This window comes from Spinacia oleracea, chromosome 5 (assembly GCF_020520425.1).
Source record: "Spinacia oleracea cultivar Varoflay chromosome 5, BTI_SOV_V1, whole genome shotgun sequence".
Lineage (NCBI taxonomy): Eukaryota > Viridiplantae > Streptophyta > Magnoliopsida > Caryophyllales > Amaranthaceae > Spinacia > Spinacia oleracea.
In genome coordinates, this window is record NC_079491.1 from 10,970,341 (window position 1) to 11,042,429 (window position 72,089).

Below are 72,089 nucleotides of genomic sequence, written 5' to 3' on the forward strand. Positions count from 1 at the left end.
TCCAAAATACGTTACTTTTTTCATTGTTACTTTTCGTTTATGTTTACGTATATTATTCCATTTTAACATATCCATGTATCATCTTATCCCCCTCTTGCATCACAATATTACACATTTTTATACATGTTGTTTATGTTTTTTTCCCTACTCACTTTCTGTTTATGTTCTACTCATTTTACTTTATTTTATTTTAACATACTCTTTTACTATCTTACCTCTCTTACCTCACAATATTATACTTCGTATTACACATTTTCATATATACTCTCCTACTTTTTTCTTATATTGAACTTCCTATTTCTTACACATATCTGTCTTTTTACATCGTCTCTCCTATTTTATATTACAACGACCTTATTTTTCTTGTACATGTCCACATTTTAACACCCGACTCTCCTACTTTACATATCATTATCATTATCATTATCATTATCATTATTATTATTATATGCTAACAAAGTCAATTAAAGTACAAAAAGTTAGTGGGAAACCGAGAAACAATGTGGCCCCCCACTCCTCTAGCTATAGCAAAGCCTATCCGGTGAAGATATGAGCAACAACACGAGCCCTAATGTCTTGCGTCTTAGAAAATTTCTGAACTCGCCTCATCAACGCAACAACATCCTTATCCAGCTCCCCCAAAGAAGAAAAGGAGAAAGGAAGAAGACCATAACCAATTTCCCGACAACTAGCTTCATACTTGGCCCACTTTCGTTTAGCCGTATCAGTTACAACCCGTCTCGGAACAAAGCCATATATACATCCCAGAGTGTGTCAAATTAAAGGAGAAGATCCTGTCAAGTCAACACACACATCACGACCCCGATCTCAAAAGTAGAGTAACACGTCTGTAGGTCTGAAAGCTCTGTCGTTCCCTACAGACAGTCCGAAATTCATAATATTTGTAAAAACCACAAGGTCTCCGAGTGAATTACCTCGAATTGAATGTACGAGGTACGTAATGTATTTATCTAAATTTATTATTAAGTAGAAATAAATGAACAGAAACATTTATTGCCTAAGTTTTGATGGTTGCCCTAAACTTGGGTATATCTTTCTTTTTATAGTAAAGAGAAAGGTCACATTCAAATAAGTGGCCAGTCGGTGGAAATTGTTTCAAAATCGAAAATGCAAAAAATCTATGACTAAGCTTAATAAAATATCTCATCTATTTATCAAAAAAAAAAAAAAAAAATCTCATCTCGATCTGATTGATATGATCTTCTTTTCAATATAAACAAAATTAACATCATAATCATTAAATAAGAATGTTACTTGTTTAGGCAAAGAAAACATATAGCTCAGTGGTGTACAAGTGTACATAGATGTACGTATATACTTTAACCTATATAGTTGGTGAATTATTTTATTTCAAATCAAAAATGAAAAAAATATCAACGATCGCTAAGCTACATTTACGTGTAATCAAATCAATGGATTATTGATTTGAATGATTTAACTTCGTTACAATAGCATATAGACAAAATTAATATCAAAATCAATAAAAAGAAAAAGGGTTACATGGATCATTAAAGTACACTCAAATTTAATTAACCAGATTTTGCTTCTAATAATACAATATTGATTGAAAATGATGCTTATTGATGCTATTAATACTTTCTCCACACATGTAAAAAAAAAAAAAAACTCCGCCCGTAAAAGATTATACAACTGTATGCAGAAACATGGAAGTCTTGTTAAATTGTTTCAATAAATAATTTTAGAATATCATCTTTTAAAGAATAGTGGTTTTTATGTTTGTAGAATTATAAATGTTACAGAGTACATATTAAGTCGTGTGTTAAAGTCGTGAAAAGTCATATGGGGAATTTATAAGGACGAAAGTGTGGTAAATTTGGTTTATGGTAAGTAGATTAGAGCCAAACCCACTTACTAAAAAAATTCAATAAATGAGTAAAAACTTGCTATCATAGTCAACAAAAAGATTACGGAGTATCATGCATTAGGGGTATGCAACCAATGATGTATTGGTCTAGTGGTTAAAATTGATGGCATGTATATAGTAGATCTCAGATTCGAATCCCCCATCTCCATTTATAATTTATATTGTCCTTGTAACTCATTCACGCGCACAAACAAAAATAAATATATATTAGGGCCGGGTATGCAGAAATATGTAGCTTCATACCTGGAAAATGACGGGGCAAACAGACTAGACCTGATCAAAAGTCGGGCCGGGCCGAGAGAATACAAAACTTCCCATTGTGTCGGGTCGGGCCGGGCCAATTTTGTGTGCCCAAAACCCGCTATTTCGGGCCAAAATTAGCGGGCTTTTTGGGCCGGGTCAAATTTATAACTAAAAACGTTGTTTAGCGTTGCCCAAAGGCCGTTTTTTTAAAAGTTCGGGTCGGGACGGACCGGGAAATCAAGCCGGAATAGGCTGCCCAAAACCCGCTAATTTTCGGACCGAGTCGGGTCGGGCCAGCGGGCCGGGCCATGATGATCAACTCTAAAACACACCAAGTGTCACACGTACACCCATATAAGAAAGGAAAAATTACTTTTAATAATCCAACCTTTAAGCCATTAGCCAAAATTAATCCAACCTTTCGATTATTTTTTATTAATCCAAGCTTTATACCCCGTTGACATTTGTTGTACCTTACAGGTTACCAACATGCTTTAGCCGGTCATAAGCTACGACGTGGCATTGTACCGTTATAAACTAATGTGGGTCCCATTATTTACCGTTTTTTTCTTTTAAAAAAACCCACTTTTGGTCATCCCCTTTCCTTTATTTCCCCTGCTCATCTCCTTCCTTCATTTTCTCCTCTTCGTTCACCATCTCCATTGAAGACATCTTCTTCAGCAATTTTTTTTTAGTAAATAAATCCATCGTTAATGGATTCTGGTGGGCGTTCTGTTTCTGGATATTCACAAAATTCACGAAGTGTTTTGAAATGCGAATGCGGCAACGATGCGGTTGTGCGAACTGTGAAACACGGGCCTAATGTTGGAATGAAGTTCCATGGATGCCCTTTATGGCCAGTAAGTGTTTAATTTCTCCCCCTCCCAGTGTTTAATTTGTTGATTATTATTATTATTGTGAAATTAACGTGAAAATGTTCCATTTTTGGCAATTAAATTAGGTTTTTTTTGTTGGAGAAATTAAATTGGGATATTAACTTGTTTATATTCGAATTAGATTGGAGTAGAATACGAAATGTGTTTTTTTCAGATGGATAAGTGATCATAATCAACGGGGAGAGCTTGAATTGAAGATGTTGGAGATGGAGCAACAACAACACTTGATGGCAGAGAAAAACAAAAAGTTAAAGGCAAAAAAAAAATAATTTGGAGGAAGAGAATCAGGAACTGAAAATCGAGCTTTGCCATACGCGCGTTGAACTTGTGAAGAGCTCTAGAAATGAGAAAAATTTCTCCATGGCTTTGTTATGTTCTTGGGTGTTTTTTTGCATCCTACTTATGTATTTGAAGTAGTTTGTAGTTGGTGAATAGGTTTGCGTTTGGAATCTAGAAGTTATGAAAAACTCGGGGTTTTACTTCCTTTTGATGTACAAGTCTAGTATGAAAATTTAGAGTTTTACTAGCTTTTGAACATGTAATGTATTGAAATGGTCATCAATGAAAGTACAACTTGTTTACACAACAATATCAGTTTCAAATAAATTTACCACTAATGAGTAATGTTGAGCATCATTAGCATCATTACAAAGCATAACACAGCATAATATATGTGTTGCCAAAATCCAAAATACGACTTAGTGAGTACGTAAACTGAAAATACACCATTGTCTTGCTACTGCCTAATGGAATACAGAAACACTTCTGCTGGCATACACAGAACAGTTCATCTTGAAGTTGCTACTGAGTTGCTTGGTGGAGTGTAGAGACTTGGCTTGATTGTGTTGCTTGGTCATGGACCTGCCTTGAACTGCCACCTTGCTGCAAATACAAACACACCAGGTGAGATTTCTGTATACCTGAACTGCAACAAACATAAACAAGGAATTGTTGAGCTACCCATTTTGCCTTCAATTTCCTATTCTTCTTCATATTCCTATGACAACTATGCTCACCTATAACTCTTCTAACCACAAGAATTGCTCTCCTAGAATCCCAAGATGCATACACATAAAACGGACACCCTTTCACACACTTTACACCTAGCATCTGCTGCCTGTTTTTGTCACTCACAACAAAGTAGATGTTTCTACCCTGTAACATACCATACATAGCCACTGCATCCTTGAAGGCTTTTCTGTTTGGAAATCTTTGCCCAACAGATCACTTAAATGTGTTGAAGTCTGTATCTGCACCAACTAAAACACCTCTCCTTTTCTTCCTATCCCTAAAACTTAACTCCTCATCACCTGAATCGGGAGGAGTGTGTATATCATCATCACTCTCTTCATACTCACTGATACAACCATCACCATCTTCAACTACTTCTTGTACATCCTTATGGGGAATTACAGTGCCTTTTTGTAATACCCTGAATTTTTAAAACACGATTTTACTATGTTTAATAATTTAATTTAATTTAATTTTTATTATTTGTTGAAAATCGTTTTAAATCTTAATTTCAGACTTTAATTTTAATTAGCAATAATCGTATTTAACTCGAAAATTTTAATCTCAGTCGTAAAAATAAAATAAAATAATACCTCGAGTTTTTTTTTTTAATTTATTCAATTAGTTCTCTTATTTTTCTTCGATTTAAATTATAATTATTTTCGAATTATCTTTTGAAGCTTAATTAGGGAGTAAAATTCTGAAAATTCCTCTAACAATTCACAATCTCCAAGATATCCTTATTCTCCTAAATAAGCCAAAGTTAGTTTGTCTCCTTCCTTCCCTCTTCTTCTGCTTCATGCAGCTTTTGCCCATGGAAGTCAAACTTCCCTTTACACTTGTCTCACACATTCTACAATTTGATCCACGTATCTTTGCCTAACTCCCTTAGTCACCAGAATTGCAGGTTTCTCTTCACATTTGTCATTCCAACCAATCTCAACTGAGTCAATGAACACCAATTCACACTAGAAATAGCTCTCAAAATAGGCAGGAAATGAGAAAATCAAACTCAAAATCGTGAGTAACAATCAGTTTCAACCTCATTGAATTCCATTAAAACTAAACACAATTCAATTTTATTTCCTGCTTTTCTGTAATTTAAACCACCACCACCAACGACCACCGTCGGCCTACCACCACCAACCACCCGGATTCAACCACCCAGCACCACTGCAACCACCACCTATCCCCTGCTGCCTCGCCCATCAACCACCACCACACGCACCATCCACGCCTCCCCTGCCCTCCTCTCCTTCTTCACCCACTGTGCCATCAACACCACTCAGCACCACCGACGCAACGCCCCACCACCTTCCAGCATAACCCCCATTGGCGCAACCCTTACGCGCCGCCCAGCCAGCCACCAACGACCCTTATTCCTCCCCATAACTCATCGAAAATCCACTCCCAAACTCCTCTGTTTTCCTGCCTCCTTCGCCCTCCCTCCTCCTTCTCTCGCCTGTACCACCGCCGCGAACCACCGCCCACCATCACCGTCGCATCAGACTCGCCACCTAGACAGCCACCTCCCTTCCTCTCCTTCCCTGTACCGTGCTCCCTCCTCCCCTGCTTCCTTCGTTTCCCCTTCCCCTGTCGTGCGGCTCTTGCCTCAACCAAAACCCAAAACCATAAATCAGATTATAAGGCTTTGTTTTTATTCTCCTCAAACCCCCATACAATTGGGCCAAATTCCATTTGGGCCTTTGGTAAGGCTAAATCTGAAATTTCAGATTTTTAATTTGTCAATACTTATGGTTTAATAATTTTTACAAAATACATAATTACTAATAAAAATTGTTTATTATTTTCAGAATTTCTATAATATTTACGTTTTAATAAATAGCTTTTATAATCTAATTAATTACTAATAAATTATTTATTATTTTCAGATTTTATAACCAATTTTATGAGAGTAAAGATTCAAGTTTTATTTATTCAAATGGAATTTAAATAATTACATGGAAATTTATTTATAAAATATATATGTATTTCGATTGAAAATTCGATTAATAATAACATTTTCGTTAAATTTTGAAAGTATAATTTTATTAAAAAAATTCGTTATTTATATTAAAACTCGTTATTTATAAAATTCATTACTTATAAAATTTATGATTTTATAATTATTGATTTTAAATTATATTATCGATTTAACTAAAATAAGTTACTAAATGAATTTATCAAGGACAAAATTTAAATAAGATTTTTGTGTAAATTAATTAAGGAAAATATTTATATTTCGATTGAAATTTCAATTAATTATATTCTTCACTAAAATTGGCGTTTAATTATATTTTCATTAAAACTATGAAAATATATATATATATATATATATATATATATATATATATATATATATATATATATTAACATTATTATTAGAAAATTGGTTAATTATAAAGTTTCGAAATTATTAAGTTAAATTATTTATCATTTTAGTACTAATTCGATTATTTAATTTTTTTTTTTTAAAGAAATTGGACTCGGAGCTCAGGACGAACGAACCAACGAAAATCCTTAGCAAAGTCGTGGAAGTGAGGTAACGGCTATTGCTAGTACCCGCAATCCCCTTATAAATGTATTATGAAATTATGACGTTATGATTGAATTTAAGAATTAAATGTTTCGATGTGTTTTATGGATTGTGGGATGAAATATGATTTGTTGGATTGTTTATTATAATATGATTTGATTGAGTTTTCTCATAAAATTATGTTTATGAAATGCTTTGAAAGAAATGATATGTTTATTGATCCCAGGATCAAAATGATGTTTTATGAGCTAAATGAGTTATGTTATTTCGAATTGAATTACAAGCCAAGGCTTGGTAAAATTACATACAACATGATAAATGAAAGTGAAAGACCTGGTTTGTCTGGCGGTATATAAACTACCATCTTCCTATCTATCGGTCATGCATGCACCACAGACACCTGTCCACCCATGGATCACGAGCCCAGGCTCCCATGGTTTATGAGCCCAGGCTCAGGGCCCAGGCCCCATGTTACGATGAGCCCAGGCTCTTATGGGCCCAGCCCAGTGGAGAATTCCTTCACGGTTCGTACTTGCCGACAACTAGCATGTTAAATTGCAAAGTTTATGAATGAATTAAATATTATGTTTTACTAAATGTTTTAACCATTCTATTCTCCCTGTGTTATTAAGTAAAATGAATTGAAATGAATTTACGCTGCTAGAATAGTTCGTTACTGAGTCTTCGGCTCACCGTTTTGTTTTCCATTTTAGGTACTGCGGGGATCGATGGAAACGAGTAGAGGCGAGGAGTTTCACTTTAATATTATCCACCTAGTTTATGTTTACGGTTCTAATATTTAATAAGTTTTAATTAAAGACTTTAGTAAGTTATGTACTTTCATTTTGGTAGTATAAAGGATTATATATATATTTTGGAGTATTTAAAGGCTTATGATTGATGTTTGCCTTGTAATTTCCGAAAAGGAAGTTACGGCTGGTAATGTCCCGACCAATTAGGTTAATTCCGCTGCTAATTATGCTTAAATTATTGAATTAGAGGTCGGGGCGTTACACTTTTTCTTCAATATCCCTCTGTACTTGCAGAGCTAAATCAATTAACCTCTGATTGCACTCCTTCACTTTTTCTCGAGCACTCCTGTACTCATCATCACTGCAGTCTGATTGATAACCAGCTTCTTCAAGTTGTTCTTCAGGCTCTTCTTCATCTAGATCTGGGTTAGAATCCCCTACATCCTCACTGCACTCATCACTGAACTCATCACCATCACTATCACAGTCACCCCCCTGATCATGTGCTACTGCCTTACCCTTGTCAGTATAAGGCTTATAGACAGGATCTGTATCATCATCACCATCAATGTTGTAGTAGTAATCATTCAGGTTCCCAGGGCTATTAGGTCTAGGGTCTTCCCATTCATAGTCATTCAGGAAGTTCTCTTCAGATTCAATAAGAGATGGGATTGGTTGTTTTTCAGAAAGCTTAATCCTAGTATGTTTCTGGGTTATTTTTGGACCAGGAATGGAAGGGGAATGAAGTGGCTGGATGGGTTGTTCTTGCCCTTTATTGTTCTTTTTTTCACCGGCAGATTTATGGTTGAACCTAGGGTTTTGAGTTTCTGTGGGACCAGTAAAAGAGAGGGAAACATCTTTGTGGGTGGATAATGTTGTTTTGGCTTTTTCTGTGGTTTTATTTTGGGATGATACAACACTTGAAACACACTTCCTGGGACTACATCTAACAGAATCTAGTTGAGGTGGATGTGGGGCCCTTTTTGGCTGTAACTTTTGTATTTTTGTATGCATATCTGGAAGTTCAAACCCATGATTCACATAAACCTCAATGCACCTACTCTTTAGTGCTAACTCAGTCAATTCCAACACTTGAGCATCATCATAAACCTTCCTTAACCCATTAGCCATAGGTTGCCCAGGGATCAAATAACACAACCCCTCAATTGTGGAATAATTCCCACAGTTCTTTGCTAAATCGAGTAAATCCCACCAACACAAAACATCATAATCAATTTGACAAGTCTTCCCCTTTCCACCCTCATATACTAACTGCCCATTATTCACGGTCTTAAAGATCTCACCATGCCAAATTTTCAATGTCACATCACCCATCCTAGTCAAGTTAAACATGAGTTACCTAATTAATCCACTATGTAAACACAATACAAGAGCCCATCGAATCAATCACCAAAAACACAGCAGCATTCAAACACGATAAATTTAAACACGCTAAATTCAAACACGATAAATTCAAACATGAACAATTCAAACAAACATAAATCAAACATAAATCAATTCACCCAATATGAGGCAGAGGCAATCCACAAATTCGCAAATTGATGAATTAACCAAAGTTCGTAAATTTATGTCGTAATTTAGCCAACAATTTAGCCAACAATTAAAAGATTAACTTAAGTACTACATAATGATGTAATTTAGCAACAATTGGTTGTTCGAATTATTAAGTGGAAATTAGGGCAAATTTTATAATCAGTGTTAAGAGACAATTTTTGACTACTACAAACTAAATTGGGGTTCAATTAGATGCAAAACAACTAAATTAATCCAAAACAATCACAAATAATCAAATTTAGGGTTTTTACTTACCTCAATTGCGGTAATTTAATGCAATTTTCAGAGCCACTGTTCGATTTTTTCTTCAAATAGAGGAGGATGTCATCGGGTACAGTCGTGCGTCACTTTTCTTGTACAATTGTAGGTTGAAGATGATGAAAGCAATTATGGCGAGGGGGGGGGGGAGAAAAGGACAGTAATGAAGAGTAGCAGAGCTGTATTGAATATGGTGGGTGAGAGAGTAATGAAGAAGACGTTTTAGGGAGGGAAACGAAATAACCAAAGGTCAACGAAATTTTGTAACCTTTTTAGGCGGTTCCCGGTTTTTTGGAGCAACAAATGTCAAAGGGCTATAAAGCTTGGATTAATAAAAAATAATCGAAAGGTTGGATTAATTTTGGCTAATGGCTTAAAGGTTGGATTATTAAAAGTAAATTTTCCTATAAGAAAATATATGTTTAGGGGTTATTATTTTTATAAGAAAAATACAAAATACAAAATGAAATGCATATAAATATATAATATGGAGTAACACACATAATTTATAGTGACTCACTAAATCAAAGTTCGATTAATATGAAGCGAAAACAGCATCAGGTACTGAACTTAGTTTTAGGTGTACCCGTAAATAAGATAGATGTTATGTTTTCTCTCCTTTCTTCTTCTTTTGGTGTAGAGAAAGCACCAAAGGTAAGAAAACGGACATAATTTCAACTCAGGTCTTGGATACCATACATTCAAAACTTTACTAACTAAGTTAGTTAACACCTAATAGACCAATCTTACATGCACGCGATGCGTGCGAAAAATTGAAATGTGGGATTGTGTTATTACATTTAACAAACTCAAATACTCCACAGGTAATCCTTTTTTTTTCCACAAAGTTCCTTTGAACAAAAAATTTACATCTAATCAATGCAACAACGTACTACCAAAGTTAAGAAAATAAATATAAATATAAATATAAATACAAATAGTGTTTTTCATAGTTTCACTTGTTTATATTTCTCGCAATATGTTTGTCTAATCACATGCACTCCACTACGTATTTCATAATCCTCCTCCACATTACATGTATTAGTTGATGTAAATTTTCAGTTGTTCTTATATGTATACTCAGAAGAAAAAAAATCAACATCAATGATGAATTTCCATTGTCAGTTTTTATTAAAAAAACACCAAGAGTCGGAATTCGTATCAAGGGAAACAATAATAATATATATCGGGCGCGACGTCGTATACAGTTGGATAAACAGTGGGATGGAGCTTTTATTTTTGGTTATGCTTGTTCGATTTGATTGTGTTTGTAAATTATTGTTTTTTTTTAAGTTCAAATAAACAATCCATAATGGAAAAATTAACTTTGTATTACACCTCCTAATATTTAAGTAGTGATTTATATTTCCCTTTATTAAAATCCAAAAACAAACAACCCCTAACATCGTAATTTGGATTATACACCCGGGTGCACAGTGCTATTGTGCACCCTGTTGAACATTTATTGAAAATCTAATGAACATTAAGAACGATTTCAATGTCCATATACTAGTGAAATATTTAAACTATATGTTCTATGGATTTGAACTATATGTTCATTGGCTATATGTTCTTTGAGTATGAACAATATGTTCTCTGTATTTAAACTATATATTCTTTGTAAAATAGGGTGCACAGTGAGCATTGTGCACCCGGATGTATAAACCATATTTTGCCCTAACATTAACGCAGTTTGCTTTGGTCAAACCTCTAAATAAGGCTCAAACCGTCAAAATTGAGTAAACTAATCCGAACCCAATTTTGCTTTTGTTATTGTTTTTGTGTGGAATACTCACAAAACCCAAATTGACGCATAGTATCACAGTCAACAAAACAGAGATTGAAGTGAGCTCAACTTCATCTCCTACTTGCTAGTAAAACCGAAGCTTCAACAATGGCGGACTCTAACCCTACTCCTCCATCTCCCAACAATCCGTCGAAAACTTCGTCTTCAACACCGAATATGGCGCCGAAAAAACCCTCCGAATCTGAAATTGCGTCGTTAATTAAAGCATATTGGATCCCCGCGACACTTTTCTCTCTCTTCTTCGTCTTTCAACTCGTCTTTCTCCCTAGCGCTTTCCCCGCTTCTCATTATGACGGTACTTAATTTCTCTCTCTAGTTATCTTTTGTATTGCGTCGAATTATTTGGATTTAAGTTTTTTTGTTGATTGATTGGGTTTGCTATTGAAATTTGTAGTTATTGGCGTCAGTAGATTGAGTTCGATTGAAGAAGTGAAAGCGGCTTATGATAACTTAGCTTCCAAGTGGTAATTTCCTTGCTTTTAACGCACTAAAATCATAGGTTATGTATTATTTGATTCATGATTGAAAAAACCTTTATTTTCAAATTATATGATTTCATAGGTTATGTATTATTTGATTCATGATTAAAAAACCTTTATTTTCGAATTATATGATTTCTGTTGTATTGATTAGGTTTTGTAAAAAATTCACTTATTTGGGGTGATCAATGTTCGTACTTTGCGGTGAGTTTAAAAGAAAATAGCTTTATTTACTATGCAGAAGTTCTTGTTATCAATGTGTGCCCCAATTTAATCTGTGATTTTGATTGATAGGTTAGTGGTAGATTTGATGGGTTTGATACTTTGATGTTATGAATTCTGTAGTTTATACTCATGTCTTTTGATAAGAATGACAAAGGATTATTTCCGGTATACGAGATAATAGGAGCACGCAGTGGTACTGGTAGCTATAAAGAATGCACCCTAACTAAGCAAATTAACAAATTCTTTTGAAGGCCTAAAACAACTTGCTTTACCTTTGAGCAAATAATTTGTTTTTTTTTTTAACTTCCTGTTTCTCTGTAAGGTGTTAATTTTTATAAGATTGTTTGGGTACATTTCAGGAATTCAGGTGCTGAACTCCCTACCACTAATGATTTTATCAAGGTTATTATCTCATCACTTTCCTTACTTTATACTAACTCCGTTCCTACATGTTCTTTACGGTTACTTTTTTCACGCGAATTAAGGTAAAGGAGCGGGTGAGCAAGTGAGATAGTTATTTGCAAGTGGGTGACACCGACATCTTGTTTAAGTGTGAAAGTAGATGAATAATAAAATCAGAATAGAGGGTATAATTATGCAAGTGGGCCAATAAATGTTTCAAGTGGATGAATACAAAAATCAGAATAGAGAGTATAATTGTAAAAATTGTATTCCAAAAATAGAATAAAGCATAAGTGTAAAGAACTTCCAGGAACGGAATTAAACGGAAAGCGTAAATAACTTTTTATGCACTCCCTATGTACTCAATTAACTTCTTTATGGTCAAATTAGATTTCTTTATACCTGGTTTCTTCATTTAAGTTGTAAATAAGTCCCCCTAATAAGTTTACCCATGTTAAATTTTCAACAGGTTTCTTCATTTTAGGTTTAAATAATCTTTCCCCTAATAAGTTTACCCATGTTAAATTGCCTATTGCAAAGGCACCTCGGTAGGGGCTGGTGATGCTTCATAGATTGAACAATATGAGGTACAGATAAACTGGTCAAGGTGAAAGGATATTAGCAAGTAAGCCTAGTCATCTAATTAGTTACCTTTTGCAATTGAGGGAGTAATTTCCAATTTGCTGGAATGAAAGGATAGGGTGAGAGTTTTACATCAAAGACCAGCTTCCTCAAGTTGTATGACAAGCACAGTTTAATTACCTCCCCATCCTTTAGATTTAATAGTCGTAAATCTTGAAATTTATAGAAACAATTGTCACCTTTCCAGAGACAGTAATGGTTCATGATTAAATTTTCTTAAATGCTCCTACTTAAATTGAGTGTTGGAAATCTTGTCTATCTGCAGTTCTGCACAATACCAAGATCTTCACAGTTGATCTAGGTTTGATTTTGTAATTATTTATCTACAAATTGATAATTATCCCAATGCTTCTTGAGAGGCTCACTCCTTTGGAGCTTTTGAAATGATTATCATCCAAGGAAGGTTTATTACTTTATTTGTTGGTCAAATGAGTTATGTTATGCTTGAATCAGTCTCTTGGTTCTTTGAAAGGAAACCCAAGCACTAACTTGATGCTTGTCTCTCTCTCTCTCTTTCTCTCTCTGAATGTGTACCTTTCTTGCAGATTCGTTATGCTTATGAATTGTTGACTGATCCATTATGGAAGAGAGACTATGACCTATTTGGCATTGACGAGCATCAAGTGGGTATCTCTGTATTATATGCTTTGTATTCTGGATTTATTGTTTTCCTTCTTACACATAAGCTATCTCTGGCCGTAGGATGTTCTGGAAAACATTTTGCAGTACAATTCTGATAAAGAGTACTCCTTAGTGAACCTTCCTTTACTTGTTGGTCCTGCAGGTTAGTTATGTCTCTCCTTTACCTTCCTGTTGTACATGCCTTATTGCGAGTCTGGAATACTGACTCCAACGATGTTTATGTCGTGCAGACTCTCTTGACATTGATTTTGATTCTAATTCTGCTGGAGATTTCCAGTCGATCGTAGGGGGTCAGAGGCCGAGGTTAATCCAGGTCAGTGATGGGAGCCAATTTTCACCTGCCTCTCTTTCTTTTAGCTTCCAGCTGCGTTGTCCTGAGTCTAGACTGAGGGAATAGTTGGAGTACTATCATTTTTTTTTGCACTCTAGTTAAATTACCTACGACTTTATGAAGACAATTGTAATCGTAAGTAATGCACTAAATTAAAATACCTATAATCCTACTTACTCGGCGTGTGGAAATTAGATCTATGCCGAACTTGCACCTGCATTTACTGTTGGTAACTTCACAACAATTAGTAAGCACAGGAAGATCGTTGGCCCATTTTGATGTAATCCGTTATGTTTTTTAACATGAAGCTGAAATATTGTTAATGATGAGTCTATCAGCTTTCTGTTCCACTTCCCATTACTGTTAGGCTGTGTCGTACTATATTACAAATTAGACTGGTGAAATTCCATGATTAACGTAAACAAAAAAACAAGATTGTTCTAAATCTAGGGGTCATCCCCTCGTTAAAAATTTCTCCTGAATGTCTTTGTTTTTTGGAAATTTAATATTAATGCCAAAATAAGGTAAATAATCTTATTAAAAAAAGAATAAAAAAAAGGAAATTCAATTACCAGATGTCTAAAATAACTACATAAATATTCCTATAAAAAAAAGATATACTTGCCCGTAACCAATGATAAAATAAAATTAAGTTTTTCCTAATAATAAGTAAAAATTAAGTTTTTCATATAAGAAAAACACTCTGTTTTGAAATTTTTGATTTAAGATTAATTTTTATTGTGAAAATTTATATTACATCGGTGTATAGCATGGATAAACTAGTTTCTGTTTATGTTCAGGTATATTCAAATGGAAGCAATTTATGCAAACAATTTTCAAGAAATTGGAAGAAAATTGGTACTCTTTTGACTTTTCATTTGATACATTAGAAAATTGTTACTTTTCTCTTTGATGCTGGCTTGTAAGAGTAGATCACTTTTCCATTAAAAGATTATTTTGCTTCAATTTTCTTATTTACACTAACCATCCATGCCTAGAAAAAGGAAGGGGTTTTCTTAAAGAAATTTAGTAACAAGTAAATGGAAATAAGATACGCTCTGGGTGGTCTCAACGATTTGATTTTAACAATAATAAGTAATAATTTCCTGAAATAAGGTGAAGAGAATGTAGCCTAAAATTATTGAATAAGGTTTATTGTTTTCCAAGAAAAGCACGATTTAGCTTAACTTATGGCTTACTCCTACAAACTTCTAATGAGTCACTTGAGTATTCAAGTTGGATAAACGGCGTGGAGGTACCAAACGTAATGGAAGACCTAGAAACTAAAATATGAAGTTAATCCTAGATAATATTGGTATATATTTCTACAGTTCCATGTAATATTACTAATTGCAGAAATGTGTTATTAAGATTTTCTCTTAAAGGCTCAAAGCAAAGTTATCTCACGTTAGTTGAAGGCTATTTGGAATATATGGAGCTGATTTAAAGGTTTACCAGTGATTCAGAGGGTAAATAATTTATGCTTCCAACGTTGGGCCTTTGGCTGTCCATTTCCGATGGAGCCAAAGGTTCATTTGTTCTTTTGGCTATGGGATGTAATGGACTAAATCAGAATGGCTCTTAAAACCTCTCCGCTTCCTTTCAATGAAGTAGAAGATGATCGTCCCGTTATCGTTTTTGGGTCAATTGGAAACAACCTCTCTGTAATTGCAGGGGTAAGGTTGCGTACATCCGACCCCCCTCACACCGCTTCTTGCGGGAGCCTCTTTGAGGCAATAGGGTAATGATAATGAATATGAACGCTGGGCCTTTGCTTTATAACATTATGGAGATTGTAAGGAGGCTTTGAGCCATAGCTTTTATATTCACTGTGTTGCTTTTTATTTGTATGTTATAGTTAATATAGCTTTTTTTGGAGCTCTAGGGGTTTAAAACTTTAGGTAAGGGATACCTTCCTTTATTAAGGTGGTTGATGTTAGTGGTGTTGGTGTTTTTTGTTAAAACAAAGAAGAGTTAGCAAGATGGTAGTAGTTTTATATGTTGTTATGAACTTATGATGTGGACTTCTAAAAATTGGCTGCTTAGCATTCTGAAGGTTCTGTGAATTCTTTTGGCTGTCGAATACATGACAAAAGCTGTGTACCCTATTTTATTGTCGTACCCTTACATCACACATAGGGTTTCTTCATGCCGTTTTCTACGATTCAAGGTTCCGTTCCTTAGGTGTTCCTTGGGTCTCCAAAGTTCAAACTTCTTGAAAAAGTGCACTTTGTTATGCTCAGCACAAGGCTATAAAGATTTTATCTTCCCAATAAACCACAGGGATCCAAATCTACTGGGTTTTATTCTTGTTGATGGTCTGAGTGTTGGTGCTGATGGTGTTGTTAGTGGTTTCTTCAGTGGTGATCCAAGTGCAAGTTGTTGTAGGCTCTACCACAATCCCTTTGACGTTGAAGAGAATATGTATCTTTAAGACTGGACTTGCTAGTTATCTATTAAGCATGTATTTGTTAAAAGGAAATTCTCCTCGGTGCAGATTCATATATTGGCCTAGTGATTAAAACCCATCTTTGATTCCTTGATTTCCGCATACACCTCCTTGGTGAGTATAGTCAAATTACATTATGTACTATTGAATTCCCTCAGGATAAGATCATCAAAATTCTGCCCAACCTTCATAAGAACAGTTTGGATGGGAAAAATGTCTCTTAAATTAGTTTGTCGATTTTCGTTGAACATCTTATTGTCGTCTTCGGTTTTTTCGTATCTGAAGTGGACGTCAGTAATAACCTGTGTGAGTTGTGTTTGTTAGGTATACTCCTTCCATCTCTTAAAGATTGCCCTTCCAATTTTTTACTTTATCAAGAGTTGTATTAAGTGGTTAGATAGATTTGTTTGTTAGATGGGTTCCATGTAAAGTAGAGAAGGATGGTAGGGATCATGTTACAAAAGAGGAAATGGGCAATCGTTAAGGGGCAGAGGGAGTAGTATTGGACCTCCTTTTTGTTTGTTTTTTTCTTAATGAGCAAATATTAAGTTGTACTTCTGTCATGTCTTGTATTGGGGAGGTTCTGGGGGAAGTTATGGGTTGGGCCATCTCTGGCGAGGCTATATAAATTCAGTCTTGTCGGGGGTGGGGCCCTATTGAAGGTACCTACTCTCTACTGAAGTCAAATGCTCTGCATATGATGTTATGATTTGGTTGCATAACAATAGACGCTTCGTTTCTGTCAATTTTCAAAAAATTTCTTTGATGAAATTTTTTACTCCCTATGTCCCAAATTATAGTCTTGTTTGACTAGAAACACGGATTTTAAGAAAAGTGGAATATAATGTGGGAAAGTGTATGGAAAAGTGGAATATAGTGTATGGGAAAGTGGGAAAAGTAATGTTCAAATAAGGAAACAAGACTATAAATTTGGGATGTCCGAAATAGAAAACAAGACTATAATTTTGGAAGGAGGGAGCACTGTTACCTGATTCGCTAGCATGAGACTGGGTACGGGTACGCAATTCGCTACTTAATTTGCTAAATTAGACCAAAATTGTAACATTTTCATGTTATAATTCGCCTTTTTGATACGCGGTTCGTGGGGTGATTAGAGAATCAGGGAGTATCTTGGAAGACAACCGCTCATCCCAAACTGTGTGTTTCACCTTTTCCGGATGGGATGTAGTTAAGGAAACGATGTTGAATGAAGATAAATTTAAAAGGAGATTTGATTCATGCAAGCGTTGCAGCTTATATGAAGATGAGTAAGACTCATTGATAACCTTGCACTCTTTTTCCTTGGGTTTCGTTCCATTGTCACATACTCACATGCCCTGCCTTTGTTTTGTCGAGTTGGGTTTAATCTTTGTGTGGGTGGGATTGTTGAAGGGTGGAATTTGTACTTCTATTGGCATTTTGGTGGGGTGCACTTGAAAAGAAAGAACCAGCAGATTCTTGAGGGTAGAGCTTGCTGACGTCAAAAGTTGAATTTTCATATTTTGAGGCTGTTTATACTTTATACTGGGGGACTTGGGGTGGAGTGAACTCTGAACATTGAGCGGCACTTTGACATTTCTTGATTTTCTAGAAAATTTTCTTCATGATAGCTTGAAGAAATGCTTCGTTTTGGCCCTAGCCATTTTTTTGAACTTGGGTGACACCCCTGTGGTGCCTTTTAACAACGCTCTTCATTGTCATCAATGCAAAACCAAAGTTGAGTTTTGATCTTGGAAAACTAACTTTATTCACTTTGGTTTAGAATTTAGACCATCATTTCAAGCATGAATTTATTTGTTGTTAACTTGTTACAGTCAATAGGATTTTCCACTACAACCAATCAGGATTTTGGTTTATGAAATCTGGTCATATTTTCCCCCATTGACAATTTTGCTTTGTGCGTGTTGTCCCATTCACAATGCGGGATGGAAGGTCTATATTTGAGGACTATACTTTAGGATAAGCACCCATCTTGTGGAGTTGTTTGGAAATCCTATGTTTTCAAAAAATTGGATTGAAGGGTTTGCTTCAAATTTGGTATGAGGATTTATTTCACAAATATTCCAAGTTTATCACATTTCCAAATATTTGGCCATGCTATTCAAAGTTTTAGGCCTTACTGGTATTTTAGAGCTCTGATTCGTATGCAAGATTAAACAGATTATGGTATGGAATCATGATAAATGCCAGATTGGGGTCAGATTCTCCAGGCTCAGATCATTACAGTAATAGAATAGGAAGGAGGTTATTTTAAAGTGTATGAAAGAAAAAAGCGATGCAAGATGAAAGAGAACTTGTTCTAAAAGACAGTCTATTTAGTTCCTTTAATCACCAGCTAGAAGGGGGCCATTAATCTTTTAAAGATGGGAGTTTCTTCAATTATTTGGTCTGCACCGTGCATTTGACAAATCATACACGGACATGCTTAAAAAGCTCTTTCTTGGCTTCATTTCATGTATGCTAAAATCTGTTGTTGAGGAACTCATCATTTGCAGACTTTTTTTGTTTTTCATTTCCATATCATTTTAGTTTGGTGAATCAGCCATCTTGATGTTGGTTCAAATGCTGGTGGGTTGGTGGTTGTTTTTCCATGTCTGCTAAATTTATTGCTAAGGAACTCTGTCCTGAGTAAGTTGCAATACAAACTGCAGACTTATACGGTGTTCGTATTTGGCTTCAAATGTCATTTTTGGCCAATTGCACAGCATTTTGTCCAAATGCTCTATGTCTAATGTTTTAGAAACTATTGTATGATTATTTGATATTGATGCAATATGTCTTCGTACCATTTGTCTTTGTATTCATACTTCAAGGCAGCTACATTGTTATTTTTTTTTGACTCCATACAGGTACATTGTTGGGTGAGATTGCTGACACCGGTGTAGTGGAGCTCGGGGAAGTAAAGCTTGCTTCTCAACTTGCTGAGAAGAAAACAACAGGGCAACTTTTCTTCCGAAATGGTAAACAATGATCTGTCATGGTTTGGCATCCAGTGTAACTGAAATTTTATTATTTTATTATGAAAAAGATACCATGTGCTTCAGCCTCAAGCTGACGCAGGGGGTGGAAAAGGTAACAGTTGTAGGCAGCTTCTACTCCACTATGGTGAGGCATTTTGTAATTGTACCAGCAATAAAGTCTCAGTCTATCTGTTTTAGCATTATTTGTTTTGCTAGGTTGTATTGGAGTTATATAGAGCTCGAGTTCCACTCTCTTCCCATGTTGTTTGTCAGTCATGCTTTGAACTCTCATATAGGATCTATGTTTTTCGTTTAGTTAGATGCTTACCTGTTTTGTTTTTGCAGGTCTTCCTTCTCTGATTGCAGTTCCTCAAGGGTGTAAAACATCCAACTGTCTTGTTAGGTAAGCTGTAGTTATGTATGAAGCTTCAATATTCAAGTTAATTGGAGTTGCTGTCAGAGATATATGCCTAGCATTTGTAATGTTTTTCCATTTGATTATGAGCTTGTTGTACATGTAGGTATGAAGGAGATCTCTCGGTTGATGCAGTTACAGATTGGTTTGCAATAACGATACTGAGGTTACCTCGCATTCCTTATTACACAAAGGACACATTGGTATGTTGATCTTCTTTCGTTGTAAATAGATGTTTGACACTCCTCAGGCTTCTCTGATTAGATTCTTTATTATTATTAGACCACCTAAAAGATTTCCAGATTGACACTAAATGCCTCACTATCCATCAACTAGTCCACTGATAAAAAAAAAGTTGTATATGCTTTGACATTGACAGTGCCTTTTAATAGTTATGCATTGAAGCAATATAGCATTTTTCATGGAGTTAAACTAGAAAAAAAAACAACCTTTTTCTTTTCCTGTGCTTTCTGTAGCGCCGTGATGCCTATGAAGGTCTCAATAAGTATGTCTCACATTATGTTTTTGTTAAAATTAACTTCACTTAATATTCTGTTAAACATGAAAAGAGTGAGATATTCTATGATCCAAGTACTTCAGATTCTTGAAAGGAAATCCCCCCTCCCTCCAAGCCGCCCTTCTTCAATAGTTCCAATTCGAAACACCCGCTAATCTGTTATTTTTTGTAAGTTTTGTCGTTGATGTTAGAGTTCTGAGTCTCCGATCTTGAAGTTGCAGAACATAAATTTTTGAATGACGAATTTATAAAATGGAAGCTTTCTGCATACTTCATTTGAAAGATATATAGAATTTAAAATCAAAATCCAAACACATAAATATTATATTTGAGTGATATCAGTTTTGTGTTTTTCAAATCAATATCGACATTACCCTGATGTCTTCAAAGACAATCTCACCAATGATTGGGTAAAGGATCGTACTTATGCAACCTTATCTTCGTGATAAGTGTAGAAAGTTAAATGAGACGGTTTTTGGTTCTGAAAATGACTCGCGCCCATTCTCCCTATTCTTTGTCAACTATTTGGGGATTGAGGAATGTAAACGAGTTTGTACACACTATTTTTTTTTTTTGTTGGTTAAATCGACGTTAGTTTTTTCTTTCACGGATACATATTTGTACCTGTTGAAGTTAGTATATTTTCAAGTACTGCTAGTATATGCTTTTATTGTAGATGAACAGTTGTATCATTACCAATTATTTTCCCTGTTTCCAGGTTCCAAGATTTCTGGCTAAGAGTAGTTATCATAAGGTATGATCTTCATCCAAAAATATTTTAGTTACACATTATTATCTTTTTTCCTTTTTCTTTTATTGTTTTTGATTGGATACACATTCTCATCTTATAATTTTATATGAATCCAACGAGAGCAAGCTTTCGTGATTTCGTATGTGCATAACCCTAGCCCTTCATTATGGAGGCTGTTTCCATGACTTACAAAGTTACATGTTGCGTGCTCAAATATTGTTCTACATGTGCCTCAAGTTTCTTGTTGATCCTTGTAGATAACTGGATACCATCCTTGTATTTTTGCTCTATTGTTGAGTTTCTTTATTCGTTAGCTATGCCCATGATTGATAGCTTAATTTGGAAACTTAAACTTATTTTGTTCATTATTTTTGGTTCAAAGGTAAAAGTCTTGTTCTTCTCAGACACAGGGATGCGTGCAACACCATTTATGCGTCAACTTGCCAGGAATTATCAGGACTATGCTTCCTTTGCGTGTGTTCTTTGGAGGGAAGAAGAATATACCTATTGGTCGTCTATGTATGCGTTCTTCTCTCTTTATACCAATAGTAGGCCAGTTGTTCATTCTTCAATATGACAAAAGCATCTGCTTTGTGGAGTTTGCATCGTTTTTACTTCTGTGGTCAGTTCTGAAAGCTCTAGATTTATCCACATAGAAGAAAGTAGAAGAAGTGATTGCCCGTTTGTTGAAAAAGTGCTTGGGGGATTGAGGGTAGATTTCAAGTAGATTTTTTCTTTATGCTTGTTAGTTTGTTGTTAAAGGTTTTGATCAATGGCTTGAAATCGGATATTCCTATAGTTGAGGCTGCTAGTGTGCCTAGATGTTGTGTAGTTTTAACGTGTCATTCTGTATCAAGAATACTGATACACAGTGGTCAACTTATTCCCCGTAGTTTCGACATGCAGAGTCAGGTTCTAAGGGTTCAAAGTAGAGGCAGGAATTCAGTGTCTGTCTTGATTTATTGACCAAGCTAAATGGCTTATGACAGTACCACTTCAGAAATGTTGTACTCTCTCTTACCCTAAAAGATTTCCCCACTTCCTTATTTTTTAACAAGGTCTGTACAATTTCTCTTTACTTTGTTTTCTTATCGACATGCAAAAGGAAAAAACTAAAAACATACTCAATGGTCAGTACAACTCTGAAAAAAGTGAAAGAAGGAGAATGTTGCAAACTAAAAAAAGACAGAGGGAGTACTAACTAGGTAAGGCAATGGTGAAGTTAACTTACTACTTAACTATCAATGTCAAGATAATAAGGCCTCAGAAACCTTTAGATTTTGAGGCATAGGAAAATGTAGGCATGTAGCATATGAAGTTAGCGAACAAGCACATGTGCACCACAAACACACAAAAAAAGAGGCTCTTAAAGCTTTTCTTAAGTTAAAAGAAAAAAACCTAAAAGTGCACATATTGTGCACCTATCATCTAAAGTTCTTGAGAATGTGTGGAGTGTGGTCGATAATATGAAGACTTATGTCATTGTTCCGATTAGTGATGTCAATTACTTAACGGGAGTTAGCAAAATACCTTTTCCTAATAGATTTACCTTCCTCCTCTCTATTATCTCTCCAAGTGGGTTTCACATTTTAATATACCTTTTCCTAATAGTATTTTCCAACATTTAAAATAGTGGGCGGCATGTTTACATGGAAGTGGCATTTTTAATGTCTTTTTTATATACGAAGTATATATTTTTTATGGCCAGCGTCTTATGTATTGTTATGATTTATGGATTTCCATTTTCGCCAATAATCTCTTTCTTCTTCTTTCATTACCTGCATATCTGCGAACATGCTGATTTGTTTAAAAAGACATTGATATACAGTTTTACTGTTTATATGAAATATTGCATTTGGTACTAATCTGATGCTGCAGCTGTACTATGTTTCAGTTATTTGTGTCATAATTTTATTTACTTAGTAAAAGTATTTTTCTATTGGCATGAATTTCCTTGACTCCATTGGTGGTTACAGATATGATGTGGAATCTGCTCCGGCCACTGTCTTCTTGAGAGATCCAGGCACTAAACCTTTGGTGGTTTATGGTATATCCCCGATTTTTACTGTTATCTCATATTTGCATTTGCCTATTAGTTATGAAACAGTTTTTTTACATCATATCTCTTCATGGTTGACATCATCATGCAGGTGCTGTAAACAGTTCATGGTTTGTGGATGTCATGGAAGATAATAAATTGCATGGTAATGCTCCCGTTTGAATTATATATGTGATTACCAGATATGTGTTATTCAAGAAGATCTACAAAATTTCCAGAAAGATTATACTACTTTTTTTGTGATATATGCTGTTAATTTGGTGTATTGGTAAGAATATTTTCCAGGGTGCTGTATAGTGAGAAATCCTGATGCTGATTATTTCATGTTTCTAGAACTTCCGCAATTGAGGACCATGACATCAATGGAGTTGGGTTGCGATTCACGTGGTTATTCCCGTGCAGGGACCAATACTAAGATTTGGTATTGTGCCATTGTTGTTGGAAGGGCAAGCCCAGAATTGAACGAAATGCGTGAGGTGAGCTTTCAGCTTTGTAATCAATATGTAGTCCTGTAAACTGAAGAGGATGCCAATATTAGATGTCTCTAAAAACTAAATTTTAGCCCTCTATTATTGTCTGCAAATGTACAAAATTCAATATCTTGGGTGCTTGATGTGGTGGAAGACTACGGTTAACATCTAAAAAGTACATCAATCATATAGAATACCTTTGGAGAATGTGCATTGTACTTGATTTGGGGTGGGGTGGTGATATGGATGAATTTATCTGTGAAAATATTTTCTGAATGAAGGTCTTAGTTATGTCTTATTAACTGAATTTGGGGCAGTTAAAGCTACCGTGAGTCATTTTACACTTTCACACGTTATTCTCACTTTTCATCTGCGTTTGTCTAGTTTTAATCATGGCCAAATAAAACGTAGTTTTGCAACACAAAAAACTGAGATTTGTGCTATTTGCAACATTTTAACCAAAAGAAAGAAATTTGAAGAAACCATGTGCTTAATTATTTAAAAAAAATATCCACCGTCATAATCAGAGTATCAGACTGAGTAATTTTTTTTCAAAACCTGTTGTGACAATTCTATTATTTTTCGGGAGAGTGTGGGACTTGTTATCCAAATATGCTTGGGCTGCCAATATCCTTCCTTAAAATCTTGTATCACTTCTGTGTGGACTATTTTATTTCTTGGTGAGGAATGGCTTCTCTGTCACTCAGAGTTACTATTTGAAGAGATTAATCAAGAATGGGATTGAGAGATTCTTATGGAGTGCTATATAGAGGATTTTGAATTTTGTAGGGGGGCTTTTTTTAACTGTAAAAGAAGTACTCCGTATAACATAGAAACACAACCAAAATTATAGGATTCTGTAAAGGAGCAAGGTTTAAGCATATATTTTTTTCCGAAATACTGCTAGGAAGACGTTTGTTGTTGTTGTAAAAGAAGCTATTGTTTCCTAATGCTAAATCCACCGTGTTAAAAAAAGTGCTTTCCTGTCACAACGGAATCATATAACTTGTTGGATTTGAATTCTATATCCATAAAATTGTGAACTTGTTGGATTTGTATTCTATATCCATATAATTGGGAACTTGTTGTAATGATGCTTTGTATTTTAACTTCTTCGTCCTAAATTAATTAGAAGTTTTAACAATAAGGTTATAGAATGGAACTTTTCCATGACCCATCTCTATGAGTTATTAACCTCTCCCGTACTTGTATTTGTGCACTAATTGATAGCTGATTGCTCTTTTTTGGTCCTTGGTTATTAAATTATCTCGGGGCTTTAGGTTCTGCGCAGGGCCCAACAAACATTATCAGAGAAGAGTTATCCGGATGCACCTTATTCCGATGAGTTGGAAGCACATTCAGCCACTGCACTCAAAGACAAACGATTAACCTTAACTTGGATGGATGGAGAGGTGCAAAAGGTTAGAGTGCCTTCACCCTCCCCCCCCCCCCCCCCATCGTATCTTCAGATTTGTATACGAGACAAATTTATTATCTTGTGTGATCTTGTTAAATTCGTGTTAATGTGTACAACTTCTTATAATTCCTAATAATGCGCAATGGAGCTTGTGAAAAAGCGAGTAGAATGGATGGAGTAGCTTTTTACAAACAATTAAAAAAATTATAGTTTACACGCCATTAGAAAGATCTCAGGACATACTTGGAGACATTTGTAATATATTTGGTTGTTTAAAACTGGATTTCCCTTTTGATCTAACTTATGCGTGTATGAAGATAATGGTTCAATTCAGTTTATATCTGTAGTATAGGGAGTGCCACTTAAAATAAATATGTTTTTTTTTACTTTAAATTTGTGTGTGATATATTGAGTTAAAAATAGATGATGTTAAGTGGTCAAATTTTATTTATATTGAATAAGAAGACTTATATTTACAATCTGATATTCGGGAATTCAAAACCCTCCCTATAAACTCAAATTGAGGTTAAATAATGTTCAAATAACCAGTAAAAGTATCTTGATATAGCAAAAAAGCTATTCCTTTTGTTCCCGTCCTTCTCTCCCTTTGATTCACTTTGTCAAGGGGGTTGGCCCTTTTCTGTCTGATAGTTGGCTATGCTTGCTGTAATGCAATCACTTTTCTCTACCATTTGTTACTATTGTAATGGTCTAATGTATACAGCCCAGGCGCGGGTGATATATTGATCTCCACATGAATATGCACTTTATTTAGTGAGAACGACATGAATTGCTAGTAAATTTCCTTATTTCAAAATATATTGAGAATAAATCTTCTAACCAATAAAAATTTGCAGGGTGCAAATTCTACAATTGTGGCTTTTATAGGCTTTATTTTTATATGGATATGCTATTTTGGGGTTAATCTATTGTGGACAGTTCCTCTACGCCTCAGACACCATATCAAGCCATGAACTAAGAAAGGCATGAGAGAAAGTACGGGGAGACCAAGAAATAACCTCAGGTGCGGAATTATAGAAAATCCTCTTTAAGATCAACTCAACCCCCGGGATGATGTTAATTGAGGTACTGACCTTTTCGATCTAGGATAATAAGCCCATGAGCCTGGTCTTACTTCACTACTCTTTCTCGAAAGAAGACTTCACCTCCAAGTTTGAATCAATCGTTGCTCGTCTCTTTTTGGGTGTGAAGAAGTGTCAGTATCGAGAGAGAATTGGATTTGGCTAGAGCTAGACAATGTGTGGTTGGTAAATAAGGATTGGGTTTTTTTTAGCAAATTTGGGTCGTAGGGAACTAGGGATACAACTATACAAGCAACTATTGTCGATTGAAGCTTGCAAAAAAAAAAAAAAGGAGCGTAAACGAAAGCTTAAAACGCAACTTTTTACAGTCATAAAGGGAATTTTTTTTTTAAAAAAAAAAATGTAAGAAAATGATTTTGAACTTGTTGGTTCGGCACTTGCCTGAAATTCTGTCAGGCTGTGGTTCACCAAGTACTTTTTCGACCTGGCACCTGAGCCTCAAACCTGTCCCTGACAGGTCTATGAACAGTGTCGAATAGTTGTCATCTTTCCGTCACACTGAAGTCTGATTTGACAATGTTTCAGTTTCATTTATTAGTCTTTAGCCTTCTTGTGTATGCAGGTACCAAATATGCTTTTAGAATATTTATTGTCACTGCATGAAAATAGTTATGCTTACCGTGATTTCTTGATCTCAGAACTTATGCATGTTCTACATCGGTGGTGAGCTTAGCCTGGATTGTTGTGGTCCAAGAAGAGGTATTGAAGATGCACCACAAGTGGTTATGGTGCGTTACATGAGAAATGATTCAATAGATGATCCTAAAGATCAGAGATCCTCCACTAGTTTACTGGACAGTCTTAAAGAGGATGTAGATCCTGTATCTCAATTGGTAGCACGATACAATGGCTCCGCTGAACCGTTACAGGTCGACTTTAACTGGCTCAAAATTTGTTTGGTTTCAGCTTTTTTATTTGTCATGGAACTACTCTGCATTAGAGTTATTCATTCCATCCATCTTCACCTGAACAATGATCTATTCCACATTTTCATCTTATAATTATGTCTTAACTGCAGATTATTGAATGGATTTCGAAGAATATCAAAGATGGTGACTCGGCGAAACTTCCTTTCTATGTAAGTAAAGTTGCAGTCCTGTGTAATTGTGTCATTTGGTGCATTTGTATAGTGCACAGCCATGCATATGATGTATGTGAAGCTACGACACGTTGACATGTGTAAACAAAATTGTTGTCTCCCTAGCGGCTAGCACTGTGTTGCTTATTATCTTTATATGACCAGCTCAATGCTCTAACAAATTCTTGCCTTGTAATCTTTTTGTTTTCATTTTTGTTTATTTGATTGAAAATCAACATTTTATTGTGCAGAGAACAAGCACACCTGAGCTTGTTTCCGAGAACCCCGATCCACTTTGGTTCGTTAGTGGTGAAAAAATTGTTTCAACTAGAGATGGAATAAAACATAGACTTCAGAGAGTCATAACTTGGTGTCGTGATCTTTCTGGTGATCCAAGGATTGGTCCACTGTTACTTCTTGGAGCATTATTGTCTTTTGGTGGAATTTGGTTCCGTCGCAGTCAACCAACTCCTTCAAATGAATCTAGTCAGTCGCAACAAACCCATACCAAGGTGAGAGGTCCTTTGAGATAATGTCCTAGTTAGTGTTTATAATGGTTAGGATTGTACCAGATATGATGTCTGTTTTTTTCAATCTTTGACAAGAGACTAAATAGATAATCACAAGAAGAAGCAATGACTAAATAAACAGTGCCTCTTTTAACAGTATTTGTTTTTGAATTTTGCAAGATAGATGTTGTGATGTTTTAATTTCCATTCTGAAGTTGTAAAAATAATCCTTTGTCGGTCATTAAGGGAATCACTCTCTTCCATCCTTGACCCTTCCCGCTCTCTTCCATCTTTAAACATGTGAATTTCAAATGGCCAGAAAGTTTCAGAAAGCTAGTTTTTCTGTGTGTTGAAGAACAAGAGTTACTAGATCTATAATCTTTCATTTGATGGACAATCTATTTCAGTCTAATGTTTGTTATCCAACTGCCCGGTTTGGTTTGCTACTGTGGAGTATGTTTTGTAACAATTTTATGGTTGTGACTTGTGAAGATCTCATGTGATGAACATTTGGTCAAAATATGTTTCTTCATGGTGGCCATGAATTTCTTCTATATGGATAATTTTGTGACGTAATTTTTCACCTCTTTGACAGAAAGAAATCCCAAAAGAATGGAGAAATCGAAGAAGACCTAGTGCAACTTCAGACGTTCCTCCTTCAATGACTGACATGGAGCCGAAAGATGCTTGTCAAGTGGAATTCTCAGATTCAGACTCTGAATAGAATCAAGCTAATTAGCAGTTTAGCACCAATTTTGGTAGATCGAATGTCGTGCTGGAGGATTTATTTACAGCTTATTGGGAGAATGCATCTAGGTCATAGAAGCTGATACTTCAATAGGGAGTTTATCAAATATCTTTGTAAATGATTTAAGTTATGCATTTGAATATCTTTGTGATATTGCATGAGATATTCTCTTTTTATACTATGTATATATCAACCCGTCTACTAATTGGAATTGAGTACACAACTTTGTTTTGTGATGTATACCATTATCGGTGTGGAGTAAACAAGAATCTGATTCAGAGTAGCAAGTGAAGGCACAGGCCATTCGCCCTGGCTCGGCCTGTTGGCATGAACTAGACCGTTTCAAGCCTTTCTAATCCATTATCCTAATAAAAATTTGCACCAGTTTTCCTTCACCTATCCATTATATACATGTAAATGCACGAAAATTTGCATTTAGTTATTTCAAATGAGAAATTTTGTGCAATCAGAAGGTGAAAAGAGTGCTAAAATTTGAACGACTTTCTCCGTCCTCTTCCCACCTTGTAAATCGTTGATTAACGGAAAAAAAAAAATGAGATTAACGATTTTGGTTTAACTTTGTAGAGGCGGACAGGAACAACAAGATGAGATGGAACAAATTAAGTTAGAAAATTGATTTTACTACTATAATAATTTTACTCCTACGGTGTTATTTTCATCTATGACTAATGATTATCATCTTACTATAATGTTTGTTTGTCTAATACATTTTAGACGATGTATAATATGTGCAAAATATTGTCACATTTCATATATGTATGTATGTTTATTTTTGGTGAAAGAGAAGCGCAAGCCACTAACCTGAGTGAAATTACAAGTTATGCAAAACACACAAAGCTAGAAGCATAACAAAATTCAAAGAAAACAACAACTAACATAAACTACACCACTAAACTACTAATTTTAGACGACCTAGCTTGATTAACACTCAAATTTCACACGTGTAATTGAGTATGTGAATCGTCTAACAGTTAAATCGTTGTAATTAAAAAAACATGTGTACCATTAAATAAAACTACATAAATTAAATATTTCTATGTTTCTAATCTTGTATCTTTTAAAGAAAACATAACATCATTAACTTTGCCACCTTGTTAGTTTTGACAAACTTTCACAACTCCTTGTTAGATTCATTGTTCACTATCATCTCACAAAATCTTATCACCTTAGACATCATTTCTCCATCAAAATTGACTTCGACTATACCATTTTTCACCGACCTCTTAAGCATATGCGATTGAGAAACATCTTCATTTACCACAATTGACACAACCGTCAAAGCATTTGGTTGTTATTGTTTCCATTTGAATAATTATTTTAAGTTTGGCCGTGAGTTTTTTTAACAAGTAAATATGTGGGGAACTCTATAATTCTTGTCAATTTAGATTGTCTTATGTAGCACCATATAGCGGTGGGATAAATCATACATGAATGTATATAGTGATATATAAATCATACATGAATTAGTGACAAACAAACCAAACATTGTTGATGTATGATCAGTAAAAACATGCATATTAAAGTTAGTAAATATGAGATAAGATAAAACTAGTTGATTGGCAATAAGTTCGAAGTTAAAACTAGCTTAGGATCCGTGCAGCGCACAGATAAATCATATTTGTTTACGAAGTATTATTAATTACTCGTAAATAATATCATAAATAGATAACATTATTTATGAACTAATGTTTGTTACGTGTGATTGATAAAATACAAAGTACAAATTAAAAATAACGACTTAGTAAAATTTGAATTTGTGTAAAATACAATTAGTTCAAAGTGGTCAATTAAGCATGAAGTTATACTACGTACATAAACTAAAAATTTAAACCTTGTTCTTTTCAATTTATTTTCACTCTTAAGAGAAATTATATTTCAGAGAAATAAGCTATGTTTAAGAAGCAATTTTTTCTAAAGATTTAGGGATTAAAATAGAAACATATAGTAATTTTTTTTTTAAAATTTAAAGATTTTTTTAGAGATTTAAAATTAAAGTCTGAATTAAATAAGTTGATATCGGTTTAGAACCTATATTGTACTAAAATTTCATATAATTTCGTGTGGTAAATTATATGATCTACAGTACCACAAGATATATAATTTATATATATATATAAATTATATAATATATATATATATATATATATATATATATATATATATATATATATATATGTATAATATATAGTATATATATATATTATATATATATATATTTTATAATATATATTTGTCATTTCTAATTATTATACTTCCCCTTTCGTTAACTGTTGCATCATGATTGACTTTACGTTTTACAACATGTACTTTGACTCTTAGTTTCTCGAATTATGTATATTTAAAAATTATAAAAAGTTGATACTTATAAATTATATGTCAATACGAATCTAACAAGATCATTCATGACTATAATCTTTCTTAGGTATGAATCACAAAAACTGACCAAAGATCTAGTGTGTATAGTGTAAAAAACAAGATGGTGCTATATTTATGAAACGGAAGAAATATTATTATTTTAGTAAAAAATTGGCAATATATTTTTGAGTTCAGATAAACACTTTTGTAAGTTATGACCTATACAAAACATGTACTACGTATTGTAGAAAATATGGTCAAAATTATAACAAGATAGGATATATTTTTGGTAGAAATTTATATGTCATTACTTATTACTTCACATGGGTATAATGTTGTTTTGGTATAAAGTCCGACAATAGAATTTTGAATCTATATTAGGACCCGTATTTAAATTAAAAATTGTACTACTTATAATGTTTAGTGTACGTATTGGTCAAAACATAATTTCAAGTTTATGACAATTGTGCAAATTTTCAACTTAAATGGCAGATTTACTACTTACAATGCTCAGTGTACATATTGGTCAAAATATAATTTCAATTTTGTAATAACTGTGCAAAATTTTCAAATTAAATGGAAGATTGAAGCATTTTTGAAAGAATAATATTCAGAGGAATTTACCTATATTAGTAATATTCAAATTTTATTAGTTGATAATATTTTAACACAAATCATATTATGAGCATGCAATAACATATAAATATAATTATTTATTTATTTATTTATTTATTAGTGTAGTGAGTTTTAAAACTCATCAAATATGCAAAGAGTGTAAAAATAAAATTGGCTAAGAATATTGCAGTAAAAATTTACTGCCCCCATCCCTTTTTGTTATTAGTTTTCATATTTTATTTCAGATGTCCCATTTTGGTCTTTACATTATGAATCTTTCCTTTTATACTATAACAGAAATGCCTTAATATTCTATCAAAAATTATGCCCGAAGATATTTTAACTAATTAAATTCATTGGGACATTTAATCTCTCATTCTTTTTTCATTGGGCATTAAAACATTATAAATAAACGTAATTTGTGGTTGTTTAAATATAAAAAATAGAGGAATCTCAATGCACATTAATTAGTTGTTGAATTGTGTGCATAATACCAAAAGTAAAGAACAAAAAGGGAATAAGGGAGTATTTATTAAGATTTTAAAATTATATATTTTTATTATAGTTATTAGTAACATATAATGCAATATTAAAAAATCAGTAGTAATAGTGTAGAGTATAATTTGTAATTTGTTCCATGTTAAGTGATTAATATTCTTCATATCAATATCAACCTATTATCTTCTATTCTTGCCACAATAAATGAATTCGTTAAATTTCTTGTCATATACTTCGTATATGGTCTATAATATGGAAGAAAATAATTTAGAAAATATATAATTTTAAAAGTTTATTTAATGGAGTAGATATTATAAAATAAAATAAAAAGTCAATGGCACATCAGGAGATGGCACATGTCATTCTTGATGTGTGTCTTTTAGTATACTAAATTAGGTCTCGTGCAAGCATGTATGTTCAAAACTTATTATTTGACCATCTTTTCTATAGAATACAAAATATTTAACTGAAATATTTATTTGTTAAAGCTAATGCGTAATTAATAAATCTTGAACCTACTCATTTAATTATCTAATAATACGAAGTTTTCTCCCTAATACGTACTATATATTTTAGATGTTGAATATAATAATTTGACCTAAACATTTAATATGCTTAATATGTTAATTTTACACAAATATTGAGTAAATTGTATATTTAGGGGATGAGGAGGATGCGTACAAAAATTTACAAGTTTTGTAGCAATGTTATGTTTCAGAGTATATTATTACTATATACTACTTCGTAGGTATCATACTATTTCAAAAAAGAAAAAGAAAAAGAAAAAAGATACACTTAAGTTTAGTTAAAATAAGGTGTTGCTACATTATACGAAGTACTCCATAGAAGCAAAAGGTTACAATATAAGTATAACAAGAAAGAAAACAACACGAACAACAACAAATCAAATTGTTCTATGACTGACGCAACATAAAACAAAAGCATACATATTAGAACAATAAACTATATAATGTTTGTTTGCTTCACACGAGAACATAAAACAAGTATGCTAAATGAGATCTTACATCAATTCCCGGACATTCTGCCTAAGCTCATCTTATATTCTGGTTTTCTTGGCATCAATTTGTTCTTTGTTGAAAGCCATGCCATCAATTATACAGCTTCCGGCCTTAATAAGCCTCTCAATTCCGAGATCTACATCTACCTAAAATAAGAAAAACCATAACAAATAATCAATGAAAAGAAGGCAAATTACAAATAGTATATAATTCAATATTGCAAACAATTAATTTGTTTCTATCTTAAAACGATTACTCCCAGTTATAATCATATTAGTGAGCGATATTACAACGTGGTTGCTTTTTTTTAAGAGTGTGGAGGAATGTTCACTTCCACGTGACAATTTTGTTGATTAATGAAAAAATAAGATTAACGATTTGGTTTAACTTTGTAGAGGTGGATAGGAACAACAAGTTGAGATGGAACTTAATTTAGAAAATGGATTTTACTACTATAATCATTTTACTCCTAACCGTAGGAGAGGAACAATAAACTGATTAGTGTTTCTTTTTTTCCATCTATGACTATATATCGGTCATCATCTTACTATAATGTTTGATCTAATACATATTAGACGATGTATAATATGTGCAAAAGATTGTCACATTTCATATATGTATGTATTTTTATTTTTGGTGAAAGGGAAGGGAAATCCCTAACCTAAGTGAAATTACAAGCTATGCAAAACACACAAAACTAGAAGCAGGACAAAATTCAAAGAAAACAACAACAACAACAACAACAACAACAACAACTAACATAAACGACACCACTAAATTTCACACGTGTAATTGAGTATGTGTATCATCCAAAAGTCAAATCGTTGTAATTAAAAAAACATGTGTGCCATTAAATAAAAATAATATAATTCACAAATTAATTCTCTTATGTTTCTAATCTTGTATCTTTTCAAGAAAACATACCATCATTAATTCTTTCGCCTTGTTAGTTTTGACAAACTTCCACAACTACTTGTTATATTCATTGTTCACTTTCATCTCACAAAATCTCATCACCTTAAACATAATTTCTCCATCAAAGTTGATTTCAACTATATCATGTTTCACCGACCTCTTAAGCACCGGAGATTGAAAAGCAACATCTTCATTTACCACCATTGTTACACCGTTAGAGCATTTGATTGTTATTGTTTCCATTTGAGTAATTGCTTCAAGTTTGGCAGGAATTTTTTATTTTTTATTTTTAACAAGTATGTGGGGAAGCTCCATAATTCTTGTCAATTCACATGGTCTTATGTAGCACCATATAGTAGTGGATATATAAATCATACATGAATGTATATATTGGTAGATAAATCATACATAGAATAGTAGCAAACAAACCACGCATTGTTTGATGTATGATTAGTAAAAACATGCATATTAAAGTTAGTAAAAATAGGATAAGAAATATAAAACTGGTTGATTGACAATAAGTTTAAGTTTAACTAAGTTAAAACTAGCTTAGGAACCGTGCATCGCACAGATAAATTATATTTGTTTACGAAGTATTATTAATTACTCGTAAATAATATCATAAATAGATAATATTTTTAATGAACTAATGTTTGTTACGTGTGATTGAGAAAATATGAAGTACAATAAAAAATAACAGCGTGGTAAAATTTTGAATTTGTGTAAAACACAATTAATTCAAAGTGGTCAATTAAGCATGAAGTTGGTAGGAAAAAATTTGATTGTTATTGTTTTCAATTGAGTAATTGCTTCAAGTTGGCAGGAAATTTTTATTTTTAACAAGTATGTGGGAGAAGCTCTATAATTTTTTTCAATTTACATTGTCTTATGTAGCACCATATTGTGTTAGATAAATCATGTATGAATGTATATAGTGTTAGATAAATCATGTATGAATGTATATAGTGGTAGATAGATCATGCATGAATTAGTGGTAAACAAATTATACATTTATGATATATGGTTAGTAAACACACGCATGTTAAAGTTAATACAAATGAGAATAAGACAAAAATGGATGATTGATAATAAGTTAAAGTTTACCTTAGTTATCATAAATAATCAGTTAGATCAATGATCCTTCAGAAACTTCTTTCAGCAATTTGTTACTCTGTGGTAGTTATTGTGGCAACAATAGAGGCGCTAAGCACTTTTTTTGGTTGTTTCTAGTTTTCTGTTTTTACAATACTAAAACCAAAATTTGAAAACCACAAAAAGTAGCTAGTTTTTAGTTTTTTGTTGTCACTTTTAAAAATCTATAAGATTACTATAAGTTATGACTATTTTTTAGTTCATGATCAAATCGTATCATATGGCTTTTAAAATCAAAAAATAAAAAACTGACAATGATATCGAACGAGCCCTAAGATTTTTGCTTTTCATTCATTATAGTTCAATCTTGCACTAAAAATACTGCACAAAACATTTCTTTTTAGGACAAACAAAATGAATGTGATTTTTAAATAAAATACGGAGTGTTGGAGTTTCCCTCCATAAGTTGAGTTTTGCTTCAAAAGTATAAAAGTGTGTTTGACCCACATTGAAAAAAAATAAGTTTTTTTTTCCCATTTTATATATCCACTTTCAACTATTATGCTTGTTAGAAGACTTGAGATGAGGCTCTAGGCCATCGTAAACGCATGCGCGCGCGGGCCGGGTCGGGCCGGTGGCACGTGGCGCGTTCGCCGATGTGGGTGGGGACCTTTTTTGCTACCGCACAATCTTGCGTAACGACTAGTTTGTTATATATGGTAACCGAATATTTTCCATAACCGTTACAGATTTTATTCCGTCAATTAAGTCATAGATTGATTCTAATTGATTGCCGAATTTATTTCCTCCCGAAATAATTTAGTCAGTCTTTCTGTTATATATTAAAAGCCTGTTGAGCCAATATGGTTTTGATAATGACAAACTAAATTAATCAATTAACGTGATTCTCAACTTATATGTGTACAAGGATCATTAATGAATAGTTGTGTCAAGTCATCAAAATAGAGCTTACTAGAAGTTGATGATTGTGAGATGCTTATAACAAAGAAGCATCAAATCCAGAGCTGGAACTATAGAGAAGTTCCTAAGGATGAACTCTAGAGAAGCTTAGAGTTAGAAAGTTCCTACGGAAGAACTGGAACTCCAGATGAGCTAGAGGAACTCCGAAAGAGAAGCAACAGTTCCTAAGGGGAACTCGAAGAGAAAAATTCTAGACCATATGAGTTTACATTATGGGCTTCAATGTAAAGGAACTCGTGCCTGAGGAACTCATGTCCGAGGAACTCGTGTAAGTGAAACTTGTGTATGAGGAACTCGTGTCCGAGAAACTCGTGTCTAAGGAACTCGTGCCTGAGGAACTTGTGTAAGTGGAACTCATGCCTGAGGAACTAGTGTTAGTAGAACTTGGCCTACATCCTAAACATAACGTTAGTATGCATTAATCTAATTGTCAGTTAGTTTAAAATATAAACGCGTATTTATGATAATTTATTTAAGAGTTTTAATTTGATTAAAATTCTTTAATAAAACGGTAGTAAACTAAGTCTAGAATTCTATATAAGAATTTTATATAAGAGTTTCCCTCCATAAGTTGAGTTTTGCTTCAAAAGAATAAAAGTGTGGGCCCACATTGACAAAAAACAAGAGTTTTACCCACTTTAATTATATATACACATTCAAATACTATGTTTGTTAGAAGACTTGAAAGGAGGCTCTAGGCCACCACACACGCACGTACTCGCGCGCGCCGGGTTCGGGGGAGTGTCGCGGCGTTTTCGCGGGTGTGGGTGGGGCCCTTTTTGCTACGACTCATGCGTAACGGCTTGCTTGTTATATATGGTAACCGAATATTATCCATAACGGTTATAGATAAGTCATTTATTGATTCTAATTGATTGCCGAATTTATTTCCTCCCGAAATAATTTGGTTATCCTTTCCGTTATAAATTGAGAGCCTTTCTTCTTTTGATATATGTATATTTTATAGTGACTTTTCTCCATCCCTTAGTACTTTTCCATCTTAAATGATCTCTTAGGAGCCATTTTTAGTACTAAAATGCTTTGTTTAGTGTGCCTTGAGGTTTCAGGTTGTTTGAAGAGAAATTGGCCTTTTTAGGCTCGTTTCATGATATTACGGGCCACTACACGATCCCGAGCATGTTCATGATGATCATTGTCAACTCTTAGGAGCCTATGATGCTTATATTTGAGCCCTGAGAGTTAGACTCGGTGATTAGAAGTAAGAATGGCGTCCCAAGGCCTATATTGAAGGTCGTTCGGCGATCTACGGGCGAAGGGAGACCAATCGGGCAACAAGAAAGAGCATAACTCAAATCTACATGCGTCTGATCGGGAGCCATTTTCCCGGTGCCCATCGGGCGCTGGGCTCGTCAGTTTCTACTGGGCGATCGCCTGACGGGCGAGAATTAAGCTTTTGGTACGCGCCTGATCGGGCGCCTGCATGCCTTGCCTGCTACTGCTTATTCTTATCGAGTTGTTCGCCCGATTGGGCGACGACAACCTGGACGCGCGTTTTAGCTTTAATGATCCGATTTTTGTTTTAATTTTGGGCAAGACTATAAATACTAGGCCCTAAATAATTTTGTAAAAAAATCTCTTATTTTCTAGCAACTTAGTTTATTCTACTTAGTTTTATTCTCTCTAGACTATTTTCAAACACTTTGTTATTTTCAATTAAAGATTAAAGCTTTCATTCAATCCTTCGTTCGTCAATTCGATATAAATGCATTCCTTATTTTCTTATTCTAGTTTAATTATGTTTTCTTTTAGTATGATTTCTTTGTCTAATTTAAGTATGTGTGAGTAATTCTAATCTAGATTTCGGGGATCCATTAATCAAATATGGAGGGATGATTACTATTGTTGATTGTTGGTGTTATTGATTGATTTCCTATTGATTGGCCGGTTATATTGCTATGAAATTAGATTTGCACAGGTTTAGTTGTTATAGTTGCGCAGTATTGAGTTAATAATCGAGAGATGCGACTTGATGTTAAGGCTAGTTCCTATAGGTAGAATTAGTACGTTCTAATAAATTGCAAGAGCCTGTTATTGCTAATTCTATGATTAATATTGATTCGAGAGAGCATGTTAGTCTGATCAATTGTTTCACTCATTGTTAATTGTTGTGTTTCATCCCGAAATATTGTTTATTGGTTAACTTATAACCTAAGACTTTTATTATTGATTTTCTCATTGTTTAATTATCGTCGTAGTTTAATTACTCAAACCAAATATTTTTCTTGTTAACAATAGTCTATACCTTTATTTTAGTAGTGGAAAAAACGATGTTTCCCGGTGGATTCGATCTTGACTTCCCTTGCTATTTAGTTAGTGAATTTAGGTTATCTTTGATTAGGTAATACGACTTTAGCCTTTCATCTTCACAAAAAAACACAGAAAAATAATCACTCTCAATTTTCCTTTCTAGACACTATTTCTCTGGTTCGTTTTGGGCACCGTTCAATTTCGTTTTCAATCTATCTTTTTGTACTACACCAACGAGATAGATGTCGTGTAACTCTGGAGGTTGATTGTCAATGGGCCGTGTGTACGTAACGGGGCAAATTCAACTTTAGGGTAGTGTTCATACACGCCACGACTTGGTTGAGATAAGTTTAATCGTTTATTACTAGTCATTGTTCCTACACGAAGGACATGTAATCAAACAATGACATTTTATATTCAAATTTTAACATCATCCACTTATTTTTAATAATTGTAGATAATACTTCTGCAAGAGAAAATGTTGTTATTGTGTATTACATAAAGGGATTTTTTTGGTATTTACTACCTTAAAAATACACCATTTTTGTATTTACTACCTTATGAAATTTTTATTTTAAATTACTACGTTAAATTCCCCTTTTTTTATTTACTACCACTTACAGTTTTCTCATTTTAAAATTAAGATACGTCTTTCTTTTCTTAATCGTTTAAAGTGATTCAAAACCCATTTTTCTCATTTATGTGTAAGGATTCCATAGATATCTTTCTTTTAACATTATCTAAAAGGTAAAACGAATTTAATATTATTTGTAAAATTTTAAAATTTTTATGAATTATCAAAAGAATTGTTTTGAAATGCCGTTCTCAATTAGATCCTTGTAGAAAAAGGAAAATAATGAACTTTGAATCACTTTAAACAATTAAGAAACGAAATAGATATCTTAATTGTAAAATGAGAAAGCTGTAAAGTGGTACTCCTAAATAAAAAAAATGGAACTTTAATGTAGTAATTTAAAATAAAAATTTCACAAGTTAGTAAATATAAAAGTGGTGTTTTTTAAGGTAGTAAATACCAAAATTTCCTAAATAAAATAACAATATCACAAATAAATGAAGATTACACATTAAAATGATTGAAGTAATTAAAGATAACTACTTTAATATAGTAATACTAATAATAAATTTTCATAGCTATCAATTTGTGTTTCACCATGCTCATTGTGCACCCTTGTCAACCGAATTACGTATATAATCCGATAAAAAAAACTAGGAGTAGTTATTTTAGCATTTTTATTTTTATTTTTATTTGTGGCTGCTAATTAATTCTAGCTTTTTTTTCCTTTTTATTATTATTATTATTTTTATTATTTCCCTTCCAGTTTCGCCCTACTAAAAGTAAAACCCCATCAAAATATTCCTTCGTGTGTTGAAAGCTAAAATCCCTCATCTCCAGAAAAATCTGCAAAGCGCGATTAAAACTTAGAAGCACACACCTGCATTCTCACTCATCATCTCTTTCATTGTTGCTCTAATTCAATAAAGGTTTGACCTTTCTGTTCTACTCTCTTCCTCTTAGTTAATTTGTGATTTGGGTTATGCTTTAGTTTTTATTTTATTGAAGATTCATGTTTGGTTTATTTATTTAAAGAAAACAAAAGTTGGGTTTGTAAATTAGAGTTTCCTGTATTCTTGTTTGGGGCTTTTTTTGTTTGTTTATATTTGTTGTTTGTGTTAATTATAAATCAAACAATTTCCATGATTGCTTCAATTAACTTTTCTTACCAAGTCCACAAAATTCTGGATGGTTTTGATATTTTTAGGGGTCTATAGTAAGTTGGTTATGGTGAAGGAATTGCAATATATGATGGGTGTATTTTTGTTTAGGATTGTTTAGAAGATAGTGATATTGGAATTGAGAGGTTCTTTTCTTGTTAAATCTGGTGTTAGTAATTTAGAAGTGAATTTGGACAAGTATAAACCCTTATTCTTCCCATTAATTGTCGACGTTGTAGTGTAATCAGTGATGTGCAATCAGTGATGGTTAATTTTCACGCTTCTTGAAGAATGGTGTTCTGCTTAAAAGAGCAATCTTTCGAATTAGTTGCTTAGATATCAGGAGATGGGTAAGCTTGAATACTTATGCTGACTTTAGAAGACATTTTTATGAGCAATATGGCGTGATGATGGGACACGAAACATTGAAAGGAATCTTGCCGAAAATGTTTAATAGAGGCAGGTTGTTGTGTGTGTGAAGTTTATATACAAGATCCTTTGGCATTATCCCTCTGGCATTATTAGAGTTACTCCCGCTACTTGGAATTATTCAGCTTCAAGCTGACCAAATTAAAGTAAATTTTATGGTCTGTGAAAGGTCACATCTGTTTTAGGATGGGGGTTATTATGAGATCATATGTTCAGCCAACAATTTTTTTAAAAAAATCCGACATGGTCACACTTCGCATTTTTCTTTACCTTGTGCTTTACATTTGTGATTTGTGAACCAAACTGGACAATTGCTTGTCCTTAGTCAGAAGTCTTAATTATCGTTACCCCAGTGCTTCAAAGAGGCTCCCCCCTACAAGCGTAGTAAGAGGGGTCGTAAGTACGCAACCTTACCCCTATGATTGCAGAGAGGTTGTTAAGCTATAACAGGATGACCAACTTCTACTTCATGGAAAGGAAGCAAAGTGGTTTTGAGAGCCATTTTGATTTAGTCCATTGTATCCCAAACCCATAAGAGCAGATGAATCTTTGGCTCCATCAGAAATGGACATAGTCCTTACTTAAAAGTTAGAAGTACTTTTCAAATTTTAACGAACCGAATTCCAATCAAATAACTAAGCCAGCAGGGATCCCTCATCAGAAAGGTTACTAGGTCCGCCCTGTATTTTAAGATCCTCTATTGATTGTGGACTTGTGGAGGACTGCTGGACAGGTGGTAATAGAATAACAAAAGTGAAAGATAGTGAAAATTAAATGTATACTGAAACATTTTCGCAATACCTTACCGATGAAATGCATTTGTTTTATTTATTTTATTTAACTTTTTACCATTAGGTTCTTAGTTATGGGAAAGGGGGACGCGAAGAAAAAGGAGCCTGCTGGAAAAGGTAAGGGAAAACAAGCAGCCGGTGCCAGCGACGAGGGTGCTAAGGATAAGGGCGCTTCAAAGGGTGGAAAGGGAGACAAGCTTGGAACTTGCAATTTTGTTAAAGGTAAGCTGCATTTTTCACTCTCTTGTCTTGCCTTCCTATCACCGTGTGTGTAGTTGTCATTTTTCACTGTAACTAAACTCGTGTTTTTGGTTTATCTTTTTTTCAGCTAGGCATATATTATGTGAGAAACAAGGGAAAATTACTGAGGTATACCAGAAACTACAAGAAGGCTGGCTTGACAGTGGGGATAAGGTTCCGCCAGCTGAGTTTGGAAAGGTATGTTCAAATAAACTGTTCAAGATTTAAGGTTTCACAATTTTTTATATTCGGGTAATGCACAAGTTTGATATGGTTGTCATGAGTAATGGTGACCGGTGGGAAACAGTAGCACAAGCAGTGAGCCGTAGTATGATTGCTTGATGGTTTTCTGTTTAAAATGCAAAGGCAGTGCTAGTTATATAAAGACAGGGTAACTGAAAGACCTTGGAGTGTTAAATTAGTTGCAGGAGCAACAAGTTTTGGGTTGTGCAAAAATATATTCCCAGCTGAGTTTTGGGTAGATATAATAGTATACTCCACTTATTATAGGGGAAAATTCACCAATCACCAAAAACTACCCTTTATTTAACCAGTGATACAGATAAGTACCCATTTGAAAATGAAAATAAAAAAGTTTATATGTCGACCAATGGAAATGAGACCAGTGGATCCTTAACGAAGTTTTGACAGCTCTATGACTCCTGTTAAATACTCAATGGTGGTGATTTCTTGACTTTTTGGACAAAAAACATATACGAAGTATATATATTTTTTACATAATCAGTATTTGAATAACTGGGCAAAGTAAAAGATATTTTTTTGTCAAATTACCTATTTTATTGAATAACTAGCAAAAATTTAGGTATCTCATTGATTTGGTGACTTAAGTAGTGAGATGTCTTGGATGTGAGTGTAGATATCTCTTTCTGGTGTCGTTTTGTTTTACTTTGAAAGGTACGCAAACATTACAAATCAATTCTCATTTAAACATATAATGTATTACACGGAGAAGTGATTTTTGTCGTTTTGTCTCTGTCACATGGAAGAAACCACACAGCGGACTTTTGTAGTAAAAGATAACGCCTTTAAAATTTGAAATATACAGATCTTTGTGTAAATATGTTGGAGTGGGGTTGATGAGACTCGTTTAGTCGTTTATACTGCCATCACCTCGTTACCTGGTCATAATGATATTTGCTTTAAATGAGCACGAGCTGCACGACATATAGTTTAAAGACTCTTGGTCTATAGGTACCTCACTAGCCACGATTGGTATATATTTATATAAGTTGATGGTAGTTTGTCTGGTATTGTGGTGTTTGTTACTTGTTTCCTGTTTTCCTCGTATTCCAAGTATAGAGAACCAACCTCTGCAAAATTAAGCATTTTACTGAAACAGGAGTGTTAGGTTTTCTGAAAGATGGAGAACACCTTTGCATTTGGCCAATTATTATATCCTACACCGGGGAGTCCGGGACCATGATGTGCATCGTGGTTTCGAATGACAATTATGAATTATATGGAGACCTGGTTATTGGACAATAGCCCAATGGGTATAGGGTTTGGGTGAAGTTAATAGGGTTATTAACTTATTATTGTATAGACCTCTTATTGGAAAGGGGCAATATAGGGTCAAACTTTTAACACAATAATTTTGAAAACTAAAATAGTTATGATATAAAAAATTATATGGATAGCTTCATATTCACTTGTATTTGCATACGACTTTTTTTTAATTTTTCCTTCTCGTTTATTATTGGCCCGCTACTGACCCACGACCCACTTTGACCCGCTCATTATTTACCTGTTATAATTGACTCTTTCATTACCGACCCGCTTTTGACCCTGACCCGACCCACCAAATAACTAGGTCTAATTATATGTTACATAAGTATGAAATTTGACAACGTTACTTGGATGTATTTTGTAATATATTTCCATTGTACGGCTTACGCATTACTGCTTTATTTTTGTTTTCAGTTGGCAATGCAATACTCGGAATGTCCTTCTGGCAAAAGGGGCGGGGATCTAGGATGGTTTCCACGAGGAAAGATGGCCGGCCCATTTCAGGAGGTTGCTTTCAGCACTGCTATAGGAGCCACAAGTCCAGCATTCAAATCTACGTAATTATTCAAACCCTTATTCTGTCTGACTTACCAATTTTATTCTCTTCTTCCCTCTCTCAAACTTGTCATCGCTAATTTTGATGATTCAGGCATGGTTACCACATAGTATTGTGCGAAGGTCGGAGGGGCTAATAGAAGTTGACAACGTTACTTATATCCATCTAAAAATGAAAGATTGTGCTGCTGGGAATAAGTAATTACCGTATTTTCAGATGCTCTATGATAAGACTATGGATGTTTGTAGCTGGATATCTGCGTGTTCAAGTAACACTGACCTGTGATATACTTCATTTTTCTCCTTCTAATACATATTACAACTCTGTTTTGCTGATTTAACTTCACCGTTATGTTGAACATGATGGACAAAAGGCGAGGGCATGTATGCAATCACAATGCCTAAACCCTAAACCCTATAAATTCCAAAAGTAGCAGGAATGACTCACCCCCATCTTTTAGAGAGCATGTCTGCATGGACGTATGATGCTTACACTAGATGGTCTGGTCTCTTGAGTTTTGGGAATTTCTGAGACCGGTCATGAAAATCTCTAAACTTGGTCCAAAATGGTGTATTTTAGCCTTTTCCTTGGATGATAGTGACTTTTTCGGGTCCAAAAAGGTTAGAAGTTTGGATGTTTTCCATGGACTACATAAGGCCTCTAGAGGCATATTGGGTGGAACCGCGGGCTCCCTTTGTGGTCAATTGAATTTTTATAGAGTCACCGGATAGAGGAAAACTATCAAGCTCACTATCACGGATGGAAAAAAGCTTAGTAACATCTAGTTGTACAAGTGTACCATTCTTCCATTGCAGCTACTGCTCGCCCGATAGGGGGATATAGGCATAAACTCTCAATTCGACGTCTTCCAGGTGGAATAATTCCTTGCTTTCCAATAGTTTATCCCATTCCTGCGGCGCATGCGCTAGTGGACATGGAGAGGGAGAGGGAGCGGGCAAAGCGTTTCTTTCGTGATGGAAAGACAAAGTCCATTACTTTGCCCCTTTGCTGGACTGCCGACACGAACACAATGGTCTCTAACTAGGACCAGGAACCAATTCGAATTTGGATGGTTGTTAAACAAGCTTGAGCTGCCACGGCTTGACTGCCGACACTTAATTTTGGTTTTTGCTGATTTTTGGTTTTAAGGTGAAAAGTTGGAGGGAAAAGGAGTGAAGTTAGCAAAACCGGCGAGTCAAACGTCGAGTGGTCAGCGCCAGAAAATCCAAAATAGTTGTCTGTCGCAAGTTTTTTTTTTTTACTTTAAGTTCTTTTTTCGCAAAAAATTGTTTAAAAGGTTATTTCTCACAAAAAAACGGATTATAAAAGGTTATTTTGGCAAATTTGCCTATATAAAATTTGGTGATTTCGGGACACGGCTTTAAAACTCCTAAATTTTTGGGAAATGTATAAGATGGTCATATCCTTTCAAAAAAAAAAATTGATCATTTTAGGCAGTTTGGAATATATAACCCAAATAGTTAGTCACGTAAAAGCACCGGATGACCTTGATTCAACAACATGCATTTAGTAAGAAAATCAGCAAAAATGCCATTGAAGAGGCGAAGTAGACACAATCCACTTAGGGGGACTAACCCGTCCAACAACTAATAATCTTTTTTATTTTTGGTGATTAAGGGGGGAAGAAACCCAAAACAAACAGAAAACATACGAAAATAAAAACAACAGAAATAAAAACCTATAGCAAATAAACTAAACACCAACTGCCCAGCTACTCAAGCCAACCCACGAGCCATCTTCAGCACAATTGTTGGCCATGCCAATCCGCTTATCTCCTCCAATAAAACAGCATGAAGGACTTTCGGGACCGCCTCAAACATGACCAATTTCTGCTCTGAGTCAACGCAATTAGCTAACCAATCTGCTGCTCGATTAGCTCCCCTGTAACGGTCCTATTGTAACCTCCCAACCTGAACGAGTGATGAGAGCTTTACACTTTCGGATTATGTGAATGGAGTTAGCTAATAATCCAACTCCATAGCATATGGATTGTACAAATAAGTAAGTGGCCAAAATACAATCCATAACATACAGGGACTAACTCATCCAATAGCTAATAATCCAACTCCGGAATTCAGGTTCTCCCTTATAGAATTAATCCCTTCCAAGTCTCAACATTTAACAAAACTTGGAAATGAAATATTCACCGGGAGAGGATCCCAAGATAATTCTTGTACTCAAGACTTGTGATTGACAAACAAAAACCCCAGCTGAAGCAACTAATTGGAGTTTTCATGTAGCAGCACATATTCTCGACTGCGGAAAGTCAGAAACCCAGATAAGATATTCGTTCATGAAAAAAACATATTTCAAGGAAGTAAATTTTAAGATGCAGGATACATGCTGCCTACTGAAAAAGGAAATGGCTACCGTGTAAAAACCAAATCACAGCTTACCTACTATTGCCAAATTTTATGGTATCCTTCTCAAGGAGCTCATAATAACGTTGAGCTTCAATTGGACTCTCCTGTAGTTGAATGCACCAGACTGAGTAAAGCCATTTAGCAAACATCATAATTTACCAGAGGAAATGTAGGGTAAAAAAATGACTTACATTAATGAAGGTCTTATTTGTACTTCCAAGGTCCATCAAGTACGGCCTGTCAATGGCAAGGTTAAGATTGTTAGAGGTCAACTTCATAATATTTTCTCTCTGCTTATAAGAATAAACAACGATTTCCAAAAATGAGTTCATTCCAATGTTTCTAAATTAGTAGGACAAATTCATTATCATCCTAATTTGGAGAAAATTGAATGAGGTTCTTCAATTTTTTTAATTAACATGCAATTATATTTTTCATTTTACAGAGTAAATATGATTTGCAACTTAATTTAATATGGTTACAATAATCTAGATTTTCCAAACTTGAAAATTAACCAAAAAAATGCTGCTGCTTTTTAGACATTTCTCATCAAACTAAATAACTAATGCATGAATTAAGAAAATGACATGATACAAAGGACTAGAAACTAAATAGAAGGGAAGTCATGTGGGAAAAAGTTGGACTAGTTTTCAGAATAATTTTCTATGATTAAAGAGTAGGCAAGTAATCTGTTTTTTATGGGGGGGAAGTATTTACCACAAAATAGTTGTAAAGTATTTCCAGATCAAGGGAGATGAGATGTGTGCTTTACCTTACTTGCTTTGACAACATGCCGTCAGGTTGCTCTTTTTCAACTTGCCTAACCAAAAGTAAAATTTGTCACAGAAGATCCAAACGATAGATAGGGGAGAAACTGTTTGTAATAAACTTACCGATATTGAAGGACTGCATGTTGTTTGCTACAAGATGGATGATCGGTAGGGATGTCAGCAACCCTTCTCTCTCTTCCAAATAGGTAACAACTCTGACGATGTACGTAAAGCGGCTCTGTTATAAATGAGATGCAATTACATCAGGACCCAGCATCACAGGAAGCAGTAAGCATTGGAGTGCATGCTGAAATGAGAAAATGGCAAAGACTCTGAAGAGCAATCATTAGGAATTGAAAGCAAGAAAGAAGCTAGCAGATCCTAGCAAAAGTTTCCATCTTTCTGTCATCAAGTCCCTTTTCGGCCTCAATTGGAGTCTTTGCTTATCTTAAGTTTCTATCTCCACCAGTTTAAACTTTGTAAGCTATCAAGAATCTAACACAACCCTCATAAACATGCATATGCTCCATGTCACCCCCTGTAAGCGTGTTCCTTCCTCAATACTCCATGTTACTTGAATATTTCACTTCTGTAATGGGACATGTTAAAACAACCAAAGAAGGTGTACCTCCTAAAGAAGAAAGTGGACAACTGGACACTTAAAACCGGATTGCTATAAGGAATAGTAAAGCCTTTAATATGGGAAAATTCCAAAAAGAAAGCATCATACTACTGAATATGGATCCATCTGACTTTGACACGGCTACAATCAAGCACCAAAGGGAAAATCCAGCATAAAGAGTCATTCCAGATATAGATACCCTTTCCTGAATGATACTACGACTAGCTTGAAGTTGACATATTAGAGACTCGGACAAAATTCCCAAGTGTCTTTCTGTTGAGTTAGAACAACGTGCTCTCTTGAAGAGACAACAATTTAAGGTAGGAAAAAGCTGTTTACCAAGAGATGGGACAGAGCTATATGCTTAAAAGTTAAAAGACTTTCAAAAATATCAAGCTCCAAGATTTAGGAAGATCTCTTTGGGAAACAGACGCCAGTTTTGGAAAACAAAGAGGCTCACAAGACTGAGAATCTCAAGCAAGTGAAGCGCCTGTCTTGTGTCTTCTAGGGGACTGTAGAAGGATTTTCAATTAAATTCACCAATATACCTAACCTCATTCCAAAAGGGAACAGATGGAACCCAAAACAAGGAAATTTATCCCTAATTATTAAAAGGGTAGAAAAGGATAGCTAAATATTTGGGACTTTTTATTTTTCTTAAGTGCGGGAAGGATCTTTCTTGGCGGTCTTCGAGCTCACATAAAAGAAGAAATATTTGCTGATTCCTAACTAAACTGCCCCATGATGTCTGGGCATCTTATCCTTAACGGTCTTATGGCCCAACAGTCCAAGGTGTCTAACCATCCATTCCAGGAGCCACTTGTGTCACCAACCCCTCTTGTAACCAGCTCATAGCGGATACAGCATAATATTAGTCAGACAGTTGTCTATCCCAATGTGCAGCTTTAATAAGGAGTGGTCCACACAGGGCAAGAGGAGTACATCAGCAAAATTCCATCATGGCAATTGTGAAGGCAACTAAATGAGGGTTGATTGGAAGAAATCATTACCTAACCTCTAAGGTTCAATTGTCACTACCTAAGGGCTATACAATCACTATTTCAGGGTTTCCCTCACATCATTAGAGTGCAAATTTTATCAACTCTGCACACTTTCGCTCTTCAAAATTCTCCACTCGTTACTCACTTAGTCACTTGAACAACAGAAACCCATCCGGGCAGCTCATGTGAGCTAGTGTGCAGGTGATAAAATACTCCTAGAATGCCCATCCAGGTTAGTTAGTCATCCACTAGTTAGTCATCCACCCAAGTCTCTCAACGCCATCTTCCATTCTCTCAAGACCTTTCTCACTCCAATTCCAATTCAGAACTTGATATTACACACGTTCTGATCCAACAGTCTTGAGATATCAACAGTCTAATACCATCAGTCCATCAGTAGATGATTTAGAACTTAAATCCTACATGCACAGCCAAATACCTAAAAACTGGCTCAGGATAGGACATCCAAGTAGTCAACTTTTTATATGTAGGCCTTCACCCCCCGCCCCCCCCCCCCCCCCCAAACTAGAAATTACACACGTTCTCAACCAACATCACGCCTCAACATTCTAATACTATCAGTAAACGATTTTTAACTAAATCCTACATGCACAGCCAAATACCTGAAAACGTGGCTCAGTTTAAGACATCTGAATATCTTTTTATATGTAGGACTTCACTCCCCGATAATATAATCATAATATATAAAAGAAGGCAATCAAAGACTCTGCCATCATATGGACCGATGCAAAATTGCAAACGCACCAAACAGATCAAATGATCAACTAATATGATCAACTAACAAAATGATTTCATGAAGTTATTCTGAAGAGTTACTATCTGCTACGTTGCTAAGAAAAATCTAATGCCGCAAGACGCAACCCCACCACACCCTACACCCAATCCAAAGAAAAAAAAATAGCTGTCACTTTTTAAGTAAGTTGTCTGAGATAAAAGACAGGATTTAAGCAACGATATATGCCAAGACCCATGAAAATAAATTAACCTTTTATGTTAAAAGAAGATGGAAATCGACTATGTTTTCAATATAAGGCTACTAATGTTGGACACCCTGGATACGTGTGTTAGTGTGTAGGTGTCAAAATTGGCCCTCTTATAAAATTTTGGTCAGTGTAAAGGTGTATGCAGCTTTGCCCAATTAAGAGTGTCAACCACACAAAATAAGTGCTTGAGGTAAAATGATGAGTTCAAGTAACATAGGGTGTTGTGATAAGATCATATAAATGTTTGTAGTTTTATTTTTTTGATAAGAAAGATCATGTAAATGGCATACAGCTCAAAAGTGCACTTGACTGGTACCCCAAGATCAATTCCTAAATAGACAGTGTCGACATCAGGATTTGTGCGGTTTAAAGGAGTTAGTTTTCAACTCTTAGGAAGTTCGAATAAGTCTAGGTCAAACATAGTCCAATATTAAAACATCAAAATAGAAAGGTAAGAAAGTTTGCAATAAGCAAAAACGACAGCACATATATATATATATATATATATATATATATATATATATATATATATATATCCACATTACCCTACAACAAAGATAGAATAAGATGAACAGCTCTTTCCAACCTACCGTTTAACACTTCACCACCCTTAAAAACATACAGGCGCCATCTTGCATTAGGTTTCTTAGCATCAGGAGGTTCGTTGAAAAGCAGAGTAACACCTGCCATAGTAAAACATCACATTAGAAGAAAAAGAACTGTAGCAACAGGTAAGCAGATAAGAATAAGTTCTCGTAAAATACAATAAAAAAATCCAATATTTTCCAGATTTGGTTTTTAGAAAGTAAATGGACACAATTCTCCCCAGGATAAAATTGGTATTTTTTACTATTTACAGTTTTAAAATAAAGGTTAGCCTATATATCTCATTTCATTGTCATGCACATGTACATACTTCGCTATACCAAAGTGTCCGATTGATGATTGGATACTGGACGTGAATAGCTCTGATTTTCAGAATTAGAAGGATTTGATTTCCTCCTCGTAGGCAGTCATAATCCTGGTTTCCTCATTTCTACACAATGTCAATTTTATTAGTCTAAGTCCACTGCCCCCTTGTGATAAGTCGGGATCATGGTAGAATACGGATCACTAAAAGTGATTAGAAAGCATTAGACTAAACCAAGCCAAAAACCTTTCCACATAAAATCCATAAATCGAAATGTTGGAAGTCATTTTCAAGGGATCTAATACAGCTCTGAATTTGTGGGTTAACTAGCTACTCTGTATTTGACAGTCAAACTACTTCTGCATCCAAAAACAATAGGCAAACTACTTGCTGAGTTGTTTTCTAACTAGCACAAGCATGTTGAATGAATATGCTATTCTGATATAAACTCCACGAACAAGTGTTTTGATTCTGTGAGCTAATGCAAATACGCAAACACATAAGTCATAACATAAAGGTCAATATAAGAGCCCACCATCATGAATATATAACCTTTTCTCCCATTCACTATAGAAGAACTCATCCACTCCCCGCCACCCCCCCCCCCCCCCCCCCCCCCCCCCCCCCCCCCCCCCCCACACACACCTTCTCCTCCTTGGATCGCCCTTTCCCACTTTTTTTATTCTAGTCATCTACTATTCCCCAAACCTTCCTTCCGGCCAGTCTTCAAGCAGCTAGTTACCTAAGCATATTCCGAAATGCTCTACTGTGTCTTAACAAAAGCCTAGTGTGGATCTATTAAATGACACGGTACAAAAGTATAGTCTTAAGCTGTGGATCATTAATGTTTATTAATATAATAACTGGTTATCAATTGTATATAAAACACAGTTACACAGGGTTAAGCAAAATTGTTTCAACCACTTAAAATATTCAAATTTCTATGGCACAACCAAAGAGTTTCTAACCCTATTCCAGAGAAAATAAGCTTTAAATTAAGGGATTGACAGTTACCTTTTACTCTGTTGGTTTCTTCAGCAAGCTTTCCTGATAGCTCAAATGAAGGTTTTTGCTACATATAGCAACAAATATAAAACTGAATCAGAAAATTTAAACAATCAGTCATAGAACATAATACTATTGAGATAGAGCACCAATTTTACTACATCGGGGTACCCAAAAAGAAATTTTAACAGGCAGGTATCCAAAAACAGAGAAGATAATCCATCAAGAGAATAGAGTGTATATATACTAAGGTCTGAGCTAAATTTACCTTTTCCTTTGTTGTCAATGCCTGTTCAGTAGCCTCCATTTTTGCTAGAGCATCCCTAGCATCATCTCTGCTCAAGCAAGACAAAAGGAAGAAGCAATTCCACCAAAAATCAATTAACTCGCAAGAAACTAACAATATGAAATTCCTAAGGTAATGTACAAATCGGTACCATCAAAGGAAAAAAGAATGAGAAATTTTGATCTAGACTAGAACTTGGATAAAGAATAACTGGCAAGACTTTCAGAAAATAAAAAAATTCATTGAAATACTCACCTGTGTTCATCTCCTCTATTTTCTTCATCCTGAGATAGAAAACAAATCAATTTAGACAAAAAAAAAAAAAGGATTTTTGATAATTACCACCTTTAAAAGTTCGCTTTTTGAAACTTACCACCTTATAAAACTTTCTTTGAAAATTACCATCTTTTATTTACTCTGTACTAAAAAGTTAAAAGTTACCACCACTTAACGGAAACTGCTAGATTTTCCGTTAAGTGGTGGTAGCTTTAACTTTTTGGTAAATAAAAGGTTGTAATTTTCAAAAAGGTTCTATAAGGTGGTAAGTTTTAAAAACCGAACTTTAAAATGTGGTAATTATAAAAAAATATATACATGTAAAAAAGGAAAAAGAATGTGTGAAAGAATGTTGATTAAGTTTTTAAGTTCCTCTATTCATCATCTAAGAATGCGGTATTTTTGCATAAATATTGCCTTTGTGTTGTTTTTCCGAATTAGAGATGGTCATTTCATCAATCTTATCCTGGCCGCCATATGATACTGTTAATTAGCAATTGACGTAGTGTCATGTCATAGTCGCCCATTGAGAAATAATGTTTCTTTACAAAAATAAACAAATCCAAACATCAATGCTTGATCCTAACTCTTGACGTCATGTTCAATAAAGTAGAACTTGTTAAGGGCGTTACAAGAACAGATGAAGAAGGATTGAGGTCAGTTGTTAATTTTTTTAATCCTAATGAGCCACAAGGACATTACAAATAACAATAGGGGAAGGGATATTCTAGCTTCTTTCCTATCATACACATTTTCTTAGTCTTTACTATTAGGCCAAGACCTCATTATTTCTTTACGTGCATTGATATTCTACATTTACTAGCACATTTAAGGTATATTTAATTTCCAGTAGTGCAAGAGTTGCATTAGTTCTTGCATTAGTTCTTGCATTAGTTCTTGAAAGATTGTGAAATAATCTTGTCCGTTCTCGTTACGATTATTGCTAACTGTAATTTGGATTACATATACACCCGGGTGCACAATGTTCACGGGGTACCCAATGAGCAAGCCTTGTGCACCCAATGAACATGGAGAAAGATTTCAATGTACGCATATATAAGTGATATATTTTATTATATATGTTACTTGGATTTGAACTATATGTTATTTGGGTTGGAATTATAAATTCGTTTAAAAAAACGGGTACATAAACGACGTATTGATTGCTAACAAGCCAACACTACATAATTAACCATACATTGTGAGCCTAGTATATATGCGTTGTGCATGTGAGATTAATTAATTATTATCTGAAGGATTTTTTGATAATTACCGCCTTTTAAAGTTTGGTTGTTGAAACTTACCACCTTACAAACTTTTTTCGATAATTATCACCTCTTTCAACTTTTTGGTAAGTAAAAGGTAGTATTTTCAAAAAGAAATTGTAAGGTGGAAAGTTTCAAAACCGAACTTTAAAAGGTGGTAATTATCAAAAACAAATCCTAAAAAATAAGCCTCATATATATGATATAATAACTCCTGCACGTAAAGAAAAACATTTAGCATAGCAACCTATCAAAAAGTGGAAGATATATGGGCAAGAAAGATGACTACCTTTTCATTCAAACTAATGAGTAAAACCCAAACAATTATGTTATATCTTCAGTTAGACATAATTCATTACCTACCATAAATCTCAGCAGTTTTGAAAAATGAGTCCTCCGTTACTATCCTACGTTTTTATCTAAATCCAAAAATGACTTCTTTGTCACAACCCTTGATCCTTAAGTAGTGGTTGGAAATTCGGAATCATGGAGTAGTTCCAATGTGTTATTCATTTCTAGGAAATGATCTTGAAATTCAACATCCAATTCTACCATTAGGGATACACTCATGATACAATTATTTTTGGTAATTTTAAGAGGTGGTGGTGTGGGAAAAGGGAGGTGGGTTTAGGAATTCAAAATGCATATGCACATCACACACCTTAGGTCTTTGGAAAATAAAAGATTTACTTCAATTATAAAATCTCATTTCATAATTCCTCGAACAAAGGATTTGATAGCAATCCAAAAATTTGAAACAACTGCACTCAAATGCATCATTTTTCGTTTCTTGTATTGGAAGCACTTGGATACTTTTACCATATCACCATTTGTTAAGTGTGTTTTTACCCCAGACAGATATGCATTAGAGACAATTAAGGATGGCTTGATGAGCACACAAGAAAAGACTTTGTTAAACAGACAGACCAGGGATAAGTCATGAATGCTAACCATCTATCACTTTATTCCCATTAAAAATTAAACGACTTGGAATTTACCCAAACCAATAACCAACCGTCCAAACCTATCAGCATATATGTAGGCAAAAGAGCATCTCAAATGAATCTATACAAGATCTTAGTTACTAATATATTCAGATTGCAGTTTCAAAAGCGCAAAAAGATAAGTAGAAATCATGATCAGGCATTAAGTCAAAATTAGTAAGGGTTTGGATATCACCAGACACCTCATCACGAGCTCTTGAACGAGAAGCTGGTGGAGGTGAGTGTGAATGGTGCCGACTGTGATGACGATGATGATTTGATGGTGACTCGGATTGCCGGTGTCTTGATCTAGAAGATTCAACATCTGCACCATCTCTAACTCTTCCTTTTTCACTATCTCTTTCCCTTTCTCTATCGGATTTCCGCTCCCTTCTATCCTTGGGAACTTCCCTTCCGGAATCTCTTTCCTTAAGATTCCTCTCGTGCTTAGACTTTTCATTTCCCTTCCCATGATTTTTTTCGTGTTCCCTCTCGAAAGATTTTCCAGCATCCCTTTCAGCCTCAACTCTCCTCAAACGTTTAGTCCTAGGTGATGGAGATCTTGGGAGAGAAGAACTCGAATTTTCTCGTTTGGGTGAATTAACGTGGCATGAGTGCCTCTCCCTCACTGGAGAACCACCCCTACCCCTGTGAGTATTTCTGTGACGAGCAGGGGATCTTTCTCTACGGGGTGGGCTCTTACTACGAGGAGAGCTCACAGCAGGGGATCTTCTTCTTCTGCGAGGTTCGCCATGATCCCTCTCTGGAGAGACTGAGGGCCTTGATGAACGGTACCCTGCTGGAGATTTTCGAGTAACCGAAGGACTCATCTATACACCATAACAAAAAATATATTGTCAACTGGGAGTATCCACACTCTTACTTGCAAACATAATAAGAAAAAACAATACATTTTCATTGTTTTCTTTAGTGTTAAAACTTAAAACACAGCACACTGGTCGATAACACAAATACTTGACATGCTGACAGCTACCAACGAAACAAAGTACTATAATCGATATATCTATACTAATATTTACAATTATTTACTTGCCACATGTCCATTTCTTAGATTTCTATTTTTTTCTTTTTCTTTAATTGATTGACCCTTGAATTCGTAATTTTACTTTGAAAAAAATAAAAATATTACATGACTCTCCATATGTTTTTCATTAATCTTACTTACATTCATAACATCATATTTCATCATTGGTAGAATAATTAATTAGTTTATTGTCCCTTCAACTTCTGTATCAAAGTATATTATGTAAATTTGATTAAAACATATAACCGTGCATAGCGCAGGTTAAAACTAGTTATACTAAACGAGAGGTAAATCGATGTGGAGCTGACAAATGTCGCTCCCTGATTTGCCTCTCTTTTAATATAAATATTAAATAGTATATTTTTTTAAAATTATAAAAAAAATAGTACTCCGTACATAGATTACAAAAAAACATAGTACTCCGTACATAGATTATATTAATAATTTTTAATAATTTTTAAGGTGCATGCAAATAGTTAAAAAAATATGATGAAATAAGAGACAATCAATATATGAAATATGAAACACGGAGAGCCAAGCAACAACTTGGGCTTTATAAAAATCAATGCTTCTTTTTAAAAAAGGGAAAACTTGGACTTTAATGGTGAAACCCAGAAAGACCGAGGAGAAAGAACTTGAAGGTTGTGAGAAAAAGTGTAAAGTTTTTGATATTTAAGTTGAGGATATATCTTGGAATAATAAACCAAAAATTGAGTCAAATAATGAAGAGATCTACTAATTAAACGATTAGCCACTCATTTGGAAATAAATTTGGTTCCAATCTCATAGATTAGACCACCTTAACGAGTATGATAAATCCAAATGAATATCGTAATTTTCTAACAATAAAGGCCGCAACTGTAAATTTAATATTTTAAAGCACGTGTCAACAACAAAACCATCAAAGAGTAGCAAATGAAGATTGATGGTGTGTTACATGAAGGGACTTGAACTTATATGAACTGAACTTAATGGACCTGGATCTAATTAAACATGATTGACGTACATGGAATTATTGGACCTGATTAAGCATGTTGACCTGATTGAAACTTAATGTACCTGATTGTAAGAGAGAAACCTTGAGAGAGTAAACTTATTTGACTTGAATAGAACTATTGGACCTTATCAACCTGATTGGACATGATGCATGAGAACTTATTTGGATTCATTGAATCTGAAACTTATTTTCTTAAGCTAGAGAGATTAGACAACGGGATTAAAACATTGATATATTTGATTCTTAATATATTAAATTTTAAACCGTGCAATTACTAGCAGATAGCTAATTTCAGGCTACAAATTCAAAATTAAGAGGGTAGAAATTTGATGTTATGCTTGCAGCTGAGAAGTTTACAATAAACAAATTGGGATAGACTACAGTTCAATAGCAATTTGAATTACAACAAATTTCTTCAGCTTCTAAGCTCCAGCATTTCACAAGTCAATACTCCGTATTTAACTATACCATTAATAATCATATGTTATAAGAAGTATAAACAGAAGCTACAGCTCATTATACCATGAATCCGAAACTCATTCCAACGAGAAAAGTAAAACCCGCTACACCTAAATAGGCTAAGTACACCAATGAAGCCAAAGTTCATAACACCATAAAGCCGAAACTCAATACACTTAGACCTGATCGAGTAACAATGCCTGATTGAGTTAATACTCATCAAACAGAAAAACATTCACACAACCTCTGAATAAAACTCAAACTCATCCTTGAATTGAAAATAAATAAATTGATGCTTCCCCAGAATTCATCCAGAACCCAATTAGTTAAAATCATTGTCTCTTCCAAAACACATCAACACTACAAGAGTAAAACATCCAATTCAAACAATCCCAAGTCAAAAACAATCAACTAATCACTCTAAAATAAATTAACACAAAGAAACCATTAATAACCACAATTAAAACAATGAATACCAATATGTATTAGCATATTAGGGCAAAACAAGATTACCCATATTCAAAACTAATTCTATATCATTATATGTATAAGAGAAATTAAAAGAACCAATATACGAGTTAGGTTTCAGAACAAAATACCGGCGACTTGGGCAGTGAGACAAGAAGTGCGGCGGGGCTGCGAGCTGACGCCGGAAGACGGGGTTGCCGCACGGGCGCAAGGTGTGAGAGAGGATCAGAGAAGTTTGGCCATTTGGAATTTGGACATGCTTCAAGCTCCGAGACACACACCTGTCACTTCTGTCAAAAAACTATGTATACGTTTTTATTTTTGGTTTTTATTTTTAGTTTTCATAAGAAGGAAAATAAACATTAATCAGGATCTTGAATAATAAACCTCACTTCACTCCTAAAACAAATTGTACAAAGTACTCCCTCTTTCCCTGCGCGCTCCGTCGCAAAAAAAAAGTACCCATTAACTAAACATACGAAGTACGTATATGCTTTGTTTCGTATTCTTGTACTCCGTAATATTGTACTTCCTCCGTTCCGGAATACTTGACCTGTTTTCCTTATCGGGTCGTCCCTTAATACTTGACCTGTTTCTAAAAATGGAAATATTCTAACAATATTATATTATTTCTCACTCCACCCCTATTAACTCACCTACCCCCTACTCCATACAAAAAATAATTAAAAATCCAACCCCTACTCTCCCCCAACCCCACCTCTTAACACACCTCCCACTAACTACATTAAAATAATACCCCACTATCAACTACTACCTATTAAATTAAATAAGTCAATTCAAGTCCCTTAAACTCTGTGCCGGTCAAACCGGGTCGAGTATTGCGGGACGGAGGGAGTAGGTTCCTTAAGTCTCATGAAGTCTATCGATCATATACAATATCTTATGTACTAAGTTCCTTCGTAAAAAGAGTCATGAGAGGCAAAGGAAAACTTAGAGAGAGAAAGAGAAAGAAAAAGAAAAAAGTGAACCCATCCCCTGAAACTTCTCCGCCACACCTCACAAAAACTAGATCTTTGATAAGTCCGTCGCTTCACCTCCTCAAGAACACTAGTAGATCTATCAACCACCTTGCTAATTTTTTGCCTCTTTGGGATTTTTTCAGTAATAATAACTCACCGCTTCTTGTTATTGGTCAATTAAAGTTGTGTAATCCCTTCATCCAAAAAGCTAATACACTTTCTGGGAAACCCAAAAGCTACCGTATTCATAATTATGAGATATCGTTGATGGCGAGTGGTCCAACGTTTAATTTGCTCGGGATTAAGGAAAAGGTTTTTCCAGCTCTACTCAAGTTTAATCTTTTTGTAGCTGTGATGATTATTATTTTGGGGCGTTTCAAGAAAATCGATTTGCATTCTTTACAAGCTTTGGGAACAGATGATATCTCTGCTGAGTTTTTCTCATCTCCACACGCTACAGGGAAGTCTATATCTCTTATTTCAGTCGATTTAGATTCTGTTTTAATGTTTTATGTTTGTCTTAATTGGACTCCTCTTTTCTCTATCTGCATGCTGAGGTGTTTAATTACTTTTCTAGATCCTTCCTGGGATTTGAATTGGTTCCCCCTCTCCCATGTGTGCTTATTTTTTACTCAAATTTTTGCGTGGGGATGGGTTTTTGTGGAGTATATATACCTAGTTTTTAAAGTCAGTTTTCACTCCAAGTTTGCAATCTTACTAAACTCCGTTCTGCCTTCAACCTTATACTTTACTTCCTTCCTTGCCTGCTTGTTTCCCTCTTTAATGTCTGAGTTCACCTCTTCCAAAAGCTATGCCAACGCTCTTACAACACAACACCCTGCTTCTCCCGTTTCTCCTTCCCAACTTGGGTCGGATGAATATGGAAGTGATAGTTTGGATAGCTATCATAGTGACACCTCTTCCCACTCCAACCCCTCAAATCCGAAACAACTTGTGGGAAGTAACAATTCTGGTCTTCCTTCCGATCCCGCTGCTACAGATGGTCCATGTCCTCCTCCACAGACAATTCCAAATCCAGTTCAACCTAGCGTGAAGGTCAAAGCTCCAAAGGTCTCCTCAGCTGAAATAGACAACCTCAAGTCCACTGTCCTCCTTGCTAAAGTTTGGGGTGACTTCATCCCCTCTGCAGCTATCTCTTCCAGGTTGCGCCGGGATTGGAGTTTTATCAAAGGTGAGGTCTCTTTTAGATACACTAACAATGGCTGGTTTATGATCACTTTCACCAATCCTATAGATAAAACTGAAGTTTGGGAAAATGGGCTTTGGTTTGTTCAGGGGCTTAATGTTGTCCTTCACCCTTGGAAACCAGATTTTTTGCCTTTTGAAAATGATATAACCCATGTTGATCAATGGATTAAAATCCCCTTTTTACCTAATGAGTACTGGACATGGGACCATCTGGCTGAGTTAACTAAAGGCATAGGTAAACTTATAAAGCTAGACAAATACACCCTTCAAAATGATGACAAAGCTCAATTTGCTCGTGTTTGTTTAAATATTGATATTATCAAGCCTGTTCCATGCACTTTAACCATCTTGGGTGAATCTAGGAAACTTGATTTTTTTCCCTTTCCTATGAGGGAGTTCGTGAAGTTTGCCCCCTTTGTGGAAAAAAAGACCATACCTTAAGTGCCTGCCCGAAAAAGCCCTCCCCGTGTCTTGAGCTTGTTGTAGCACAGTTTGAAGCTAGCACGTTAGGGTCCAATGCTGAAAATTCTGCACCTCAGGAAAATGATTGGATTTTTGTAAAACCTCAGAGGAAGGGTAGAGCTTTCTTTTATGGAAGAGGTAGGGGGAGGCGTGGTCCTTTCAACAATCACCATCGTGCCCATAACCCGAGTAGGAATGGTAACACTGATTCCTCTTCCCCCATAGGTGTTGTTCAAGTCTCTCCGATCTCTCATGTTAACTCCGATGTTATTGTCCCGGTCTCTAATGCCTTTGCAACCTTGGGAGATTTCCAAGTTACTTCGGGTCAACAAATAACCCTTAACCCAACCTAATGTTGTTGCTCCATCTATTTCTGGTCTGGTGGCTGATAATGAGGGAGATGATATGGATGATGTTTTTTTCTCTTCTTTGGGGGTAATCCATCATAATCCTGACATAGGCTTTGATGCGGAGATGTCCTTGTTGCATACAATTGAAGATCCGGCTGAATTTCCTAAGAGGAGAAAGAGAGATGAGGGTAGCTCTTCCCCATCTCCCTACATTGCTACTCCATGATATTGTACCTAAGTTCGTGTGTTCTTCCTAGCTTAAGATGCTGCTCCTTGTCTCTTTTTATTTTATTAGATTTTTCCATTTTCTTTTCTTGTACTTGTAGTATTTTGGCCAAGAGAAACAACCTTGCTCTCACTGCTAATATTGTGGTTGTTTTCTCCTTTTGTAAACATTTTGCTATGCTAAGTATGAATCAATTTAGTTTACTTTATGCCCTTGTGTTACTGTTCTTCCTCCTTGTATATTTTATCTTTTCTCCTAATGAGTTTCTCCTATGCATTTTGAACTGTCTGTTATATTTCATTAACTTTTTCTTAGTCATACCTAATATCATTTGTCTATCTCTTTGCATCTGGTCTTTGGTGAGTAATGTTAGTTGGGTTCATGCTCTCTCCATCTCCAATCCTCATATTAGTTGGTTATGGCAGCAGATAATGGAAAATTTGATAACTAAGTTACGAATTTGGAACCCGTATTTTTTCCAGTTTAATGTTAAGGTCTATCCCGAACCTGAGGTTCTTTGCGTTCGTCCCTTCATTTGTACTTGTCTCTTGAACTCCATGAATTGTACTTACTCCTCTACTTGGGCTTGCTGTTTATACAATATGACCCCTTTTAATTTGATAATGAATATTACAGATATGCTTAACATTTTTTCTTTTCTGTGCAAGATACAATTTCAAAGTACGGTAGCCCTTCCCCCGGGCAGATGGACTATGAGGAAGAGCCAATATGCTCCTACTCAACAAGATTTCTCTTTCTCTCCTGTAGTTTCACTCTTACATCTGTTTTATTCATATTCATATTACTGTATTTCTTTAGATGTATTACTCTGATTTATGTTGTGGAATGGGTTGAATCAACCCCTTGGAATCGAGTGCGAGACACTCGCTGTGGATCATGGGTGGCACTTGTGTGCACCAATCGTTAAATTTTAAGTAATAGATGAGAGTCCTAAGTTGGAACATTCATGGTGGGAAAAAGCCCTTAGCTCTTGCAGAATTGGTGCACTTAAAGTATAAGTATAAGCCAGATATCATTTTTGTTTTTGAAACTTTAACCAACCATGCAAACAGTAAGAAGATTTTAAATGCTCTACATTTTGATAACAAACACATTATTGAACCTGTTAATCACACCGGTGGGATTTGGGTATGTTGGAACAACAATGATGTTATGATTAAAAGTCTTGACTTAAATGATAGGTGTGCCCATTTACTTATCAATTATAAGCCTTTAAATAAAGATTTCCTTATTTCTGGGGTTTACTGCCCAGCTCAGGATGCAGATAAGGATTCATTTTGGGTATATCTTGAAAATTTCTATAAGAATGTGCAGACTCCGTGGTTATTAGTAGGAGATTTTAATGAAATGCTCACCCATAATGATAAACTAGGTGGTCTCCCTCTTTCGAATAATCAACTAAATCGTTTACCCCACTTTTTGGCACAAACTAATGCTATTGATATTCCATGTTTACAAAATGCTTTCTCTTGGAAACAATGTCATGGTAATAATATCATCTATGAACGCCTTGATAGAGCTTTAGGAAGCCTAGATTTCTTTAATTCCTTTTCTAATAGCACTTCTTCGTATGGAACTTTCACTGTTTCTGACCATGCCCCCCTTCTTTATGACTCGCATTTTAAGAATAATAACTATGATCCAAAACTGTTTAGCTTCCAAAACCTTTGGACGTTGGAGGATCAGTCTCACTTAATAGTTAAGAACGTCTGGCCAACACCTATTACAGGTTCTCGATTTTTTAGGATTCAACAAAAACTAATAAGAATTAAACACCATCTTAAAGAGTGGGCAAAAAAAAAATATGGCAACAATAACAATAAGCTAATTGCCAATGAAGAAAAAATCAAACAACTAGAAAATAGCCTTCGAGTGCAACCTTTCAATCCAATCTTAGTTAGCCATATTAATAGAATGATTAGACAAAGGGAGAAGATTCTCCTATTTGGCCAAAAGACTTGGGGGACTATTAGTCGGAAAAAGTGGCTAACTCAAGGAGACAGAAGCTCTAGATTTTTTCATCATAGAATGAAAAAGAAAATAGCTAGTACAACTATCTATAGATTAAGAGATGAGAATGATATTTGGCACGACGAGAAAGATGAAGTTAAAAATCTCCTAATTAGTTCTTTTAAAGCTAGATTTAAATCCGATCATACCAACCCAAGACAAATTGACATTTCTTTTGTTGAACCCATTGTTCAACCGGAAGACCACAACATGCTCCTAGCCCAAGTTACTAATGAAGAAATTAAAAATGCATTTTTTGATATGAACCCTCATAAAGCCCCTGGATCAGATGGTTTTGGAGCGAAGTTTTTCCATTCGTACTGGTCAATTATTGAGAAAGATGTATGTTTAGCCATTAATAGTTTCTTTCACCATGGTCGTCTACCTCTCTCTCTAAACCACACTCTTATCACATTGATTCCCAAGACTGAGATGCCAGAAACCCCTAATCACTTCCGACCAATCAGTTTAGTCAATACGATTTATAAAGCAATCTCAAAAATTTTAGTCAATCGCTTATGTCCAATTCTAACAAAAAAAGTAAGCCCGCTCCAAAATGCTTTTACTCCAGATAGATCGATCCATGATAACCTGCTTATAGTCCAAGAAATCCTAAATACTTTTCAAAAATCGAAAAATAAAATTGGTTTGTGTGCTCTCAAACTTGATATGGAAAAGGCATACGATAGAATGGAATGGGATTTCCTCTCGGAATGCCTTAAAGCCTTTGGTTTTCCACAAAAATGGATAGATTGGGTACACGAATGTGTTACAAAAGTCTCATACTCCCTAAAAATTAATGGTACATCAACTGAGTGGTTTAGACCCTCTCGTGGACTTCGACAAGGGGATCCCCTCTCCCCTTACCTATTTATTTTATGTATGGAGGTCCTTATTCGTAAACTAGCCATTGAGAGCCTTAAACCAAAGGCAGGAATAGGTTTCAAAATTTGCCCCCGCTCTTTTAATATCCCATGCCTTTTATTTGATAGTTTAGTCTTTTGTAAAGCTACTGCTTCTTCGTGTCAAAAGTTAAAAGCTTTGATTGACGACTTTTGTAAAGACTCGGGACAACTAGTTAATTTCCATAAGTCTTCAATAATTTTTTCAAAAAATGTATCAAATTCTAAACGTCACTCTTTAGCTAGTCATTTTAACATGGCCCCAAAAATTAGCCTGGGACGGTATTTAGGAATGAGTTTCAGCTCATACTATCCAAAGAAGCAAGATTATACTAATATTATTGAAAAAACGGAACAAAGAATCCAACATTGGGAATCAGGTTTTTTTATCGAAGGCAGGTCGACACACACTTATTCAAAGCAACCTTGAAGCTCTCCCCTCTTATATTTGTTCATCCTCGATGATACCGACGAGCATTGCTTCTAATTTGGATACAATCCACAAGAACTTTTTCTGGAGACAAACTAAAGAAAAGAATAGTATCCCCTTAATTGCCTGGAAAACAATATGCCAACCTAAGAAACTGGGAGGGCTTGGCCTTAGGAGAACTATGCCCCTTAATCAAGCTTTTATAGCCAAATTATGATGGAAAATCCTTTCTGACCCAAACAATTTATGGGTAAAAATCATTCGAAATAAATACCTGACTGATTCAACTTTCTTCGACTATAATTCAAAGTCGAAAGATTCTTTCATTTGGAGAAAGATATTATCTCGAATGGAACTCTTAAGAAAAGGAATTCGTTGGAAAATAGGGGATGGTCGAGATATTCTTTTCTGGTTAGACAATTGGACGTGTCATTGTAGCCTTATTGAATTACTTGGTACCAGCCCCACTCAAGTAAACATTAATGAAAAAGTTTCGGATTATATTCTTCCTGGGGGGAAATGGGATTTAGAGAAGCTTAAAAACATTCTTTCGGACAACCATGTCAAGATAATAGCTGGGATTCCCCTCCCAACTTCACCAATGACCGACACTCCGGTGTGGGGTCTAAACTCTTCAGGGACCTTTACTGTTAAATCGGCAACTTGGTTAGCTCATGGAATAAACCCCGACAAATCAACTTGGAAGGGAAAATGGATTTGGAAAGTGGATGTACCACCAAAAATTCAAATCTTTCTATGGCAAGTCATTCATAACAGCTTAAGTGTACGGAACACCCTATTTAAACGACATATAATACCCTTCAATACTTGTGCTCTTTGTGACACCCGTATTGAGACAATTGACCATCTATTTCTCTCTTGCCCTAAGACAAAGGAATTGTGGACTCTTTCTCTAACCAAACATTGGCTGGATGCCCCTGTCTCTGTTACTTCAATCGAAGAAGCTTTTAAAAACTATCAAACGCACAAGACCGCACTTAGGAAGTTCATTTTCCTCATTTGGAGTCTCTGGAAAGAACGCAATGCCACCATTTTCCGTAATGAAAAGTTTGATGTCTTTCGAATTTATCATCGCGCTCGTCACACGTTTATGGAATGGGACTACAGAACCCGTATAGACTATTTTCTTTCTTTGGGGGAGCCTATCAGGCAACCCCGTTCTCACCCTCCCTCTAACCACCACCTCATCTCAGTAGCATGGGAGGCCCCTCCTCCTAACTTCTTCAAACTCAACTTCGATGGTTCGGTTCGTCATAATTCAGCAGCAGCAGGAGTAATCATCCGCAACTCCAATGGTCAACCTCACAAAGCTTGTGCTTACAATCTAGGTTCTACTTCATCGTTCGTCGCAGAAGCCACAGCTCTCCACCTTGGCATCGTCCTTGCGCGTGATATGGGTATTTCTAACCTCCACATCGAAGGTGATAACCTCTTAGTAATAAATGCTGTGCTTGGTACGTGGTCCTCTCCCTGGAAAATTGATCACATTATTACTGATATTCGGATTCTCCTGAATTCTTTCTGCAATTGGAAAATCAGACATGTCTACAGAGAAGCAAATAGAGCTGCAGATTGGATTGCTAATGTTGGTCATCTGGTTTCTACTAGATTAGATATTGATATTTGTAATAACTCTAGTTTATTTCCCATCATTTCTTCTGATGCATTAGGAGTGCCCCTCGTGAGGAGGGTCTCCTAGTGCTTTTCCTTTTCTTCTTACCTTGTAAAAAAAAAAAAAAAAAAAAATTAACTAAACATACGAAAATTAAGAAAAATAATATTTCCTCTCTATTTATTTAAGGGATACACTTGTCTTTTCCGGCGGTATTTATTTAAGAGATACACTTGCAATTTTTAGTAACTTATCAACCCCACCATCTAATTAAACTAGTTTTTGGCCCGTTCTACGCACGGGCTATATTTTAGGAAACTCAATTAAAAAAATGGTAAATTGACATACCAAAATGATAAAAGCATAAATGTATAATACTTCACTTATACATTGGGTGGGAGGATTACTTTTATGGAATATATTATGAGCTCCCACAAGACCACAAATACATTCTTAGTTTAGGAGTATAGCTTTTATCCAAGGGGCTTTTTAAAAAATGAGAATAAGAAAAATATGCTAGTACTGAGTAACTAAGCTAAGCATATGTATTCTTCGGATTGAACCAAAGAAATCCACAAATCTTCAATATGCTAAGAAATTCATGATTGTTGTTTGTTGGATTAAAAAACTATGTTTCAATTGCCAAGTATACATGAAGTTCAACACCCTATCCTTCACATCACTATCAAGAAAACTACCAAAAAGGAAAATGAACTAAAAATTAAGAGTTGTTGATCAAGCTAACCAGACGTGATATGTCAAAATTTTGGAAAATATCAAAGACTAAACCATTTTTTTAAAACTCAAAATTATGCTTGCAGAGTTAGGGGTGTGGTAGTAGTAGATGTCATACAGATTTCAAAACAAAAATGCATTCATGTTGTCGGTTTTTTAAGTCGTTTGTAAAAGAACTTGAAATATGATGATGATTGAGACAAGTCAGGCAACGGGATGCAAAGAAGATGCACCGCTGATTTAAATGGGCTAAAAAATGAATATAATGATAACATTAACTAATACCAACCTCATTAGAAGAAATATTTTTTCAGAAAACAATGGGGTGTGCATGAATTAGAAGTTCATAACATAATTTTAACTTCCACCCACCTATAGGTAAATAGTAAAATTATTTAGAATGATGAAATTTAACAAAATAAGCTAGGTAGGAATGTCGGTCTATAAAAAATTGTAAACATGTAGGTTTAATAAATAGTCAAATTCATTAACCCGAGAATTATAACCATCTGAACCGTTTCTCATTCTTGATTCACCATAACCGCCAATGTAATAATCAATGTCTCTAATTAAATTGTTCTAAACAGTTAAACTAAAATTGGAAAGGGAAGGATGAAAGGTTGAGGTAACTTATCTATACTATATATTAAAAAGCGTTTGTAAGAAAGTATGCGTGACACATGGCGCTCTGTTTACGAGCCATTCACTCAATGTACTTTTCATATACATAAAATAAGTATATGTTAAACATGGTTTGTATAAGGTTTGAACCTCAAACCTTGAGTTTAAAGGATAAAACTTTTACCACTGGGACATGACATGTTTCATGTTATCATTGCAAAATAAATCTAACTAAATGTGAAGTTATTAATTATGTAGTAACCCGAGGCATCGTCCGGGTCCAAAAACTAGTTATGTATTAAATGAAGAATTGAATATGTATTCTTGGCCATGTGTCTTCTAAGTGGTGATGATTATGTGTCCGCCACGTGTCTTCAAAATGATGTTGCTTACGTGTCCTTAAAATGGAGTTGGTTTTCCTTTTTAAATACTAGGTATTGAGGTATTGATAATCTATCTAATATATCATATGTCCCACCACCCTATTAAACAAATAATTTCGTAACTACACCCCACCTCCTACCCCTTAAAATGACATGGTCCCCACTTGTTTTACTTATTAAAATATCTACTCAACCCCACTTGTTTTATTACTTTATTTCATTCAATTCTTCTTCTTAATACTCGTGTCCGGCCAAGTGTATCTCTTAAATAAATACGGAGGGAGTAGTATAGATAATTAGCAATAATTGTTACTCCCTCTTTTTTCTTTTTCTTTTTTCCGGTTACGTATTCTTTTTAGGGTGTTTCTCAATGTTTGTTATGTGGAAGAATCTTTCCTTTTATAAACTTATCATACTATCATTTTTTGTGCCAACTTTTAATTTTAATTAGTCCAATTTTTTCAACTCATTAAATTTCTTTACAACTTCCCAAGTATGTTAAGTTAGCAATCTTGGTGCTTTTCCATTATCGGTTCATTTTGATAAATGAAACAACCTTATTGGTTGTTGTAGTAATTAGTGGATTGATCGAGGTTTTAGTTGGGTTTATTTTTTTAATAAAAAAGGAAAAGATATTTGTTATACTTAATAAACGTATAAAAGTCCAAATGTAACAAACAAAAATTAACGGGGGGAGTAGTAGATAAAGTACATGTTTATTTTAGTTTTTCATAAAATAAAAAAATAAAAAACAATAATTAAAGTATTTGGATTATAGAGACGATTGTGTAGACTAATAACAAATAAATAATTAACCTTCCAAGTCACTAATCCATACAAATAAAAACTAACTAATAATATTTCTTTATTTCTCAACAACTTCCAATTAATAGGATTACAACTTTAAACACACACAGATTACTCCCCTATCAACATTTCTGAACTTGTGACTATTTGATTCATCCCCACAATATAAAAATCATATTGCCACAAGTGTTCAAAAAAATCAACAAAGAAGGGAAGGAGAGAGAGACATAAAAAGTTCTTAAAAGAAACAATAAAGAAGAGAAGGGGAGAGCAACCGGATTTTGAGGAGGACATCATCGTCGTCTGGGTTTGATGGCTTCAATTCAGACTTAGATTTGAATCAGCCATGGTTTCTAGATGAAGAGGAGCTTGAAGAAGATCAAACCCACGATTTCTCAAGTGGTGATGAAGTATATGATGATGAGCTCTTGGTACCCTCAATATGGGCTATGGGGACATGCTTTGATGGAACCACCATAAACAGAGCAACAACGTACCCATTTGATTTGAATATGGAACCACCAGAAACAAAGCAACATCAGAATACAGAGACGGTTATGAGGACAAAATTTCCAAATTTTCGGCAACATTATACGTATACACAGGCAGCAGGAAGAAATTTAGCAAAAATAGGCTACAATTGCAGCCTTTTCGGGCAACAACTCATCCGGAAACGTGACAGTCATCTACACAAGGGCGTCCTCACAAGCGGGTCATGCTCAACAGTGCTAAAAGGTTGCATATCCTCGTTTGGCTACTTAATAGGGGATAAGAAAAAGAGGGGGGAATCAAGTGGGGCTCGATAGAGGCTGCAATTAAAGAATTTGGACAATCAAGAAGATGTTAGGTTATGAATAATACAATAATATAATTCATGCGGAAAAACCATAAAGCTATAATCCAAATTAATTGCCACATAGTCAATTAGCATAATTTAGGTTATATACAATGTGATGCGTGCCTTCCCTAGCTGCTCCCGAACCGAACAAGAACAAGTCTTTAGAGCCCCAAACGTTTTCCCTCCGTAGAAAGTCCAAAACACGTTCAGGTCCGCCTTAGGTTTAACCAATTAGGATTTTACTTAAGGTTTTATGTATTCGGGTTAGGCTATATTATGTTCTCCCTTGAAACCAATGAGAGTAAAGAATATGATTTCAATTTGTAATTGATGTGTATAATTATGAGGGTATAGCCTCTTATTTATAGGGTAGAAAATAAGGAATTTGAGTCTTACTAGGAATAGAAATTACCAACCCTACTAGGAATGAAATTCTTATCCAATTTAGAATTGCAACATTAATTAAACTCTTAATTAAATCAATTCCATTAGGACTAGGAATATTTAATCCTAGGTTACTTGAGAATTAAGCAATCGGACTTTTCTTGGAGCCCAAGACGAAGCAATCCAACGCAGCCACGTTGGTGCGCGTGTCTGCCTAGGCCCAGCCATAGCCGCAGCTGGCCGAAGGCCCAACGCGCTGCGGCCTTACCTTGGCGGGCTAGCACTGTTGCTGCTTTGCTCGTTGGCTTGGCGCGGCCCATGGAGCTGCTGCTGCCATGCTTGCTTGGCGCGGCCCATGGCCCTGCTGCCTTTCTTGCTTGGCGCGACCCATGGTGTTGTTGCCTTGCTTGCTTGTCGAGCGATGGGCCGGCTCGCTTGCCGGCTTGTCGCTCGTCGAGCTTCCGATTCGTTTTCCGATTTCGGAATCCATTTTCGGTTTCGAAAAAATAGTTACGTTTCCATTAATATTTCCGATTCCGGAAATAATTTCCTCTTCCGACAATATTTCCGATTCCGGTAAAATTTCCGATTCCGGCAATATTTCTATTTCCGATAATATTTTCCGATACAAGCCATGTTTCCGTTTTCGGCAAATTCTACGACTTGGATAATATTTATATTTCCGTTATTCCGTTTTCGGCAATATCTTCATTTCCGGAATATTCTTTACTTTGCCTTTTGACGATTTCAGCTCCAAATGGAACCGAGATCCGTCATTTTCGAATGATCGTAAATAGTGTACTTAATGAATAATATATTCACTTAAATACTTGATCCGTTCACGTACTATTTGTGTGACCCTATGGGTTCAGTCAAGAGTAAGTTGTGGATTAATATTATTAATTCTACTTGAACTGAATAGGCCTCTAGCTAGGCATTCAGTTCACTTGATCTCCCTGAATTATTAACTTGTTAATTAATACTGAACCGCATTTATTAGACTTAGCATTAAATGCATACTTGGACCAAGGGCATTATTTCCTTCAGTGTCGCACTTGTCCTTGGGGACAAGTGTGCATTTCCTAATTCATTTGTTGTTTGATGCTTGCTTATGAACATAAGGTAAGAGTAGTCATCCTTATTATTTCCAGAGGTATTTCTCGGTTTCAGAGTTCAACTGGTCAAATAAACAGATAATTATAGCATATGATTCATCTGAGCACGACCATGCATTTTTTAGTTTCTAGCTCTCCGAGTGGCCTTATACAACTTTCGGCATCTCATCCCGATGTATGGGAGGAAAATCCTAATCTTGTGATCTTGAGGTTAGACTTCGTTTGATAGGTGATTACCCGAGCGTTTCCGTTATAGTTGACAGGCTAAATCGCACTCCTATCAAAGATAAACCTAACATTCACCAACTAAAAATATAGCAAGGGAAGCAGGGATCGTATCCACAGGGAAACAATGTTCTTTCTATTATTAATTAACTAATCTAGACTACTGGTAACAAAGAATTGGATTGGTTTGTATATTAAGCTAAGGCAAATAATCAAACTGGAATATAACAATATTAAGGGAATCTAGGGCAGCGGTTCACCACAAATGCAGACCGGGATTGGACAACGGACAATAACAATTAATTAACAATCATAACTAGGAAAACATGCATCTTTCGAATCTTATGAATTCCTTAGGATAGAACAACCAGCGGGCTCTCGCTACGTACTAGAAATAATTCCTATCTAATAGCCACAGACCAAAAACATCAGATTTATACCTCTCGGCGCATAATCTAAGGTTAATCAAACTCAAATCAAAATAGTCCGGCCGAACAGAATTGACGAGCAATAATAATAAGCTATAGAAATTATAATCAATCAATCAAATAATCAAATCCACATATAATCCCAATCATGCATTCATGGATCCCCTAAACCCTAGAAATTAAACTACTCACTCATGATAACTAATAACAAAGCGATTAACATAATGGAAAACATGATCAAAGCAATAGAATAAATTAAAGTAAGAAACAATACCTAATTCTCCAACAATGGAAATTGAAAGCTTGTGTTTTTATATCAATCGAACTAAGTGTTTGAATTAATGTAGAGAGGAAATAAAACTTAGAAAAATAAACTAAGGGTTTAGTGCTGGAAAATAAGATGATGCTAAAAAAATAAAACAAGTTTGCTTATATAGTTTTGCCAAAATAAGGCCTAAAAACGGAATTAAAAACGCGAAAAACTGCTGGAGGTTGGCGTCGCCCGATCGGGCGACGCATCGCCCGATCGGGCGAATCACTCGATAGTCGGCCCGATCGGGCCAAAATCCGCCCGATCGGGCGGATTGCGAAATCTCCATAAAGCCTCCAGATTGACCGCCCGATCCGGATCGGGCGAGCTGCGCCCGATCGGGCGCGCGTTGATGAACTTGGCTTGCTTATACTTCCGCCCGATGGTTGCATTTCGCCCTCAGCTTCCAGGGCGATTTGCAATCTTCAAGGTATGTCGCCCGTATCACCAAGTCTAACTCCCGGGGCTCAACCATAAGCATCTAAGGCTCCCGAAAGTCGACGATGGAGGTCCCGAACTTCTCGGACTCATATAGTGGCCTTGATCAACAATGAAACGGGTCTAAAACGACCAATTTCCCATAATCAAACCTGAAACTCAAGGCACACTCAATAACACACATTAGTACTAGAAACGGCTCCTAAGAGCACGTTTGATACATAAAATTACTAAGGGACGGGGGTAAAAAACTCTATATAAAACGCATATATCAAACTCCCCCAAGCTAGATCTTTGCTTGCCCCTAAGCAAAGAAATCATCGATGAATACATAAATCAACTTCACCCCAAACACATCTTAAAACAATGGATACGATTCAAGGCAAAATCCAACAAGCATGCATCAATGTCAACCAATCAAATCCATCCAACCGCTAATCCGCCTTAACAATCGTCACACAAAGCGAACCAAAAATGCACATTGGAATTCAAGACTAGTGCTCACATACTCGTCACTCATTTATGTGGCGGATAAAAGATGTACTCGTTCGCTCTCCTCCCAACATATAAGTGAACAATGCCCTCCCAAACTCACAACACTCGTGTGTCTAGAAAAACATACACTCAACCTAATAGTCGACTCGAAATGTGTCATGTCATAACTTGCATTGATAAACAACTACTTTCACATTAATACAACTCTATGCACAAAGGTCGGAAGGTCTTTTAAGCTTGTAATGTTAGGCTTAGGTAAGGGTGCGGTAAATTTGGGTAAAATGTGAGCTTAAAGCCTTGGCTTTGGGGAGCATAAATCCTAGCAAAACCATGGTCAACCACAAATGATGACCGCAACCACAACTTCCCACTCAACACATGATGAAACAA

The 72,089-nt window shown here is 35.1% G+C and overlaps 3 protein-coding genes across 4 annotated transcripts; 2 read left to right on the top strand and 1 right to left on the bottom strand.

The window, feature by feature from the left end:
* Nucleotides 1-10,930: 10,930 nt before the first annotated feature.
* Nucleotides 10,931-28,421, top strand: LOC110799595 (uncharacterized). Its single transcript, XM_022004878.2, has 20 exons — nucleotides 10,931-11,279; nucleotides 11,379-11,448; nucleotides 12,048-12,090; nucleotides 13,278-13,355; nucleotides 13,435-13,516; nucleotides 13,605-13,687; nucleotides 14,506-14,563; nucleotides 19,004-19,114; nucleotides 19,460-19,517; nucleotides 19,636-19,732; nucleotides 20,765-20,800; nucleotides 21,180-21,316; nucleotides 22,774-22,844; nucleotides 22,948-23,001; nucleotides 23,190-23,332; nucleotides 24,607-24,747; nucleotides 26,485-26,715; nucleotides 26,865-26,924; nucleotides 27,176-27,436; nucleotides 28,029-28,421. The coding sequence occupies exons 1-20, from the start codon at nucleotides 11,072-11,074 to the stop codon at nucleotides 28,155-28,157; spliced, it is 2,151 nt and encodes a 716-aa protein (XP_021860570.2). The 5' UTR covers nucleotides 10,931-11,071; the 3' UTR covers nucleotides 28,158-28,421.
* Nucleotides 28,422-39,289: 10,868 nt separating this feature from the next.
* On the top strand, nucleotides 39,290-43,562 carry LOC110799602 (uncharacterized). Its single transcript, XM_022004885.2, has 5 exons — nucleotides 39,290-39,448; nucleotides 40,964-41,121; nucleotides 41,228-41,337; nucleotides 43,081-43,223; nucleotides 43,316-43,562. The coding sequence occupies exons 2-5, from the start codon at nucleotides 40,974-40,976 to the stop codon at nucleotides 43,356-43,358; spliced, it is 444 nt and encodes a 147-aa protein (XP_021860577.1). The 5' UTR covers nucleotides 39,290-39,448; nucleotides 40,964-40,973; the 3' UTR covers nucleotides 43,359-43,562.
* A 1,186-nt stretch (nucleotides 43,563-44,748) lies between these two features.
* On the bottom strand, nucleotides 44,749-57,056 carry LOC110799612 (FHA domain-containing protein DDL). Of its 2 annotated transcripts, XR_008922097.1 has the most exons (12): nucleotides 56,829-57,056; nucleotides 53,932-54,558; nucleotides 51,460-51,488; nucleotides 51,187-51,253; nucleotides 50,928-50,985; nucleotides 49,594-49,686; nucleotides 46,500-46,614; nucleotides 46,379-46,426; nucleotides 45,798-45,843; nucleotides 45,640-45,710; nucleotides 45,276-45,499; nucleotides 44,749-45,153 (listed from the first exon to the last, which is right to left on the bottom strand). XR_008922097.1 is itself a non-coding variant. In XM_022004897.2 (11 exons), exons 2-11 carry the CDS (start codon nucleotides 54,556-54,558, stop codon nucleotides 45,463-45,465), a joined length of 1,191 nt encoding a protein of 396 aa, XP_021860589.1. In that variant the 5' UTR covers nucleotides 56,829-57,056; the 3' UTR covers nucleotides 44,749-45,462. The 2 variants fall into 2 exon arrangements, 1 of the variants encoding a protein (XP_021860589.1); XM_022004897.2 differs by having other exon boundaries at nucleotides 44,749-45,499.
* Between the last annotated feature and the right edge of the window lie 15,033 nt (nucleotides 57,057-72,089).

What these genes read in the sequence shown, in the direction of transcription:
- LOC110799595 (XM_022004878.2), top strand. Translation starts at nt 11,072, where the DNA reads ATGGCGGACTCTAACCCTACTCCTCCATCTCCCAACAATCCGTCGAAA. An exon ending in GCAACTTTTCTTCCGAAATG is followed by an intron (nt 19,115 to 19,459) that starts GTAAACAATGAT and finishes TTGTTTTTGCAG; the next exon opens with GTCTTCCTTCTCTGATTGCA. An exon ending in GGAAGATAATAAATTGCATG is followed by an intron (nt 23,002 to 23,189) that starts GTAATGCTCCCG and finishes TCATGTTTCTAG; the next exon opens with AACTTCCGCAATTGAGGACC.
- LOC110799602 (XM_022004885.2), top strand. Translation starts at nt 40,974, where the DNA reads ATGGGAAAGGGGGACGCGAAGAAAAAGGAGCCTGCTGGAAAAGGTAAG. An exon ending in AACTTGCAATTTTGTTAAAG is followed by an intron (nt 41,122 to 41,227) that starts GTAAGCTGCATT and finishes TCTTTTTTTCAG; the next exon opens with CTAGGCATATATTATGTGAG. An exon ending in CGCCAGCTGAGTTTGGAAAG is followed by an intron (nt 41,338 to 43,080) that starts GTATGTTCAAAT and finishes TTTTGTTTTCAG; the next exon opens with TTGGCAATGCAATACTCGGA.
- LOC110799612 (XM_022004897.2), bottom strand. Translation starts at nt 54,558, where the DNA reads ATGAGTCCTTCGGTTACTCGAAAATCTCCAGCAGGGTACCGTTCATCA. An exon ending in AATAGAGGAGATGAACACAG is followed by an intron (nt 51,254 to 51,459) that starts GTGAGTATTTCA and finishes TTGCTTGAGCAG; the next exon opens with AGATGATGCTAGGGATGCTC. An exon ending in CATGCAGTCCTTCAATATCG is followed by an intron (nt 46,427 to 46,499) that starts GTAAGTTTATTA and finishes ACTTTTGGTTAG; the next exon opens with GCAAGTTGAAAAAGAGCAAC.